This window comes from Euleptes europaea, chromosome 18 (genome assembly GCF_029931775.1).
Source record: "Euleptes europaea isolate rEulEur1 chromosome 18, rEulEur1.hap1, whole genome shotgun sequence".
Classification (NCBI taxonomy): domain Eukaryota; kingdom Metazoa; phylum Chordata; class Lepidosauria; order Squamata; family Sphaerodactylidae; genus Euleptes; species Euleptes europaea.
The window spans coordinates 14705146-14774449 of NC_079329.1; the positions used below are offsets into that span (position 1 = coordinate 14705146).

The window sequence follows — 69304 nt, forward strand, 5'->3', positions numbered from 1 at the left end:
CTCCCCCGCCCCGTTGCCCTCCAGTCTTCTGCAGATAGGGTTGCCAACCTCCAGGTACTAGCCGGAGACCTCCTGCTATTACAACTGATCTCCAGCCAATAGAGATCAGTTGGCCTGGAGAAAAACGGCCGCTTTGGCAATTGGACTCTCTGGCACTGAAGTCCCTCCCCTCCCCAACCCCCCCTCCTCAGGCTCCACCCCAAAAACCTCTTGTGGGGGGTGAAGAGGGACCTGGCAACCCTATCTGCAGATGGACTTTACTCTCTCCCTCTATGGCGTTGTCAACTTTTTGTTTCTGGCAGAGCTCCTGGGCCTTTAAGAATTTCGTGGGTAGTAGGATATTTAACAAGGGAAAGTTTCTCCATCTCGATGCCAGGAAAAACTGGAGGGACAAGAGGAGGGAGAAAGGAATAGCAAGTGTCCCCAACACCCATCCCAACATCGTCCTTCCTCACCCAAGGCAACCTGTTCTAAGCATATAAAATAGCAAGACTTTTGCCCACTAAACCCATTGGCACTGTAATTAGGGTTGCCAACCTCCAGGTACTAGCTGGAGATCTCCCGCTATTACCACAGATCTCCAGCCAATAGAGAGCAGTTCACCTGGAGAAGATGGCCGCTTTGGTAATTGGACTCTATGGCCTTGAAGTCCCTCCCCTCCCCAAACCCCGCCCTCCTCAGACTCCACCCCAAAAACCTCCCGCCAGTTGTGAAGAGGGACCTGGCAACCCTAACTGTAATCATGTCAAAATCTATTGATTGCCTCTAGGTGTCCCGGAACTAGGGTTGCCAGGTCCCTCTTTGCCACTTGTGGGGGGGTGGAGCCTGAGGAGGGCAGGGTCGGAGGAGCGGAGGGACTTCAATGCCATAGAGTCCAATGGATAAAGTGGCCATTTTCTCCAGGGGACCCGATCTCTATCAGCTGGAGATCAGTTGTAATAGTAGGAGATCACCAGCTGGTTCCTGGAGGTTGGCAACCCTACCCAGAACCCATCCATGACCGTCATTTCTTCCTCCCTTCCTATCCTGTAATCGTTGTTCACCTTCCTAATTGTCAACCAGAAGGACCCAAAAATGTGTACTAGAAGAACCTTGAATTCTGCACTATCCATCGTCGAACCCTCTGGATCCCCGGTTTCACCTACGGTTGTCAGCTTCCAGGTGGTGGCTGGAGATCTCCTGCTATCATAACTGCTCTCCAGGCGACAGAGATCAGTTAACCTGGAGGAAATGGCTGCTTTGGAAGGTGGACTATGGCATTATACCCCATTGAAGTCCCTCCCCTCCCCAAACCCCACCCTCCTCTGGGTCCACTCCCCAAATCTCCAGGTATTTCCCAAGCCAGAGCTGGCAACCCCAGCTTCCACCCAGCCTGGGAACCCAGGAGTCTTGGATGCCAGCCCTTACCATGTAGCAGCTGTTAATCTGGAGAGGGGAGGGGGGATTTATTCAGCAGATGTCACAGCCAGGAGTGCGAAAAGGCCTGGTGCGGGGATCAGGAGCGAGGGGAGAGATAATCCCCCGATCCCCTTCTATAAATCACCCTCATCACGAGAACCATCTCTTCTTCTGCGAAAGGATATGAACCTCGGGGGGACTGTGCCGGGTGACGCGGGTGCCGGGCCAGGGAACGCATCGCTGAGCGCCATGAAGAACCCGCTGGGACCTGCCTGCATCTTTTTGCGCAAGGGCATTGCTGAGAAACAGGGGGTATGACCGTCAGGCGCTACTGCGGGCAGGGCAAATACTTTAGAAAACCAAACGAGCACAGGAGACGGGGTTTCCGTTTTCTCTGCAAGGGGGTTTAGCCCAAAGAGGGTGTAGTGGTTAAGAGCGGTGGTTTGGAGCGGAGGACTCTGATCTGGAGAACCGGGTTTGATTCCCCACTCCTCCACATGAATGGTGGACGCTAATCTGGTGAACTGGATTTGTTTCCCCACTCCTACACATGAAGTCAGCTGGGTGACCTTGGGCTAGTCACAGTTCTCTTAGAGCTCTCTCAGCTCTGCCTGCCTCACAGGGTGTCTGTTGTGGGGCGGGGAAGGTGATTGTAAGCTGGTTTGATTCTCCCTTAAGTGGTAGAGAAAGTCAGCATATCAAAAACCAACTCCTTTTCTTCTTCAAAGTGGGCCACTGTGGGATGCAGGAGTCCCCTTCTTTGGGAAGAGGATGTTGCCTAGTACATTTGAGAATTGGGTACTAGTAGGGTACTACTGTAGGAAGGGAAAGATGGTCAAGGATTAGAGAATGGGAAGCGGCAAGGGGATTAGAACTCCCGGATTCTCTCCTGAGAAATTCTAGAGCAAGGGTGTCAAACATAAGACCCGTGTGCCGGATCCGGCCCCTTCAGAGCTCTTATCCGGCCCGCGAGCCAGCCAAGGCAGCCTCCCCCCACTTTCAATCTAGGCTGGAGAGGCATGGCTCAGCCCCACCAAGGGACATTTATGTAATATCTGGCCCTCGTAACAAATGAGTTCGACACCCCTGTTTTAGAGTGTGAGATTTGGCTCCTTTTGGGCCCCCTTTTCTTCAGGATTTCGAAGGCCTGCTTGAAAGAGGGGGGGGCGTTGCTTGTGTGTCTCCCACCCTTCCCACTTTTTGCCTCCAGTAAACAGGGCTTTTATTTATTTATTTGGCATCGTTTCCAAAACCTGTTTGAGCAGAAGTAACAGTGAGGCGAGAAGCAATCCCTGCCTCAAACCCACTTTAAAGTGTGAAAAGCTCTCGCCTGTCTCCAGCCCAGGATTCTCTGCAGGTAGCCCTCGAGGCTGGCTGGCAAAATAAGGAAGAGGGAGATCAGGCTTTGGTGGAGGGGCCGTGGTGGTCTCCGTTGTGGCTTTTTCTTCCTGCTAAATTGGCTCCCCCACTCATACTCCTAACAACCCCCTCCCCAGTAAAGTAGGGCTGCCAACTCCAGATGGAGAAGTTCCTGGAGATTTGGGGGTGGGGGTCTAGGGAAGGTGGGGTTTGGGTAGGAGAAGGACCTCAATGGGTTATAATTAGGGTTGCCGGGTCCCCCCGACCACCAGTGGGAGATGGGGGAATAGGGTTGCCACGTCCGGGCTGGGAAATTCCTGGAGATTTGGGGATGGAGCCTGGGCAGGTCAGGGACCTCATTGGGGTACAATGCCATAGAACCAGGGCAACTGATCCAGGGGAACTGACCTCTGTAGTCTGTTGATGAGCTGTAATTCCAGAGGATCCCCAGGTCCCACCTGGAAGCTGGCATCCCTAGTTATAATGCTGTCTCCAGGGGAACTGATCTCAGCAGTTTGGAGATCAGTTGTAATTCCAGGAGACCGCTGGTCCCTGGAGGTTGGTAACTCTATCAGTACGCATTGTTCATCCCGCTGTATTCAAGACTTGGTAGCAGGCAGCTGCTGAGATTCAGGGACTTACCCAGAGAAGTCATCCAACTTGCTTGGTGTTGAGTGGACGGGTCTTTCCTGAATCTATGGAGCGCATTAAACCGTCTTGGCCTTTATGTTGCCAGACTTCACTTCCTGCTACATGGATGCTTCTCTCTGCTTTCTCTCAGCTCCCCAGCTTGTGTCGTTGGATTATTAGACTGTGGAGCATCTCCTGGTTCCTCCATCTCACCCTGCTGCCTTCACAGCCGGCGCCATCGTAATCCGGGCAGCCGTCCAACTCTTGGCTCGAGTCGGTTTGCCCTTCTCTGTGCCGTTAACATTGACCAGTTCAGAACTGGGGCATCGCTGCGTTCAATGCAATGGTATCGATTGGCCCCAGGGAAGAGAAGGCTGTTATGTTTAGGAGGCTGGTAGGATTCGGGGGGCAGGAACCAGGGCTCCAGTTCTGGAGGAAGGAGTCGCTGTTTTGTAGGTTGGGTGAGCAAGCCAAGACTTTGCTGTTTTCTTCCAGGCGCAGATACCCCAATGAATGTATTTACCCCTCTCTTGCAGGAACGGGAGCTGGGACCTGATGAAATCGAAGGTAAGATGGCTGGTGTGAACTTCGGGGTCTTGGCAGTGCACCCGCTTTCACGTAGACAGTCCCAGGTTCAATCCCTGCTATCATTAGTTAAGGGGATGTCTCAGGGGAGGGGCAGTGGCTCAATGGTAGAGTATCTGTTTGGCATACAGAAGGTCCCAGGTTCAGTCCCCAGCATCTCTAGTTAAAGGGACTAGGCAGGTAGGTGATGTGAAAGACCTCTACCTGAGACCCTGGAGAGCCGCTGCTGGTCTGAGTAGACAATACTGACTTTGATGGACCAAGAGTCTGATCCAGTATAAGGCAGCTTCATGTGTTCAGGCTGTGAATGTGAGGAAGACCTTTTTCTGCCTGACACTCTAGAACAGGGGTGTCAAACTCAATTGTTAGGAGGGCCAGATATGACATAAATATCACTTGGTTGGGCCGGGCCATGCCTTGCTAGCCCAGATTGAGAGTGGAGGGGTGGCTGCTTTGGCTGGCTCGTGGGCCAGATAAGGGCTCTCAAGGGGCTGGATCCGGCCCTCGACCCTTATTTTTGACACCCCTGCTCTAGAGAGTCACTCCTAAGCAAAACAGACAATACTGGCCTAGGTTTATGGAAGGCAGTTTCTTATGTTTGTTTTCACATTTTGTTCTGGGAAACCCTCTGTATTCTTCAGCAGATTTTCAGGGTTTCCTCGTTGAGATGGCAGAAAAATCACTTGTTCTTCCTGCAGCGTTCAGTAGCAGGCGAGCAATACACTGTTCATGAAGGGTAGCTGTGAAGTCCTAAAACATACCCAGAATTCTTTGCAACACTCAGGGGTACCGTAGCAGACGCTCAGGGGTGGGGTGGGGTTTCCGTTACTAGGATGTTGCCAGTAGAAAGTGAAACACCTCAGATCTGGAGGGCCGTAGCTCAGTGGTAGAGCATCTGCTCGACATGCAGAAGGTCCCAAGTTCAATCCCCGCCATCTCCAGTTAAAGGCACTAGGCAAGTAGGTGATGTGGAAGACCTCTGCCTGACACCCTGGAGAGACAGAAAGAGGGGCCATGGGTTAGTGGTAAAGCATCTGCTTGGCATGCAGAAGGTGCCAGGTTCAATCCCCGGCATCTCCAGTTAAAGGGACTAGGCAAGGAGGTGATGTGAAAGACCTCCGCCTGAGACCCTGGAGAGCTGCTGCCGGTCTGAGTAGACAATACTGACTTTGATGGACCAAGGCTCTGATTCAGTATATGGCAGCTTCATGTGTTCATGTGACTCATGATTCCCTCTCATTGACTCTTTTTTTGTCAAAAAAAAAACAACCTAGAGCTCCGCGAGGCTTTTGATGAATTTGACAAGGACAAAGACGGTTACATCACCTGCAAAGATTTGGGGAACCTCATGAGGACGATGGGATACATGCCAACCGAGATGGAGCTCATAGAGTTATCACAGCAGATCAACATGAACCGTGAGTGCCAGAGGCCTGGGAGAGGATTTCTAGACAAAGAACGGGGCCAGAGTAATGGGGTGAGAGGAGTGCGCGGCTCAGAGTCAAGAATCCTGTTCTGCTGGGATAGAGCGGGATATGTTAAAAAATTAATTAAAAAAGTTAAGAGTTGGGTCCTGGATGTAGGTCAGCAACTATACCTTCCTGGATAAAATTGTCCTGTCCCGTCCCCCCACACACGGTAGCCACCACAGTCACAAACGACAGTACTTGAGGGAATGCCAGGTGTGACACCTGGTGGTGGTGGGAATCGGGACCTTGGCCCAGCACCCCTTCCCTGCTCACTGCTTGTAATGGTCCTTTCAGAGCCAGCCTGACCACTAGGTAAACCTAGGCAGTCACCTAGGGTGCCAGATTTTGAGGGGCACCACAAATTCTAGGAGCCTTCTCTGCTGGCTTGAAGGAAAACTTGGCGTTAACTGGCTTCTAGGAGCTGGGTATGTTTAGCCTGAAGAGACGACTGAGAGGGGATATGATAACCAACTTCAAGTATGTGAACGGCTGTCGCATAGAGGATGGTGCCGAGTTGTTTTGTGTTTCTCCAGAAGGTCGGTCCAGAACCAACGGGCTGAAATTAAATCAAAAGAGTTTCCATCTAGACGTTAGAAAGAATTTTCTAACAGTTAGAGCGGTTCCTCAGTGGAACAGGCTTCCTCGGGAGAGGGTGAGCTCTCCTTCCCTGGAGGTTTTTAAGAAGAGGTGAGATGGCCATCTGTCAGCAATGCTGATTCTATAATCTTAGGCACATCGTGAGAGGGAGGGCACCTTGGCCATCTTCTGGGCATGAAGTATGGGTCACTGGGGGTGTGGGGGAGAGGTAGTTCGGAATTTCCTGCATTGTGCAGGGGGTTGGACTAGATGACCCTGGTAGTCCCTTCCAACTCTATCATTCTATGACTCTCCATATCTGTCAATCCAGGTCTCACATAGCTGCCATGATGGAACATGGAGGGCTTTGGAAAAGCTCATCTATTTTTATTTTAACATTGCTGGTTTTGAATGACTAGTCTAGCTCCTTCTAGACTTCTCACTTTTCCCTCTCTTGAATGAGGGGCACCACAGTCATAATTTGCCTTGAGCTCTAAAAATAGGGTTGCCAGCCTCCAGGTGGTGGCTGGAGATCTCCTGCTATTACAACTGATCTCCAGGTGACAGAGATCAGTTCCCCTGGAGAAAATGGCCGCTTTGGCCATTGGACTCTGTGGCATTGAAGTCCCTCCCCTCCCCAAATCCTGCCCTCCTCAGGTTCCACCCCCAAGTCTCCAGGTATTTCCCACCTGGAGCTGACAACCCTAACCAAAAAACCTCAGGCCAGTCCTGAGCCCTTTGGGGAAAAACTAGTCCTTGGCCCAGGCTCTGTGAAGCTGGAGGGCAACCCAAATGCTGTTGCTGAACATATTTTAGCCTGTTCTAAGCCATCTTCCCGGTTCCCTTCGCTGCAGTCGGGGGTCGTGTGGATTTTGAGGACTTTGTGGAGATGATGTCACCCAAGCTGCTGGCAGAGACGGCGGGCATGATTGGCTTGCAGGAGATGAGGGACGCCTTCAAAGAGGTGAGGATCGGAATTACCGAAGAATCGTGCTCAGACCTTCTTTTCCAACCTTGCTTAATCCATCACAAACTCCCTGTTTGTTTATTTAAATTGCATTTTGTTTAATTAAATTTTATTTAGGGTTTTTTATTTTTTGGAAGACGTTTTGGGTCCTCTTGAGGAGAAAAGCTGGACTGAAAATAAACAACCCTTAAATAAACTAAAACTCTTTAAATTCGTCAAATGAAGATTTCTTTGAGTGATAGCCCAAGCATCAATAAAACCCATGTGCCTGTGGACCACATCAAAGATCCCTGTTGCTAAGGTAGATGGGAGATCACAGCCGAGAGCCAGCGTGATGCAGTGGTTAAGAGCGGTGGTTTGGAGTGGTGGACTCTAATCTGGCAAACTGGGTTGGTTTTCCCACTCCTCCACATGAAGTCTGCTAGTCACAGCTCTCTTAGAGCTCTCTCAGCCCCACCTACCTCACAGGGTGTCTGTTATGGGGAGGGGGAGGGAAGGTGATTGCAAGCCAGTTTGATTCTTCTTTAAGTGGTAGAGAAAGTTGGCATATAAAAATCCCTTCTTCTTCTTCTTCCTCTTCTTCAGCAGAGAGGGTGGTGATGGAGATGCCCTTAAATAATCTGTGTCTGCTGTCCAGTGCCAAACCCTACCTACTGTTGATGTTTCTAAACTAACCCACATCCTTGTCAAACCCCAGATGGTGGCCTATTCTCTAACTACCCGTTTCTCTCTTTCTAGTTTGATGCAAACGGGGATGGTGAAATAACATTGGATGAGCTGCACCAGGCCATGAAACGACTGATGGGTGAACGCCTGACTGCTCGGGAGATTGCCGACGTGGTGAAGGAAGCCGACGTCAATGGAGACGGAACGGTGGATTTTGAGGGTGAGATGTGATTGGGGTCTATAGGATTGATGGAAAGAGATTATAGGCTTAGGGGAATACGGGGTTAAAGCATTAAAAGGTCTAGAGATACGGGATTTAGAGCCAGAGAGTGAAATAATAAAAGTTGGGTAATAGGGTTAGAGGGTTATTAGAGGGCTTTAGCTGTATGGAGACAGTCGTTTAGGGGCTACAGACTTGTTGTTTCTTTCACTATCTTCAAGAGATCCTTGAGATCCTAAGAAGGCCAGCATTTAGAGCCAGCGTGGTGTAGTGGTTAAGAGCGGTGGTTGGAGCAGTGGAGTTTGATCTGGAGAACCAAGTACATCTTCAAGTACTTGAAGGGCTGTCATATAGAGGAGGGTGCCGAGTTGTTTTCTGTTGCCCCAGAAGGTCGGACCAGAACCAACGGGTTGAAATTAAATCAAAAGACATTTTGATTTAATTTCAACCCGTCTAGACATTAAGAAGAATTTTCTAACCGTTAGAGCGGTTCCTCAGTGGAACAGGCTTTCTTGGGAGGTGGTGAGCGCTCCTTCCCTGGAGGTTTTTAAGAAGAGGTTAGATGGCCATGTGTCAGCAATGCTGATTCTATGATCTTAGGCAGATGGTGAGAGGGAGGGCATCTTGGCGATCTTCTGGACATGGAGTGAGGGTCACTGGGGGTGTAGGGGGGAGGTGTTTGTGGGTTTCCTGCATTGTGCAGGGGGTTGGACTGGATGACCCTGGTGGTCCCTTCCAACTCTATGATTCTATGGATCCTTGGTATTATTCATCTGTTCTCCCATGCAAATGTCAAATGGTGTGTGCGAGAGTGAGGGGATAAGCTACGCCCTGCCTTCATCCTCTGTCTTACCTCATTAGGTCCTGTTGTTTAAAATGTTCTTCTTACTGCCTGGCTCGCTTCTAGCATCATAGCGAGGGTTCACACTTACTTACTGGAGGCGGGAGACTTCTTGTGCTCCCTACACTTCTCAGCTGGGCAGCGAGAGAAAAACAGCGAATGAAACGTTGGCGGGAGGAGTGCGATTCGCATTCCCGACACGATGACGCCACTTTTGGCATGACCCAGAAGCGACATCATCGTGTTGGGTGGCGACATGCCAGCATTCTCCCAAAGCACTGTGGTTAAACCATAGAGTTTGGGGCGAATGCTACAGAGTCACCCCTGATACAAATATGTCACTTCTGGGTTGCATCAGAAATGGTGTACTAAACAGGAGAAAAAAGTTTCCATCAGTGGAACGCAGTGAGGCAAGCTTCCATGCCCTGCTTTACATGTGAACAAATGGCATGTAAATAATTACCGAAGGACCCCCCCACAATTACACCTAGTTTGGTGCTAGGTCGATAGGTTTCATCTAGTGGCTAGCTACTGCCAATTCCTGGCTTACCAAGTCAAGTCAAGTTTATTGTATAAGGCCATAGGCAATTACAATCTAAAGCAGCATAGCAACAGGTTAAAATATACAAAACCAGAAATATTAAAAGAATACAAAAAAATTAAAGTTTAAAATACGCCCATTTGGCTCTATCCAGCTTTATCGCCTTTCATGATTCGCTTTGCCCTGGTTTTCTTGGCCACCAGGGCATACAGTGCCATTCTTTTGGAAATATATGGGTCCTTATCTGATAGCAAATCGATTAATCTGTCAATCAATCGATCAAGTTTTATTTCGATGCAATATCAGCTCTGAATAAAAATCAAAGTTAGGTTAAAATAATAAAATAAAATAATAAAAGTTGATGATTCTGGGAAGGATTTGAAGAAGAGGAGGAAAGGTCTTCTATGGGGAAAAGTTTTCGATCAGCCGTTTACGAATCTCATAGACTGGAGACAAAATTTGGCTACTTGAATGGTTATCTCCCGAGAGGAGTCTGCTAAGAGCAGGGAAACATCAGATGATAATTGTGACGCTGAAAGAATGTCTGCCAGAAACTTGTTCCGAGACTCAGTGTATAAAAGACAGGTCAGGACATAACGGGGGAGATCTTCCTCTGAACCACCACATAAACAGATGCTTTGAGCGCCTGGCTTATCAACTACAAGTCAGTAGTTCAACTCGGGGGGAGGCATAAACTGTCCTTTGTATTGACGCCATGACGTTTTTTACAGAGTTTGTGAGGATGATGTCCCGCTGACGGAGTCTTCCCCCCCATCCCTGGATCCAAGCACAGAATAAGACCCCGCAGTTGCTTGAAAAATGGATGGATTTCAACATCAGGTCCTCACCTGAACTGGGAGGCTCCTTCGAACCTCAGTTTGCAAATGCAGCTGAGTAGCACGACGACAGTTTGGGTGTGTATTAGGGGGTCTGACACTGCTTCCCCAATAGAAGGGGGCATTGCCCTCCGTTGCAAAGCCCTTCTCTCTGCCTCTTCCCGCTGTCCCTTTTCTTGCCCAAATGCACTAATCCAATCTGTCTCCTCTCCTTTTTTTTGGTCCCAAACCTCTCGTTCCCGCCCCACAACATTCTTCCTCCACCGCAATCATGTAAAATAAAAGCTTCCTTGGATCGGATCACTCTGGATCTGTGTGATAACTTTCCTGTAGTGCAACTAGCATCACCTGCCAGGACCGTCCCGCTGCCGGCCTTTAGGGAGGTCACCGAAAACAATTTGACAGCTCGAGCCTGACCCACCCGGAAAGCGGCTTAGCTACTTTAATCGCCCGTTCGGAAGAATGACATATGGGGAGGAATAAACGGATTACAGGAAACAATGCCTGGGGGCCGGAGCACCGAAACATATTAAGTGTGAGAGTCTGGGAACTGGGACGCCTGGGTTCGATGGCCAGCTTTAGGGAGGCAAATGAGTCTCCAGCATGGCACTGCCGAGAGACAAACTGGGAAAGAGGATTCCTGGGTCCTCAGCTGCCAACAAACTCCGGCCATTCAAGGGATTACAGCTCTCAACTTCCTTGTTTCCACCTCATGACCCTTTTGCTGATTAAAAGCCAGGGGGGTTGAGCTGCTCTGGTTCCACCCCCCCAGAAGGGCCGCAGTGGCAGATAGGGGAGAAGGCTGTGTCAAGGTCATTCCTGCCCAAACACAGTCAGTTCAGCTCCTACTTTGTGGTTCTCAGGTGCTGTCCCTCCTAGCTCACCTCCGATCCCCCCCCTCCGTCAACAGTACCTAGACAGGTTTCCTCCTGCTCTGACTATTACTCCAGCCAAACAACTGGAGAAAAACGTCCTGTCCCTTTAATTAAGGCTTGATATGTGGGTTTGGGCTAGGGTTGCCAGGTCCCTCTTCACCACCAGCGGGAGGCTTTTGGGGCGGAGCCTGAGGAGGGCAGGGTTTGGGGAGGGGAGGGACTTCAATGTAGGGTTGCCAATCTCCAGGTAATAGCAGAAGATCTCCTGCTATTACAACTGATCTCCAGCCGATAGAGATCAGTTCACCTGGAGGAAATGGGCGCTTTGGCCATTGGACTCTATGGCATTGAAGTCCTTCCCCTCCCCAAACCCCGCCCTCCTCAGACTCCACCCTAAAAACCTCCCGCCGATAATGAAGGGGGACCTGGCAACCCTACTTCAATGCCATAGAGTCCAATGGCCAAAGCCGCCATTTTCTCCAAGTGAATTGATCTCTATCTGCTGGAGATCAGTTGTAATAGCAGAAGATCTTGACGTTTACTAGGCAGACTATTGCCTTCCCCAGTCATCTTCCCTTTACACCCAGCAAGCTGGGTACTCATTTTACCGACCTCGGAAGGATGGAAGGCTGAGTCAACCTTGAGCCGGCTACCTGAGACCGACTTCCATCGGGATCAAACTCAGGTTGTGAGCAGAGCTTTTGACTGCTAGGCAATATCTAATCAGATGTGTAACAAGATAATACAAATCAGCACAATACTTCGTCCATGTATGCAGATGGTTTCTCAGATATTTTGAAGAAATAATAATGGTATTAGTTATAAATATCACATTATTTTTCTACTATGGGTTAAGTTCAAAATTCTACTAATTCTTTCCAATAAAACAACTTAGGTTTACACCATCTTAATTAAAGTAAGTTCATGATAGTAAATACAATACATATGATCACATTCTTGATTTTCGTATCACAATTTTATGCTTGTACCCACTCCTCCCCACCCTTTTTCTTTTTAAAGAGCAGCATAAGTAATATGGTCCCATGAAACCTCTATTAAAGGGACAGGATATTTTCTCCAGGCCTGTTGGCAAGCTACTCCAGAGCCCCAGTTTCTCTGACTAGGGCACTTGCCTTTTCTTAGCAGGGCTGTTGGCTTTAATCCGTTTATTCCTGCCGTAATGTGCCGGAGTCCAGCTTACTAACGCACGCATTTGATTAAGCCCATTATGCAAAGCTTTGGCTCTCTCTGTCCTCCCTGGTCAGTGCTTCTGCCTCATGTCAATCAGTCACCATCCAGACAAGTTACGCCCCCTCGCCAGCAGGCAACGGAGAGGATGCACAAACCAGCAAAGCATCTGCGTCATGTAGTAAGCTGCCTTGAAAAGCGAACAGCCGAAGCGAGTAGGCGGCAGCAACCTCTGTCACGGAGTCTGGGCCAAACTGCAGACGCAGACCAGGGAACCCATTCCACATGCCCCAGTTGACAAAGCCTTTGTTACGCCCAGTATTGGATGCAATACATACAGGGGGTTAGTCAGATTATACGCCATGGGTTTGCTTTCATTAGGGTATAATGCTGAGATGGTTCACATGTGCTTAAGGAAAAGGGAACATTATCCGTCTATCATATGGAGAGTGTCAAGTCAAGTTTATTAATACGGTCGACTGACCAATACGTGCCAACCCATCAAAATTTCCAGACACAATAGTTTTGCACTGCAGAATCACAGACTGCCCATTCATATAAAGGTGTAAGGTCAATACAAGCAACCCCTGGTTAAAATTATCACATTAAAATTGATAAAATTGTAAAATATTCTAACAATCATTCTCTAATAAAGCTCTGCGTATTTTAATAGCAACAGCGCCTGGGCCGGATTTAGGTTTGATGAGGCCCTAAGCTATTGAAGGTAATGGGGCCCTTTATATGTCCAGCTGTCCTTTGTCAACAACAAATTGCTGTTTTTTGTGTTGAACATATGCTATATGGTAATTTATGGACCTAATAGGTATCTAAAGCCATTTGCACATAACAAAATATGTATTTTATCAAAGTAATTGTTGAACTGAAATTTTGAGGGCCCCCGAGAGAGTGGGGCCCTAAGCCAGTGATGGCGAACCTTTTAGTGACCAAGTGCCCAAACTGCAACCCAAAACCCACTTATTTATCGCAAAGTGCCAACACGGCAATTTGCCCCCGCTGCCCAGCTGGGCGGCGCAGAGTCGGGGGAAGGGGGGGGCTTTGAACTGCTCCACGCAGAGATCTCCTACTATTATTACCTGGAGGTTGGCAACCCTAAGCATATAACAGCCGTGCAATACCCAACAATGTGGGGCTGCTGCTCCGCTGTATCCAAGTATAGCACACCCTCAAGTTAGTGTGTGCCCTAGAATTGCACTTAAAACGCCATGGTAGGGTTACCAACCTCCAGGTGGCAAGTCTAGGAAATAAATGGAAAAGAACACCTATGCTGCAAAAATGTGTGTCACAACCCAAGATACAGCACAAGGCTCTACTGCTTACAGCAACTGTGAACACAAGTATAAATACCAAAAAAGCGTGCACTTGTTTCAAATAGTATTGTTTAGTAACAATATACACTTTTCAGTACATGAATTACAATGGCAATAAATATTCCTATGTCAATATAATATTATTACAATACAAAGCCACAATACATGAACAACTTAGAATTAAATAGAACAGCTATAGTAAATGTGTCTTCATCCCATGCAAGTGTATTAAAGTCTCCCAACAGAATTAATCCAGCAATAGCAGCCTAAGATGGTAACAGGCATACACAAAAAGCAATAAGCACAATTAAATAAGCAATATCAGCCAAGATAGTTGAATAACAAGCATGCACAAGAAGCAGTAAGCACAAAGTTAGAAGAAGGGGGGGGAAGGGAAACAGGAGCTGCCTTTCTGTGCTTGCAAGTAATGAGCCAAACGGTTCTGTAGATGTTAAATCCTCTCTGTGACGAACACACTGAAGCCTGTGTCAGTCTAGGGGCGGTGGGAAGGCAGCAAGGTCTCAATGGAAATTAATAATGAGGGAACACTTACTAGTCCTTCTGAATTAAAAAAATAAATGTGAGTGCTCTGTGCACGCTGTAGACGCGCGCCGTTTCGCCTGCTGTGGAGCAGGGAGAAGGAAGTATGTGATGACGTCAGCTACAGGACGAAGAGATCTCCCGCAAAGTAATTTGCAATGAGACAATAGCTAGCAAAGCTGCGGCTGGCAATAAAGATTGTAAAGTTAATGATGGCAATTAAGCTGAAAAGGGGAGAAGGCACCTTCAAAGGAAGGTAGAAACGCCTGGAGGAAGCAGCGACTCATCCGAAGGCAGCCTGCCAGTAAAGATGAATAACAATCCCGGTGTGGCCGGGAGCCCCAGGAGTCCGGGGAAGGGGAGGCTTTGAACTGCTCCGGACAGCGCTGAGTAGTTCAAAGCTCCCGCGGCCCAGCTGGGCGGCGCAGAGTCCGGGGAAGGAGGGGCTTTGAACTGCTCGGGGCAGCACGGAGCAGTTCAAAGCCCCGCCGAGCTGGGCGGTCCGGAGTCGGGGGAAGGGGGCGGGGCTTCTTGACTTACCAGCGCGTGCCCACAGACAGGGCTCCGCGTGCCAAGTCCGGCACGCGTGCCATAGGTTCGCCAACACGGCCCTAAGCTATAGCTTGTTTAGCTTATACGTAAATCCAGCACTGAACAGCACAGAACTTGGCAGTTTGGAGCGTAAGCTGAGGGTCTTCTCCTAATAGGAGCTTCTTTGCCAAAAGCTCAACTGACTCATCAGGGAATTTACCAAGTAGAGGGGGAAACAAGCTTTGACCTAACTTCGTGGTAGAATGGGCAACATATCAGTGCATGTTCGATGGTTTCAATGTCCCTTGTTCCACACGGACATAACCTCTCTGATCTAGGGATCTTCTTATATTTCCCTTCTAAAACAGCCAGTGGTAGGGCCTGGCATCTGGCAAGGGCATATGGAGAGTGTTCTTCCACGGTGGAACTCAAGATGCACCGTACCCACTTTCCCACAGACTAAAGAGAGAAGTTTCCTTTTGACTACCCAAAAGGCTGTGCTGGTAGGGTTGCCAGCTCCGGGTTGGGAAATACTTGGAGATTTTGGGGGCGGAGCCTTGAGTCTCCTGCCCTCCTCAGGCTCCGCCCCCAAAACCTCCCGCCGGTGGCGAAGAGGGACCTGGCAATCCTAATGGTGAGAAAACATATATATGTGGTGTATAGCGGGAAGAAGGGGATGATCCAAACAGGCTCACTCCCTAGTCTCGGAGTTTGAGAGACTTCAGAAACAAGCTAAATAGCTCAGCCCAGTTAGACACCTCTTCCTAGAGTAACAGATTATTTTATTGTTATTCGCTTCATTTATAAGCCACCTTTCTCACTGAAACTCAAGGCAAATTACTTTCGCTTAGAAAAGAGGTTCTATTACTGATGAGAATCCTCCGATGGAAAAGCGGTGCCCAAAATGGATACCAATTCATTTCTTTGATTTTTGAAAGGAAAAGTTAGGCTGATCTCCACCACAGAGAAACACAGCTGCCCTGTTTCTGGCTCTTGGAAGGAAGAGAGCATTTGAATAGTATGTAAACTCGAAGAGTCCTATATCATTAAAAATAACAGTTTCCCCTCAAGGTTTCCTCAGAATCCGTCTCTTCAGCTCCGAGCGCAACAGATCTCGCTCTTCCCGGATTCCTTGGAGGACACTCTGATTCTCGTGAGCACGGCGGATCAGGTATGGGATCACCTCCTCCACAGAGCCATAAGGGATGGATTTGTAGACAGCATAACCTGCGAGTCCTAGGATTGGGCAGCAGATTAAAAATAAGAGAAAGGTGATGACGTCTCAGAGGAATTGGTTTGCCAACCTCCAGGTGGTGGTTAGAGATCTCCTGCTATTACAGCTGATCTTCAGCCAATAGAGATCAGTTCACCTGGAGAAAATGGCCACTTTGGCAATTGGACTCTATGGCGCTGAAGCCCCTCCCCTCCTCAGGCTCCACCCCCAAAATCTCCAGATATTCCCCAACCCAGAGCTGGCAACCCTAAACAGGAAGAAGAGAGCAAGACAGATGTGTGGGGATCACTAGGGCCCAGCACTTACCCAACGGCAAGGAAACATGATCGCACATGCCCAGAAGCTGCCCGAAGCAGACGGGGCCGTCATTCTTGTTGATGTCCATCTCCTCCATCCTTATATTTTAAAAAAACACACACAAAAACAAACCAAGCCCATCCCAGAGCTGCATTAGAGAAAAATACATGGTTCCCCCCACCCAATACAAAGGTAATCGTAGTCTACTTTACAGAAGGAATCTTCCTATAAGGAGCTCAGGGTGGGATATAATTCTCCTCTCCTCCATTTAGTTTCACAATAACCTTGCGAGGAAACTCACACACAGACAGTGAACGGTTCAAGATCACCCAGGGCGAAAACGCATGGTCGCTTTAGCCTCCTTTGTTCCGTTTCAGCCAGGATTTAGCCAGGATCCAACGCAACATTCGGCGAAATCGATCCTGGCTGAATCCTAGCTGAAACAGGGAATAAAGGAGGCTAAAGCGACCGTGCGTTTTCGCCCCCAGTGAGCTTCATGGCAGAGGGGGGATTTGAACCCCGGTCTGCCCTAGTGCCCTGTTCTAACTACTACACCCCTTCAAGATTGCCTTCAGCTTTGGGAAAAGTGTCCCAGGATCCCTGGGCCGGTAAATTTTCCAGGGTGCCTGAATCCTTGTTATGGTTATCAGGTGCTCCGCAAAGTACCTTCTCAGGAAGAGGTTCAGGTTCTTCTTAGGAAGAGGTTCAGCCCCATTGGTCTCCTGATGATGTCACTGTGTGTGTGACGGCCATCCGCATTACGGGGTATAAAAACCAACTCTTGAACACACATGAACACATGAAGCTGCCTTATACTGAATCAGACCCCTGGCCCATCAAAATCAGTATTGTCTACTCAGACTGGCAGCGGCTCTCCAGGGTCTCAGGCTGGGGTCTTTCACATCACCTACTTGCCTAGTCCCTTTCACTGGAGATGCCGAGGACTGAACCTGGAACCTTCTGCATGCCAAGCAGATGCTCTGCCACTGAGTCACAGCCCCTCCCTTCTTCTTCATGTGGCACAATACCTCTGGCATGTTCAAACGGTACACACATAGGCAAAGGTCCCCAAATTCAGGATTGGGAAAGTGGTTCTTTTGATCAGAAGGATGGCGCTCCCACATGTACAGCTGGAAGGCCCGTTGCTTCTCGGCTCATGTACAGGTGGGGGACAGGGCCCAGACCCCCGATCCCTCTCCCCTCGTGAAAACGGCATCGGCATGCACAGCCTCTTGAGTATCTTTACAGTCGATTCACCAATAAGACAAGGCCCTGTCACCTGCAGTACCTTTCCCCTTCTGAACCCCTCGTACCTTTGCGCGGCGTGCTCAACCGAGGCCTTGTTGTGGGTGGCCACTATCAGCTCAAACCTGCCTCGGCCACGAGACGCTCTGTCCAAGGCGAAATCTAGGCAGCGCCTGTAACTGTGTCACAGGAAAAAGAGAATGGAGGTTAGTCCAGGCAGAACAGCCCCTCAAATTTATCTCCTCATGCCTCATATTCAAGGGCTGCAGAGCTGAGCGACAGTTCTGTGGGAAGAGCCCTCACCTTTCGTTGGTAGCTTCCCAGGTGGGGTGCACAGGGTCAGGGTACCCTTTTTCCCTTGCCCGTTGTAGTTCTTTCTGCAGATAAGCTCCCCGGACCAACTTCACTCCAAAACACACACCCAAGCGCTCGGCGAGGGCCACATCCTGGCTCAGCTGCTTCAGAGTGCCCTGGGGGAAGAAGAGTTGGTTTTTATATGCTGACTTTTCATATCTTTTAAGGACAATCAAACTGGCTTACAATCTCCTTCCCTTCCTATCCCCACAACAGTCACCTTGTGAAGTAGGTGGGGCTGAGAGAATTCAGAGAGATCTGTGACTTGCCCAAGGTCACCCAGCAGGCTTCATGTGTAGGAGGGGATAAACCAACCCCTTTCTCCCGATTAGAGTCTGCCACTGATGTGGAGGAGAGGGGAATCAAACCCGGTTCTCCAGATTAGAGTCCACCGCTCCTAACCACTACACCACGTGGGCTCTCGAAGACAGACAAAAGGGGTCAGAGACAATATGGCTCCTACAGAAGAGGAAACCAAGAAGGAGTCCTCCCGCATCTTAGAGTTTGTGAGGGTAGAGTGGTAAGGGTAGAGTGGTTCCTGAAAGTAAAACTGTGGTGGACAGAAGAAGGAAGACTGTTTCTTGGAGAGGGGCCCACCTTGAGATATGCTTGATATGTGTTCCAGATCCACGGGACTTGGGTGTTACAGGCAGCCATCATTGCTATGGTGACTAGTGAGAGGGCAGGATTAATGTAGGTGTATTCAGCATCTACCAGGACACGGACCTTTTTCCCCCCAGCATACTGAAGAGGAAAGGAGACAGGATTAACCATGATGAAATTTAGTGGGTGACCTAGCTTTCTCGTTACCAATGTTGACGGCTGAATATTTCTCAGTGCTCTGTTGAGTTCAGTCACTGAGAATCTAGGCCAGGTCGCATTTACAAATAATTTTAAAAGATTAGCACTGCCTTTGCAGCAACTATGAATACAAAGCAGAAACTCCTTGGGCTGTGGGTACGACCTCAGAGTTCTGTCTCCACCTTAGGGTTGCCAGCCCCAGGTTGGGAAATACCTGGAGATTTTGGGGGAAGAGCCCGAGGAGGGCGGGATTTAGAGAGGGGAGGGACTTCAGTGCCATAGAGTCCAGTTGCCAAAGCAGCCATTTTCTCCAGGTGAACTGATCTCTATCGGCTGGAGATCAGTTGTCATCTCTAGCCACCACCTGGAAGCTGTGGAGAAACAAAGGTATCAAGCTCTCAATAGTAATGCAAAAAGTGCTCTATTATTACAAGTGCAAGCATCAAAAATATCATGAACATATACAAACGTAACACAATGACAATGTGTAGCTGAAAGCTACCCGAAGAAGACAAATGTTTGCAAAAGTAAGTACAATGACTTGTTTGACAACTTTCTTCTTTTAACAGAAAGCAATAATGGGGCCTAGAATTGGGAGAGGCACGCCTCTGCTGGAGCGTTTGCCGGATGATTTAAACGCTTTCGCCGTCCGAAGAAGCTTCGTCAGCCGAAGACAGCTTCACTCAGGCAGCCAGAAAGGTGCATGGAAGAGAAAGATTGCTATTGAAAAATTATTTATAAAGGATTTGAAGGAGCAACAGTCTGAGGCCACCAGCTGATGAAGCTGTCTTCGGAAGGTGAAAGCGTTTAAATCATCCGGCAAACGCTCCAGCAGAGGCGTGTCTCCCCCGATTATAGGCTCCATTATTGCTTTCTGTTAAAAGAAGAAAGTTGTCAAACAAGTCATTGTACTTACTTTTGCAAACATTTGTCTTCTTCGGGTAGCTTTCAGCTACACATTGTTATTGTGTTATGTTTGTATATGTTCATGATATTTTTGACGCTTGCACTTGTAATAATAGAGCACTTTTTCATTACTATTGAGAGCTTGATACCTTTGTTTCTCCACACTTCGCTGTTGGTATCTGTGCTGTATTTTTGCTTACCACCTGGAAGCTGGCAACCCGACTCCTCCTCTATAGATCCCTGCCTTCCCTGCTCATCAGCTTCCTGGTGGACTTCCATACCTCTGCTACAGATCTGAGCCGACTCAGTGATTTTTGGAAATGCAGATTCTCTTCTGGGGTCAGGCAGCCGAAGCTCAGTTCCTGGCAATGGAATGTGGAAGGAGGGGAACACAAAAAGGATTCATTCTCAGAGGAGAAACTGAAACCAGAGGGATCAAAGTGCAAAGGGATCTCACCTCTCCTTTCATGAGAGCAAAGACTCTTTCAACTGTCAGGTCTAATGCTCCTTCCTGCTCTTGCAGCCGAAGAGTAATAGTTTTCTGTGAAGAGATGCAGGAAAGGGGATCCCCCAATAAGACCAGAATAAATGCCTTTGTCCCCCACTCAAAGAAGTAGCAAAGAATCCAGGAATGGGGCCAGAATGACTTATGAGCAGGGCCTTATAGATTCTGCAACAGGAACAAAATCAAAAGCTGGCAACAGATTAACCTTCATTTTGCAGCAAGAAAACCTGTATGCTATGCAAATTCAGGACCTTTATATGTTTTTGCTTTTGGGGGGATTTTGCACCATTTATTCTCTCATGGGGTGGAACTACAACTCGGATCCTAGTCCATTGTTGAAAGTAGGGTTGCCAGCTCTGGGCGGGGAAATATCTGGAGATTTTTTTGGGGGGTGGAGCCTGAAGAGGGCGGGGTTTGGGGAGGGACTTCAGCAGGGTATAATGCCATACAGACGAGTCCACCTTCCAGAGCCGCCCTTTTCTCCAGGTGAACTGATCTCTGTCGCTTGGAGATCAGTTGTAATAGCGGGAGATCTCCATCCACCACCGGTGTCCAGGGGAGACCACCACCCCACCTGTCCCATCATACTCACACAGAGCTCCGCTGCCATCAGGGCTGTTATTTTCAGTTGCATCATGGGATTGCGAGGACTTTCCCCTGACGGGTCTCTCACTGACAGATCCAGGCAGGCAAGTATGGCCTGGGCGTTGCTGTCATACCACCCTTCTCTGGACAGGAAAGAGCAGAAGAATCCCTCCTTGGGATGAAATCTTCTTCTATCGCCCCTTCCATTGAGGTCACTGACAATCACCAATGTTACATGCAATGTGTGTAAATTCTGAGACCTCTTTTATTTATTATCTAGGTAAGCAAAATCTGGGTAATCACCGTAATCACAGCCAGTTTCTATCCATGTCCATATTTTGTGTGTGTTTTACCCTGTTGCTGTCCCAGCAAGCTCAAGAATCTTGATAAGCCAGCGTGGTGTAGCGGTTAGGAGCAGTGGTTTGGAGCAGGAGACTCTAATCTGGAGCACCGGGTTTGATTCCCCTCTCCTCCTTCGTATGAGCGGCGGAGGCTAACCTGGTGAACTGGATTTGTTCCCCCACTCCTACACACGAAGCCAGCCGGGTGACCTTGGGCTAGTCACAGCTCTCTCAGCCCCACCTACCTCACAGGGTGTCTGTTATGGGGAGGGGAAGGGAAGGGAAGGTGACTGTAAGCTGGTTTGATTCTTAAGTGGTAGGGAAAGTCAGTATATAAAAACCAACTACTACTCTTCTTCTTCCTCTTCCTCGCTGTGGTGGTTGCTATTCCCCTGCCCCTTCAGCAATAAGAACTATTTCAGCAGCTAATGAAAGGCTCATCTTAATGTAGGACAGAGTATAAAATATGAGGGGTGGGATGCCACGAATCTATACCACTAACAGCAGCGCTTCCCTTTGATGCAAGCAGCCGACCACGGATGCAAGAGCTCTTTCGTCAGCAGAAAGCACCTTCTCTGCGGAAAGCGCCACTATTCACAGAATGGATCTACTGGATCTAATCCAGTATATATGAAATAACTCCCCACTTCCAGTTCCTTTTTGCCCAGAACCCAGTGTAATGCCTTTCTGGCTGTTTTTCAGACTGTTGACTTCCCCCCTCCTCTGGCTCGCTTCTCCTGTATATCTACTCTTTTGGATAAATTGGTACTAATTTTGAGAGTTTTTAAAAAAAAGACTAGATTAATATTATTTCACAATTCTCTGCTGTTTTGCTGCAATTTCAGACAGCTGTTTTAACCAATGGATGAGTTTACATATTATTTTTTATCATATTCCTGTTGGAAACCCCCTTGAGAGACCAGTAAATAAATAATTAAGACACGTAAAGTAAGAGAGGCAGCATGGGTTTGTGTTTAGGGTGTTGAACTAGCATTTGGGAGACCCAGTTTCAAATATGTGCTCAGTGGGTAACCTTGAACCAGTCTCTCTCAGTCAAACCTTCCTCACAGGATGGTTGTTGTAAGGATACACACACATGAAGCTGCCTTATACTGAATCATACCCTTGGTCCATCAAAGTCAGTATTGTCTACTCAGTCCAGCAGCAGCTCTCCAGGGTCTCAGGCAGAGGTGTTTCACATCACCTACTTGCCTAGTCCCTTTAACTGGAGATGCCGGTGATTGAACCCAGGACCTTCTGCATGCCAAGCAGATTCTCTACCACTGAGCTACAGCCCTTTCCCAAAATGGATAAAATGGAGGAGGGCAGAGCAGTGTTCTAAATCACATTGGGGAGATAAGTGAAATATCTAAACAAATGAACGAACTATTCCTTCTACCCATGGTTAGCTCTTACCTCAGGCATCCATGCTATTTGGGGCCGAGGTCATCTGCCTTCCGTCCCTCAGCGTTCATACACAACCTTCCCTCCACTGTCATTACCCTGCCCTTCCACCCGCCAAAACTCACCCTTCTTTGGTCTGCCCCACATCTTCCTCAATAGGGACCGCAAGGAGGGGGCGAACCCTCAACCTCTGGAGCCTCCGCAGGGTGTCTTGGATCTCCTCGGGGGTTTCACCCGCCACAAACTGTCCATAAAGCGTGAGACGGAGTAGACAGTTCCAGAGTCGGCGGCCCAGAACCCTCCGGGAGACCGAAAGGAGCTTAGAGGAGGAGAGGGAAATATAGGGTTAGGGGGGGTTACCCATCCCAGAACTTGCCCAAAGACATCGCGTCACGGGAGAAGATGCAGGTCAGGATTTGGGGAGCTCATCTCACCGCGGGTGCCTTCTGAACCAACCGCGGGGAGGAGCAGAGCAGGAAGACCAGCAGTCCGCGAGTGATCTCCCAGTTGGTCTTGTGCTGGAAAACCTTCCTGTCTTCCAGGTTAAGGGGAGGACTGGGAGGCACGGATTTCCGGGCAGGGGCCTGGGGGCTCCAGAGAGCTGTCGCCCCGAGATGCAAGCATCGAGCCCTGCATCTCAGCATACCGTCAGCTCAGACCAAAGTCTGCAGAGCCACCCTACGGAGTGTTAACACCTGGTGCCTATCTCGCAGTGTTTGGGGCAAACAGGGAACACAGACTGGGGAAGAGCACAACACCAGGCTAATACCAGGCCAACGGGCTGCTGGCTCAGCAGGTGAAGTGGCGCGGGAGGGGGGGGCTGCTCGGTGGGGCAGAAAAATTGCTGAGGTGGAGGAGTCACTTATTAACACCAAGACTGGCTCCCTCTTCCTCGTTTGCCTTGCCCTCGCAGATTCAAGTCCTTGAATCTTGAACACCCCAGATTCTCAATAGGTTGTGTTACCTTCTATAGCGGTCCATACCTGTAATGGTATATGGGGTTGCACTCCTCTTGAAGGAACAGGCCATAGTTTGAGGATGCTCTTGGTCCCTGGCTTATTGTTGGACAAGCAGGAGGCAGCTGCGGCCAGGAGTACCTTTTACCAGCTTTGACTGGTTAGTCAGCTGCAGCCTTTCCTAGGCAGAAAAGATCTGGCTACTATGGTGCATGCCCTAGTTACACCTAGGTTACTGCAATGCACTCTGCGTGGGGCTGCCCTTAAGAAGTGTTCGGAAGCATCAACCGGCACAGAACGCTGCAGCCAGGATGTTGACTGGAGTGGGACATGGGGACCGCATCACTCCAGTCTTGGCCCATCTAAACTGACTCCCAGTTTGTTTCTGGCCACAATTCAAGGTGTTTATCTTGACTTTCAAAGTCTCATATAGTTTAGGACCAACGTTCCTGAAGGGCAGCCTACTCGCTTGTGAACCTTCTCAACCGATGGAACCATATTTGGAGATCCTGCTTCAGGCGCCCCTGCCTTCCAAGGTTAGGTGGGAGGCAACCTGGCAGGGGGCCTTTCAGTAGTGGCCCCCTAAACTTTTGAACTATCTCCACAAGGAGGTTCATCTGTCCCCTTCTGATGCCATCGTCCACCAGTCAGCACAGAGTGGTTTCATTTGGCATTCTCTGTGATCCATCCTTCCTCCCCAGTGTTTTGCTATCTTTTGTATTTATTTCAGCAGCAGTTTTGTTTTGATTTAAGGTAGGTAGGTTGCTTATAAGATACTCTTTATTGCTGACAAGAGTATATTTGTTTAATTGTAATTGGAACTGCATGTTGACAAATTTATTGGTTTGGAGGACACAATGAAGCAGATACAAAAAGAAAGAAGGCATTTTTAACATTGCCGGTAGAAGCACCAAGCTGAAGAAGCCGCTGTTTTACGTGGTGAAAACGCTGACACCTTCCGAAGGCGTGTTTCTTCCCTCCCTCCCCCTGGTCCGGAGTTAGACTGCTACTCTTGTCAGCAAAAGGAAAGATTTGTTACCATTGTGACTTTGATGAAATGCAAGTCTTTCAAGTTCACGGAAGAAGGATTTATATGGACTTATTTCTTCGGTTTTGTATTATTGTAATAATGGGTCTACCTATATGTATAGTACGTTTATAGCTTACATGTTGTATGTTATTGCACATTATAATTGAAGTTATATAATACAAGTCGAGTGGTTTAATTTAGTGCTGATTGATTTTTGTTGCATCATCCACCAGTGAGCGCAGAGTTGTTTAATTTAGCATCCCCTCAGAGAGCCATCCTTCCTCCCCAGCATTTTGCTGTCTTTTGTATTTATTTCCATTATTAGCCATCTTGGTAGCCCTTATGAGGGCAGAAAGGAACATGGGTGTTTTTTTTTTTGCTGATTGCCCTCCAGCAGGACCCCCCCCCCATTTGCTGCTCATGCGGTTTGTAAAGGTTTTGTGTGCCCCCGCCGACAGCACCACTTCAGAGAAATTAGTGGGTTGCACTAGAATCATACAATAGAATCATAAAGTTGGAAGGGACCACCAGGGTCATCAAGCCCAATCCCCTGCACAATGCAGGAAATTCACAACTACCTCCCCCCCAACACCCCCAGTGACCAGAAGATGGCCAAGATGCCCTAGGAGGCAGGGAAGCTTTACAGTGATGATGGCAGCCCTTCCCCTTAACGCCAGTTTAGTCAGCATCCAACTCCCATGTTTTGAAGGCATGGGCAGGATATGGAGAGGGAGGTCTGTGAAGCAGGAAGGAGAAATAAGCCGGCAGAGCGCTGAGGGGCAATCCAATTTGTTTGGGGCTATGTAGTTTTGCCAAAGTTGGTATAATTGTTATCATTTATCAAAGCTGAAAAATAGGTAAAGGTAAAGGTCCCCTGTGCAAGCACCGGGTCATTCCTGACCCATGGGGTGACGTCACATCCTGACGTTTACTAGGCAGACTGTTTCCGGGGTGGCTTGCCAGTGCCTTCCCCAGTCATCTTCCCTTTACCCCCAGCAAGCTGGGTACTCATTGGACTGACCTCGGAAGGATGGAAGGCTGAGTCGACCTTGAGCTGGCTACCTGAAATCGACTTCCGGCTACCTGAAATCGACTTCCGTCGGGATCAAACTCAGGTCGTGAGCAGAGCTTTTGACTGCAGTACTGCAGCTAACCACTCTGCACCACGGGGCTCCTTGAAAAAGTAGAGGCCTTAGTAAACTGGGCCCTGATGGGGATTCAGCAAAAGACCAAGAAACAGCTCTGATAGTCACACTGTGTGACAAAAAAAACCCCGGTGTGATTTACAAATGCAACTCTGGAATTCGAGCCTCCATGGAAAGGTGATTATCACCACTGCCGGGAGAGGGTAGTTATCTGAGAGCCAGTGTGGTGTGGTGGCTAGGAGCAGTGGACTCTTTAACTGGAGAACTGGGTTGGTTTCTGCACTCCTCCACACGACGCCAGCTGGGTGACCTTGGGCCAGTCACAGTTCTCTCGGAACTCTTTCAGCCCCACCTACCTCCCAAGGTGACTGTTGTGGGGAGAGGAAGGGAAGGCGACTGTACGCTGGTTTGTTTCTTCTTAAAAGGTAGAGAAAGCTGCCATATAAAAACCAACTCTTCTCCTTCTTAAAAAGAAAGCAAAACGCTTGACATTTGTCTTTCGGCATGCACAGAAGGTCCACACAGGCAAATCGTGCAAAGTTTGGCTTGGAGACCGCTGCTTGCTCTCTCCACCAACAATACCAATACATTCTTCTTTGGAACTGATGGCAAAAACTGAAGGTCGCTGATGTGGGCTCACAGATTACCCCCCCCCCATTTCCTTGGCTTGAGAGTATCCCCCACCTCCTGTTGTGCTCCCAAGGACTCCACACACACACTCTCCTTTCAGACCGATTCTTTATTCTGCATGTTTGAAAATTTGGCGATCTGACTAAGGACCCCCCCCACACACACACACCACGAGAAAGTTCTGTGACGACAATCTAAGGATTAGTAGTTACTCTGACGTTCTTGCTGCCGGTACCCTCCACGCCGCATGTAGCCTCCTTCGTTCTTACGGTAGCCATCTTTTTGATCTATAGGGTGGAGATGAGAGATGGACAGGAAATGAGGCTGGTGAAAGGCAATCGGCAAAACATGCCAGGAAAAGATCTAATTGTTAAGATGGTGGTGTGCATGGTGGAATCACGTGCAATATAAGAGTCTCAATTGCTGTCAAGTGATAACATCAGGTTCTTCCACCAAAACAAATTGGAGTTTTTCAAATTAAATCCACATTTTTTGGCTTGGAGAAATCTGAGGAAGGGGAAAATGGGTTTAACTTTTTATAAACTGCACAGAGGGAGAATATTCAGAGCCAAAGAGAGCTGGACCTTCACAAGGCAAGGAAAGGAGGTAGCACTCTCCACAACTGGAAGCTCTGTAGGATCAGTGGCATGCATCCCATCTAGATTTCTATGGGGGGGAGGAGCAGCTCCAAATACTTCCCACTCAGCAGCATTTCAGGGTAGCAGAGGTGAGGGAACTGGTGAAAACCATTCCCTCTCCTTGCGCCTTCAGAAATCTAGGCAGGACCCAGGCTGACGGGTGTTCCTTCATGACCACAAAGGCTAGAGCGGTTTGTTTGAAAATGAGAAGATAGATGGGGGGTGGGGGGTATATCACTGAAACACTGGAAATATCTACCACCCTACAAAGATCACAGCAAAAATGTAGCCAGAGGAATAACAGGATGAGTGGGGAGGAGAGGAGGAAGGAAACTGGAGGGACGATAGATTCGCAAGCACTCCGCTCACCCCGGAAATAACCCCCGTAGATGCCCTGCTTCTGGTCAAAGACCCTCTCGTTGTTCTCCACGAGGCTGCCCAGCTTCTCAGCCAGCTGCAGGGCGAGGTTCTGCTGGGCTGTGGGTTCCGTCCGGTGCATCACCACGGTCTGGGTCGGCTGGTCCAGGGAGGCCTAGAAAAACAAGGGTGAGATTTGGGGATGGTCAGACCGACCCAGAAAGGGAGGCTCAGCTATGAGCTCTCAAACATTCTTTTTAAAATATTTTTTTTATTTGAAATTTTCAAAAAAACAAACATAACATTCTCAATCGTTCACATACATACAGTGTAAGCAATCTTTCAGGAAGTTCATTTTGAATTGATTATTCATGTCATACTAGACATTTAATCAATAATCTTTATCCATGTTTCCACTACTTTTCAGGCTATCTATCGAAGCAATAAGAACATAAGAAAAGCCATGCTAGATCAGGCCAAGGCCCATCAAGTCCAGCAGTCTGTTCACACAGTGGACAACCAGGTGCCTCTAGGAAGCCCCCAAAGACGACAGCAGCAGCATTATCCTGCCTGTGTTCCACAGCACCTAAGATAATAGGCATGCTCCTCTGATCTTGGAGAGAATAGGTATACATCATGACTAATTTCCATGGGTAGCCCTCTCCTCCATGAACATGTCCACTCCCCTCTTAAAGCCTTCCAAGTTGGCAGCCATCACCACATCCAGGGGCAGGGAGTTCCACAATTAAACTATGCGTTATGTGAAAAAATACTTCCTTTTATGTTTTGAATCTCTCACCCTCCAGCTTCAGCAGATGACCCCGTGTTCTAGTATTATGGGAGAGGGAGAAAAACGTCTCCCTGTCCACTCTCTCCAAACCATGCATAATTTTATAGACCTCTCATTTCTCCCTCAGCCGCCTTCTTTCCAAGCTGAACAGCCCTAAGTGTTTTAATGAAAGCAATACTTGAATACAATTCATATTTCCCATTCTATACTTTACTTTTATTCTTCTTCTGCTGCTCTAAACTTAGCTATTTTATATACAGAGCTCTCAAACATTTTTGAAGTCGCTTCTCTCAAGACGGCCCAACCAATGTTCTTCCGTGGCCTTGTTGAAGCTGCTGCAGGAACTGGGCCTTTGACTTGGGAAGTGCTTTGAGTCCATTTGAGTGGAAGGGACACGGTTCTCCAAGTCTGTCCCTCCCGTTATTGCCACGTGGCATCCTTCTACGTCTGCCAGCCATCTCCCCCCCACCCCGGCATCTCCCTAGCTCTTCAACGCAGAAGCTCTCTCACCATCAGCTCTTCGTTGATTATCATCTTGCTGATGATGCTGTGCACAGTGGGTAAGTCCAGCTCAAACATATCCGACAGGATCTCCATGCTAAACAGGAGATTAAGGTGTGGAGAAGTTAAGAAGAAGAGTTGGCTTTGATATCCCACTTTTCTCAACTGAAAGGAATCTCAAAGGGGCTTAAATCGCCTTCCTCCCCCCTCCCCCCGCCAACAGACACCTTCTGAGGTAGGTAGGGCTGAGAGAGTTCTGAAAGAACTGACTGACCCAAGGTTACCCAGCAGACTATGTGTGTAGGAGTGGGGAATCCAACCTATTTCTCCAGATTTGAGTCCGCCACTCATGTGGAGGAGTGGGGAATCGAACCAGGTTCTCCAGATTAGAGTCCGCCACTCTTAACTACTACGCCACCTCAGTCTTCAGGGGAGGGGGGACATCAGTAGCTTGCAAGGCAGAAGCTCTGCTAATGGGACAGAGGCCCTCAGAGGACTTTGCGGTTGTGTATGAGATGGAAAAAAATGCCCCACAGTACAAAGGAAGGATTTGTTTTGTGGGTCAGACTGGAGGGAGATGCTGAATCCAGGGAGCCTCCCCACCCTCCCCAGCTGGGTACTCTCCACCCACAATGTAAGCCAGGGGCCATCCAGGCTGAAGCAGACAGCAGTTCAAGAGAGACCTACCCCACTTGACCCCCAACACAGTACCTGATGGAATCATAGACACTGCTGTAAGTGAAGAGGTAGGTTCGGAGAGACTCCTCTTGGATCTTCCTGAATGGGAGAGCCAAAGAAACAACAGAAGCAGCTTTGAGAGCTAAAAACATGAAATCTCTAAAGCAGAAAAGAAGGCATGAAGATCTCCCTCCCTCTTTCGATATTCATTTATGGGCACACGTATTGAATGGGAAGGGGTTTAACCCTTTCACCTTTACAGATGTTCTGTTATTAGCCTTCTTATTCGGGGGGGGGGACAGGCAGCCGTCTTTTGCCCATCTTTCTCTTTAAAGGTCTATAAAGCTGCAGGGAATAGTGGAGAAAAGCAGCCTCCCCACCCCGATTCCAAACTGGTGCTGTGTGCACCTGTAAATGAGCTCTGAACCATGCTGGGAGGAACCAGTTATGGGTCTCCCAGTGCCTCGTCTACTTGGATCCCCAAACGATCTGTCTTCAGCTAAATGCAACCCAGGTTAGGCTACGTCCCGTTGCATCAGCAGCAGGTCCAGTTTGCCCCTCCCCCCGCCTTAAATAAGGGAAGTAAAACAATGTGAGGGGGGAGAAAGAAGGCAGTGGTTTCTATACTTAATGTTAATATACTCGCTACAATATTTTAACTGGTATGGCTTCTTCCCCAAATCCTGGGAATTCCCGTCTGGGTGCAAAATAACCCTCCGACTGAGACTGATTCTGGCACACACAGAACTAAGGTTCCCAGAGATCTCCAGGGGAAAGCAATGACTGAATGTTACTGTGCTCCCAAAAAGGAGGTGAACATATACTTAAAAACAACAACACAGAAAGGACTCATATAGCCGCCAGGGGTTAAAAGCCAGTCCTGGGTCTGAAAGGATGAGGAATCCTGTACAAATTGGCAGAACTACCACCTCTGCCCGTTGCAAGCCACAGTCCCTAAGCTCCTGTGCACGAACAAAGTGGTTGCCCTTGGTATAACAAGTCCAGTTCTGCTCCCTTTTTCTTCATCTCAGCCACTCCTCGTTGAAAAGCCCCACCCTCTGCATCATCCCCTCTACTTCCTCTGATTGTTCTCTAGCTCCTCCATGATCTGCGGCTCCACATGTAAGCAAAAAGGCAGACTAACCCCACGCTCTCCTTCGCCCCCCCTCCCAAATCCCCCCCTCCAAACTGACCGGACAAGCATGCCGCGCACTTTGTCGGCCTCCGGGAAGAGGTCCCAGACCTTCCCGTTCATTTTCTCGTTGACGATGAAACGGTGGCATGTCTTCCAGTCACCCATCTTCATCGCCTTGGAGGCGGCCACTACGTGCTCCCTCATCGACTCCGGGGGGCCTGGAACAGAGAGGAGCCGCAGGACAAGACAGATGACCAAATCAAGCCTGAAGGGAATGGCCGCAGCAGGGGGGGCTTGCGTTATGGCTACCCTGGCCGCTCAAACAGAGGCAGCAATCAAAAGAATATAAGAAAGGCCAGGCTGGATCAGACCAAGGCCCATTCAGTCCAGCAGTCTGTTCACACAGTGGCCGAACAGGTGCCTCTAGGGAGCCCACTAACAAGACGACTGCAGCAGCAGCATCCTGCCTGTGTTCCACAGCCCCTCATATCATAAACATGCTCCTCTGATCCTGGAGAGAATAGGTATGCATCATGACTAGTATTCATTTTGACTAGTGGCCATGGGTAGCCCTCTCCTCCATGAACATGTCCACTCCCCTCTTCAAGCCTTCCAAGTTGGCAGCCATCACCACGTCCTGGGGCAGGGAGTTCCACAATTTAACTATGCGTTGCGTGAAGAAAGACTTCCTTTTATCTGTTTTGAATCTCTCACCCTCCAGCTTCAGCAGATGACCCCGTGTTCTGGTTTTATGAGAGATGGAGAAAAGCTTCTCCCTTTCCACTCTCTCCGTACCATGCATAATTTTACAGATCTCTATCATATTTCCTCTTAACTGCCTTCATTCCAAGCTAAACAGCCCTGTTTCAACCACCCCTCATAAGGCAATTGCTCTAGCCCGAGCATTTTGGTTGCTCTTTTCTGCACCTTCTCAAGCTCTGCAATATCCTTTTTTAGGTGGCCAGCACAAACACATAAAAACATAAGAAAAGCCCTGCTGGGTCAGATCAAGGCCAGCAGTCCGTTCAGAGGCCAACCAGGTGCCTCTAGGAAGCCCACAAACCAGACGACTGCAGCAGCAGCATCCTGCCTGTGTTCCACAGCACCTAATATGAACGTGTCCACTCCCCTCTTAAAGCCTTCCAAGTTGGCAGCCACCACCAATTGCCAGAAGAACTATTTTCCCAGCTAAAATGGCCAGCCCGGCTACTTGGGGACCACTCACCCAGAAGGGGCTGCCGCTCGCCCACACGCAGCTGGTGATGGAACTGCTTGCTGATCATGCGCCGCCGTGCATCGAACTCGTGGGCGGCCATGTAAGGGATCTCGAGCAGCATGGCCGACACCAGGTAGACGCACTCGAGCAGCTCCAGGTTGATGTGCATGTGGAAGGGGACCTGCCGGCGCTTCTCGATCTTCTCCTGCTCTTGGTTGCGCTCCTGCATGCTGCGCATCAGCAGGCCCTGCCCCAGGAGCTCCTTGGCCCGCCCGCTTGACTGGATGTCCAGCAGGGCATTGTGGGCATCCTTGATCATGCCCTGGCGGAAGGCGCAGATGCCCAGCTGCACCATCGTCCTGTTGTACAGAATCTGCAACGGCAAAGGGAAGAGTTACAGAGGTCATGTTCTTCAGCACTGAAAGGCCCTGGTGGATCAGACTCAGGCCCATCAAGTCCAGCAGCCTCTTCACACAGTGGCCAACCAGGTGCCTCTAGGAAGCCCCCAAACAAGACTGCTGCAGCAGCTTCCTGCCTGTGTTCCACAGCACCTCATATAATAGTAATGCTCCTCTGATACTGGAGAGGATAGGTATGAACATAAGAAAGGCCATGCTGGATCAGACCAAGGCCCATCAAGTTCAGCAGTCTGTTTACACAGTGGCCAACCAGGTGCCTCTAGGAAGCCCACAGGTAAGACGACTGCAGCAGCAGCATCCTGCCTGGGTTCCACAGCACCTTATATAATAGTCATGTTCCTCTGGTACTGGAGAGGATAGGTATGCTTCATGACTAGTACCCATTTTGACAAGTAGCCATGGATAGCCCCCTCCTCCATGAATATGTCCACTCCCCTCTTAAAGCCCTCCAAGCTGGCAGCCATCATCACATCCTGAGGCAGGGAGTTCCACAATTTAACTATGCTTTGTGTGAAAAAAATACTTTCTTTTATCTGTTTTGAATCTCTCACCCTCCAGCTTCAGCAGATGACCCTGCGTTCTGGTATTATGAGAGGGAGAAAAGCTTCTCCCTGTCCACTCTCTCCATACCATGCATAATTTTATAGACCTCTATCATGTCTCCCCTTAACCGCCTTCTTTCCAAGCTAAACAGCCCTAAGTGTTTTAACTGCTCATCGTGGGCTTCTGCGTGCAGCAGACCTTTGCTCCCACCAACTGTTCTTTTGTAGGACAGAAGGACCAGATACGAGGACAAGGAGCTAGAATCTCCACTCCTGTGTCAGACTAGGTATCTTCTTCAGTCTCTATGCTCTGCCTGCCATCCCACCTCCACCCCTCCTTGTTCCCAAGCCTGCCTTTTTCCAGGGTAACAACAGCACACCACAATGTGAAGCTTGGACAGGAGGTCTGTCCGAACGAATAGAATGGGTGCGGCTTAGCCTGCTGGATAGGCATACAGTGTGTGGGCAGGGAGATCACTGCAGTTTTAGGTATTTAAATTCTGCTTTTCTCCCCTAGAGCAGACGACACACATTTTTTACCCTCCTCCGTTTTATTCTTTTAACAACCATCCTGTGAGGTAGGTTAGACTGAGAGTGAATGAAGAAGAGTTGGTTTTTATATGCTGACTTTCTCTACCACTTGAGGGAGACTCAAACCGCCTTACAATCGCCTTCCCTTCCCCTCCGCACAACAGACACCCTTGTGAGGTAGGTGAGGCTGTGAGAGGTCTAACAGAGCCGTGACTAGCCCAAGGTCACCCAGCTGGTTTCTTGTGTAGGAGTGGGGAAACCAATCCAGTTCACCAGATTAGCCTCCACCATTCATGTGGAGGAGTGGGGAATCAAACCCAGTTCTCTAGGTCAGACTCCACTGCTCCAAACCACCACTCTTAATCACACCACGCTGAGTGGCCCAAGGCCAGCCAGAGAGCTTCCACAGCAGATCAGGGAGGGGGGGGTGGAACTTGGGTTTCCCAAGATCCTCGTCCAGCACACTGACTGCTATACCATGTTGGATCTCTGAGCAGCTCGCAAAGGGCTCTGCTCCAATCCCGGCCTTGAACCATCATTTAAACCAAGCTCACCAGCCAGCCTGTTGGGAGAAGTGGCTGGTCTAGGGAAAACAGCTCGCTGCTCTTGGGGGACTGGTTTTATGTAGCTATACCCCAAGCTTCCCCGCCTCCCTCCAGCCCTTCTTGCCCCACTTCTGCTCTCTGACCTGCACTGGCGGGTCCGCGTGCTGGATGTTGTCTTGCAGGTGACTCATGAGCATGAGATCGCGGGCCTGGTACCAGCGGTCGTGCAGTGCGTGGTGGTAAATGTGGCAGAGGATGGCGCAGGTACGAATCCGGTCCGTCCGGTCCTTGGCGTAGATGAACTTGCAGAGGCGCTCCATCAGCACCGCGGAGTCCTCAGCTTCGTTTTCAGCCTGGTCTTGCTCTGACTACAAGGGTAGACACAACTGTGAAGTCAGCAGGGGATGAGCCCGTCCTCCCGTCTCACTAGAATATCAACTGCGAACGTTCCCCGCCGCAACGTTAAGAACGCGTCTACCCTGGAAACGGAAGCCAACTTCAAATCTGGTTATTTGTCGGGGCTCCCAACCAAGGAACTGTAGGTCTGCGGAGGGGAACCAGAGAGCTCCACAGAGAAGAAGAAGTTGGTTTCTCAATATGCCAACTTTCTCTACATTTTAAGGAGAATCAAACCGGCTTACAATCCCCTTCCCTTCCCCTGCCCACAACAGACACCTTGTGAAGTAGGTGGGGCTGAGAAAGGTCTGAGAGAATTGAGACTAGCCCAATGTCACACAGCAGGCTTCATGTGTAAGAGTGGGGAAACCAACCCAGTTCTCCAGATTAGAGTCCACTGCTCAAGTGGAGTAGGGAATCAAACCCGGTTCTCCAGATTAGAGTCCACCGCTCCTAACCACTACACCACGCTGGCTCAAGAGCATTCTTGGCACCCTCACTGATGCCTCACTTCTCAGGATAGCCTCCAAGGAAGCCATGGTAGCTACATCCGTTTCAATTAATCCTAGTTGTGAGAGTACGCATGCCTGAAAACCCTTGATGTCCTCCCCACCCCCACCCCCCTGCGCTTCACATCCACACAATGGTTTATCTTAAAACACAAATCCCCTGAACTTGGCCAGCCTGCAAACATCATCTCCAGGCCTCCAAAAACGTGCGCCTATTACGGCTCCTGTACCACCACCAGAGCTGTGGAATTCACATACTTCTTCCCACACAGTTCAGGGCACGGCAAACATCCTCATCTCAGTATATACCCCCACCCTGCACCGCATGCTACATCAACAGCCACAGGGTGGGACCCTCTGGCAGGCTTGCTTGCTATCAGGATGGGGCCTGGCTGCTCGCAGAGACCGACAAACCCACCTTGCTGTCCCCGGCCGGCCCCTGCTGCCGCTGGTGGGCCTTGTAGTCGAACTTGTAGTAAGTGTGGAGGATGCGCCGCAGGTAAATGCGGCAGATCTCCTCCGTGGTCCCCTTGTCCTGCAGGTAGGTCTGCACCCGATCGATGATCTTGCAGACTCGGCCCTCGTCCTTCAGGTGGTCCACATACTCTGGAGGAGAGAGGACAAGAGTTCTTCGACACTCTCGCAGGCAGGGCTGGCAGTTTACAATACACCACGCAAAAGATGACAGCGGTGTCTGTGTGTGAAGTGCCATTAAGTCACAGCCGACTTACGGCGACCCAGTAGTTTTCAAGGCCTGAGAGTAACCAAGGCGGTCAGCTATTGTGTGCCTCTAAATAATGCCCCTGGCATCCCTTGGTTATTCTCCTATCCAAGCACTAACCAGGGCCAACTGCTTAGCTTCTGAGATCTGATGAGATCGGACTAGCCTGGGCCATCCAGGTCAGGGCAGACAACAGATAGGACGGAACAAGATGTTCGGCTTTCTATTTTGGGGACGCTAGCCCCTCTCCACAAGTTTCTAGCCGGAAGCATTCAAATCTGAACACACTCGGGTTGTGTCTGAACAAGCCTTCTCTGCTCAGCGGCGACTTCCTGTGCCTTGATTGGCTACTCCTCTTTCATCCCCATCACCTCTCCATACTTATCACAAACTGTACTTTACAATACAATTTTTTAAAATTCCCGTTCTCCCCCCCTTTTGTAATAAGAACTCTGCTATATCAAATCAGTGTCTTACACAGTGGCTGACCAGTTCCTCTAGAGGTCCCAACAACTGGGATTCACAGGTTTACCGCCTCTGAACATGGAGGTTCCCTTTAGCCACCATGGCTAGTAGCCGACAGACCTGTCCTCCATGAATCACTCTAACAATCCCGTCTTAAAGGCCGTCTATGCCTGTGGCCATCACTACATCCTCTGGCAGTACACATGAAGCTGCCTTCTACTGAATCAGACCCTTGGTCCATCAAAGTCAGTATTGTCTACTCAAACCGGCAGCAGCTCTCCAGGGTCTCAGGCAGAGGTCTTTCACGTCACCTTGCCTAGTCCCTTTAACTGGAGATGCCGGGGATTGAACCTGGGACCTTCTGCATGCCAAGCAGATGCTCTCCCACTGAGCCACGGCCCCTCCCCTAAACATTCACATGAACACATGAAGCTGCCTTATACTGTATTCAGTGAATGTCATGTCGTGGATCACTCGTTGTGTAAAGAAGTATTTCCTTCTGTCTGTCCTGAATCTACTGCAGGCAGAAGTACTCTCAGTTCCAAGCACGAGAGCTTCCAGCACAGCAGACAGATCCAGCAGCAACCCCTCTCCACCAGCTGCAGGCCGCTGACCAACCCCAACTTCTCTCCCCCAGTTCGGCTCTCTGAGATTCCTTCCCTGACGAACCCACCTTGGGAGTGGGGGTCTGTGTTCTGCATGATCTTGGTGAACTCCTCGTCCATCCGCTCCACCAGCGTCAGAATGCAGCCACGGACACGGAAGGGCTGGGGGGGGGGGGGGGAAAGGAAACAGAAGAAGAGTTGGTTTTTATATGCCGACTTTCTCTACCACTTAAGGGAGAATCAAACCAGCTTACAGTCCCCTCCCCACAACAGACACCCCATGAGGTAGGTGGGGCTGAGAGAGCTGTGACTGGTCCCAAGGTCACCCGGCAGGCTTCGTGTGGAGGAGCGAGGAAACAAACCCGATTCACCAGATTAGCGCTTGCCACTCACGCGGAGGCGTGGGGGATCAAACCCGGTTCTCCAGATTAGAGTCCACCGCTCCGACGGGCGACGGGATGGGGGGGGGGTGTCAAACACTACTGGGCATATCAAGTGAAGGGAACTGCTTCAGCCACTGGCCAGAATGGCGGCCATCACAGACAAGCGCCGCCATTGACGGCGGAACAGCAAGATACGGGCGGCAACTAAGCAGTAATGAATAGCTGTTCGTGCCCACAGAGCCTTCTATGTTAAGCCAGAATATGGTGACGGTAGGCAAAAGTTTACCGATGGACGAAGGGCGGCACAGAGACGGCTGCCCTTCTGGCCCATCATCACCGAGTGCTTTTTGTTTATTAGGACCAGACTAGATGCCACGTCTGGCACAGCCAAAAGCGACGCCGGGGAACTCATGCTCCCAAGAATGCCAGGGTCCTACTCGGCTTGGGACTGTAGCACAGGGGGGGGAGGGGCTTTATCCTCCCCCCACGACACCATTTCCCTGAGTTGAAACAGCCTGGGGGCGTCTTTGCCCCACCGCAGGGCTCTATGTGCAGCCCTGGTGTATTTGCGAACGTCAGTTCATGTTTGGCTGTGCCAAGATCAGAGCCGGGTTGGAGGAACCCCCTAATTCAACTCAGGCCAACCCAACCAACACTTACTGTATTTTTCCATGTATAAGACAATGTTTTTTTCTTTTAAAAAATTATAGAAAAATATTGGGGGGGGGTTCGTCTTATACACGGAAGGTCACCGCTCTCTTCCCCGCCCGTCAGCTGATGGGTGGGAAGAGAGCGGGCAGGGAAGAGCCCGGTCGCCCTGGCCGGCTGGCGACCAGCCTTCCGATGGTCCCTGCTCTCTTCCCCGCCCATATTTTTCCGCACACGCCCCCATGTATAAGACAACCCCTGATTTCTTAATTCTGGGTTCCAAAAAATAGGGAGCTGTCTTATACATGGGAGGCGTCTTATACACGGACAAATACGGTAGTTTGGGTCTTATGCAAGCAGTTTCGCACTTGCAAATAACCTTGAGAGGAATCCATCCCTCACTTTGTTGGTTATCAGGTAGCAGAACAAACGCCTTTAATGTCACCTGTGCCACAAACATGAGCCACAAACATAATGCTGCAGGTCATAAAAGGACTTTTCAAAGTCTGCCATCTAAGATGCCTTTTACTTATACATGCGCGCGCCTTCATGCCCTGTCATTTTTGGCCGGCCCATCTACACCAGAATCCTTACCCACCACCTCTGGCTCATTCTATACTGCCCTGAACTGCAGACACCAGCCTACTGGATACTAACCTGCTCATTATTGGACAGGTTCTCCGAGTCTTCTGCGATGTTCTCACCAATGAAGATGTTGGGTTGTGCAAAGAGGATGTCCATGAGCTCGTTGATGGAGTTGAGGCATTTCTGCCACATCTCCGGCTGCGCAAGAAGCAGAGCAAAGATGCTGCTCAACATCCCAGGGCCCAAGCATCAGCTTCACAAGGTCACATCTCCCAAACCACACTGGAAAGGGACTGAGGTCTCAAGCTGGGAGTTTTCCCCCCCACCCACAGCACCGTACCTTCATGTACGTAGCCAGGTTGGGGTTATAGTCATACAAGGAAGCAACAATGTTGAACTTGATCTTGACGTCAATGGGGATTCCCAGGTTGTTCTCCGCTGCGATTCCGACCAGCAGCTGCAGAAGGTCGATCTGCGCTGCCCTGCAGGGAGGTGTGTTGGTATAGATCAGTGGTTCCCAAAGAGGGCAGTACCACCCGCTGGGGGGCGGTGGTATTACCTAGGGGGGCAGCAGGGGGCGCTAGAGGTGGGCCCCTTCAACTGTGCTGTTGGATAGAGTGGGGGGCGCTGGGGTTGAGTTTGTGGAACCAAGGGGGCGGTGGCCTGAAAAGTTTGGGAACCACTGGTATAGATGGAGGGAAAACCACTCTACGATACCCCCCAATACTCCCCTAAAATCAGCACAACACTCACTGGCCTGTGCTAAAGCCTCCAACCCTGGTGCAACACTGGGTCTGATCTAGCGATGTATAGGTGCAAGGATCACGGATCTTTCCTGCATTCCTTTCCTCCCAGCAACCCCTTCCCACCCCAGGAAAGTCGATTCCCAGGACTGTTAGGACTACTCAGGAGGAGCTGCACTAAAGAGGGAGAGGGGAGAGAAAACCACCCCCTCCTGCAAGAGTGACACAAGAGGCAGCAGAGTGATTCAGCTTCCTTCGTAGTATACCTTCCCCCCCACCCCAAGCTGGGACCATGGCTGGTTTGAACAATATGTGGCACAGGATATTTGCCATGGTCCAGAAACAGCCACAAGGTTAGCACAAAATACAGCAGCAGTGGTAATGCACACACAGGGACCGTCCTCTCATAAGAACATAAGAAAAGCCATGACTAGTAGCCATGAATAGCTCTCCCTTATTCACATGAGGAGCAAGACTCCATCTGATCTCCAGACACCGATTTCATAAATCTGTGAAATGAGAGGCACTGCATAGAACCAACAGCCTTTCCTTTGAGAGCCCCTTCCCCAAATCTCTTTTGAGGCTGGCTGTGGCTATGAAGGGCTTCAGCTTTCATTACATGTCTAAAAGCAAAAGGGGATTTGGAAGGCCCACGGGTTGTCTCCTGCCTATAAGAGCCAGGTCTTTATCCTGGCAGCCTAGCCCCAGTGTCGCAGTAGCAATGATCTCATCCCCAGTACAAGGAGACACCTGTTTGCTATGTCATCCTTTGCTTGCAGTTTTAGTTTTTAGGAAAGTTTGGGAAAGTTTTAAAAGGTTATTTTGACGAGATAGAGCTAGATAGAAGACCAGAAACTTTCAGATATGTATTGATCATGTGATAAAGTGAACAGATGTGTTTATGCTGACTTGCTTATTACAATAGCCAACCAGGTATTTAGCAATAGTCACATGACTGTGATAAGTGACTTCAGAGATTGATCAGATAGATAAGTTTTGCTATAACTATGCATGAATCTGAGGACCAAATCAGATTTCCTTGGACTGAAGCTCAGAGATTGAAGGACCCTTGCTTGGTAAGATATTAGGACCCTTTTGGCTTAATTGATATTCCTTAAGAGCAATGAATAAGAGACTGAATTCTGATTTATTCTAACAGACAACTAGTTTTAATATGCATTAAAATAATGTTAGGAGAATTGATTATACTTGCCTGCTTAATTACATTCTGTATAAGTTCAATAATATTAGTATTATATGTTATACTGTTGTTTATTAAAAAGAACCTTTCCTTTTGATAATAAAAGTTAGATTCACATAGGTGTCAATTCATTTGCTGGTTACCTAAACAGAGAAACGAAGGACCTACGTCCTGAGAAAAATATTGTACTATCAAAAAGGTTGGATGAGGTGTTAAGCCTTTTCTAATTTGATAAAACGGGGAGGATTGTGATGCTGTGAATAGCGGCCAAGAGCAAAGCCTTGAGCTATTTTTAGTTCATAGTTCTCTGAAGTTACGGGCCAAAATCCAATCCGTTACAGCAGGACCATAAAAAACACAGGAAGTTCAACTACAGAGTGGCACTGTGTGTGTAAAGTGCTGTCAAGTCGCAGCTGACTTATAGCGAACCCGGCAAAGGGCTTTCAAGGCAAGTGAGAAGCAGAGGGGGTTTGCCATTGCCTTCCTTTGCAGACTTCGTTGGTGGTCTCCCTTCCAAGTACCAACCCTGCTTAGCTTCCAACATCTGACAAGCTTGGGGCTATACCGTGCTGCCATCCCTCCCTAAGGATGGCATTAGCCAGGAGGCTAATGTCAAAAGGAGACAACCCCTTCTTGGGCAAGACCACCCTTCCCGGTCTCACCTGTCGGTGCCTTTCTTTCCCCGGGCCTGGAGGATCTCGTTGAGCTTCTTCACCACCACCGCGTGGTTGATCTCGGTGCCTTTGGCGAACATCTTGGGCTTCTCCTGCAAGGAGGAAAAAGGCAGAGGGGTTCAGACTATTTGGCGAGGGGCAACAAAAAGGATGAGGCAGCAGAAGTCCTGCAACTCCCTCTGCACCCCACGGTCAGTCCCTCTGCTGCCTGGAGGGGCCAGCAGCAATGCCTGCCTTACCTTGACCAGAGGGACACCTCCCTTGACCTTCTCCCACTCGCCACTCTCATTGTCATCCTCATCACCTTCATATTTCTTAGATTTGCGGTCTTGCTTCTTCTTGGCCTTCTCCTCACGTTTCTTCTCCAGAACTCTCTTATCTTCTTCGGTTCCGGTTCTGATTGGGAAGCCAAGGATGGGTTAAAATAAGCTCATCCTTTTTAATGATGCAAGTCTGAAGTCCTGAGGTCTGAACTAGACAATATGTTTTGCCACAAGCTGGGTTTCCCACAGTGCACGTGCAGCTCTCCAGTGGGGCAAACAACAGGCAATTCTGGGTATGAGAAACAGTGTGTGTGTTTGTGTGGGGGAGCTGAAGCTCTCCTTACTTCAGTCCAGATCTGAAGTGGGGATGGGACATGGTTCAGTGGTAGAGCATCTAATTGGTATTCAGAAGGTCCCAGGTTCAATCCCCAGCATCTCCACTTTAATGGATGAGTTAAGCAGGTGATGTGAAAGACCTTTACCAAACACCCTGGAGAAGGTATATGGTTACTGCAGCTAGAGTGATGGCTGCCTCCAAATAGAAAGCTGAAGATTGCCCCGACTTAGAAGAGTGGAAGGACAAATTAGCTGAGTATGCAGTGATGGCCACACTGACGAGTTATGTAAATAGAAGACCTTGCAAAGAGTTCTAAAGAAATTGGAAATTATATACTGCATATGCTTCTCTATAAAAAAAAGAGAGAGGAAAGGGGGAAATTGTGCATAGTGGAATTTAGTTATTATCAATAATTACTCAACAAGTGATTTTAAAAGACATAGCAGAATAAAGAGTATAATCATGTGAGGGTAGGATATTAAGTAGTATACATTCTATGAGATTAAGTCATTATAGTTAACACAGAAAAAAAAATAAGATGAGACTATAATTGGTTTTGCCCATTCAGTGATTGTAAGTTACTAAATGTTGTAGATTTCAAGTCTTTAGTGTTTACTGTTTTGGTGTTGCAGTTTTGCTTATCTTGTACTGTTTGTACATGTTGAATTGTAAATTCGAAAATAAAAACTTCTTTAAAAAAAGAACACCCTGGAGAGCCCCTGCCAGTCTGTGTAGTCAGACACTGATCACGACGGACCAATGGTCCAAGTCAGTGTAAGGCAGCTTCATATTTCATATTTCCATGTGAATCGCACCCCGGTGCACTTGGGAACAGAGCTTCTAACAGGTGCTGTCTGCTTGTGGCAGGAACAGAGCCAGGCTGGGGAAACCAAGCCCGACTCCTGGCAAAGCGTCTCGGATCTGAGCTGCCGCTGTACTCTAGACACACCAGCTTGTCTCTTACAGATCAAACCCTGCATCAATTAATCCTACCTAAAAAATCTTGTTTGGATCAAACCTATATAAAGCCACCAAATTCCTGCAGCTGCACCATGTCACGGAGACTGACCGGTTCAGCTAAACCAGCCAAGATCACCTGGATATCTACTTCACCAAGGTCAGTTTCCAAGCACAGAACAAATATGCCAAGCCGCTAGCGCTCAGCCAAATCTTAAAACAAAGCCCAAATCCAAGATGCCGTCTTAGCCAGCTTGCGTGCCTCCGTTTTCCCAGGGGAAAATTGCACCCATCTGACATGGGCCCTGGAGATTCCCCGATTCAACAATCACCCAGGTCCAAAAAAGTGTCCCTATCTGCCAGGGGACGGTCTGTTAAGCCACTGGTGCTTAACATCATTTGATAAGGCAGCAAGGCCCCAATGATTGTTCTAGTCCTTTGAGAACTTTAAGTGACTCAGTCCCGGGACCAACACAGCTCAAGAGGTTTGTTTTCAAATTGGAAGTGATAAACTCTGACCAGATATCAACTCATAGCTGAAGGCCATCCCCCATCTATTATCTGCTCCTGAAGTCTCACGTGTGTGTACCCAAGATGCAGATGCTCAAATGTGTTCTCTCGCCCTGCCCGACAGAAACACCCCGCTTACTTCTTAAGGAACTTGGAAGCCAACGAGGTGTATTTGCCTTCGTCCTCGTCTGACTCGGAGTCAGATTCTGAATCCGACGAACCCCAGTCTTCGTCATCGTCAGAATCCTCTTCCTCCTCATCTTCATCCTGCCGGGGGGGGGGGAGGAAAGGGAGAAAGGCTTCGTCAACCAGCACACCGTGCAAAAGATCTGCATCCGTAGGCAGCTGCGGGGAGGAGGGGTAGTGAAAAGCAACAGCCAGCAGGTGAAAAGGGCTTAAGTTTCGGCAATTTCCCCCTGCACAAAAAAGCTCTTCTCTTTCTTTGTCTCTGATCTCTAAAATACAGCGAGCTGCACTCAGTTCCTTCTGGAGGGCAGACCTGGCTCTCACCTCCATCTTTTTGAGGAACTTGCTGCGTCCCTCGCCGGCCCCTTCCTTCTTCTTCAGGAAAGCGGCTGCACCCATCCCGTCTTCGTCGTCTTCATCCATAGATGAAGATCCTGGGTGGAGGGGGAAGATAATTGAGAAGAACAAATTATTGCCTGGTGCCAAGCTCTGCAATCGGAATGACTGATGCAGTCCTAATCTGCGGTCCGAAAAAGCGACTGTGGAGGAGTGTGATCTGGACTGACGCTTCAGCACCAGGGATGGTGGCACTGAACACTCCTCTCCATGTGCCATTTCGCCGATAGATAACGTCTCCCCTTCTTTCAACATGCCCTGACCGGGATGGCCCAGGCTAGCCCAGATCTCAGAAGCTAAGTGGGGATGGCCCTAAATAGTACTGGATGGGCAAACACTGAGGAAGTCCAGGGTTGCTACGCAGAGGCAAGCAATAGCAAACCACTTCTGTTTGCCTCTTGCCTTGAAAACCCTATGAGGTCACTATAAATCAGCTGCGACTTGACAGCACTTTACGCACACACATGAAGCTGCCTTATACTGAATCAGACCACCAAGATCCATCAGTCAGCATTATCTATTCAGACTGGCAGTGGCTCTCCAGGGTCTCAGACAGGGATCATTCACATAACCTACCTGCCTAGTCCCTTTAACTGGAGATGCCAGGGATTGAACCTGGGACCTTCTGCTTGCCAAGCAGATGCTCTCCCACTGAGCCACAGCCCCTCCCCACATTTTAAGCAGGGGTGGGGGTTAAGAAGGAGAGTTGGTTTTTATATCTTGCTTTTTCTCTACCTTTAAGGAGTCTCAAAGCAGCTTACAATCACCCCCCCTCAAAAAAACAGACACCTCGTGAGGTAGGTGGGGCTGAGAGTTCTGAGAGCTGTGACTGGCCCAAGGTCACCCACCAGGCTTCACAGGGAGGAGTGGGGAAACCAACCCAGTTCTCCAGATTAGAGTCCACTGCTCATGTAGAGCAGTGGGGAATCGAACCCAGTTCTCCAGATTAGAGTCCACTGCTCATGTAGAAGAGTGGGGAATCGAACCCTGTTCTCCAGATTAGAGCTCATATAGGGGAGTGGGGAACCGAACCCTGTTCTTCAGATTAGAGTCCACTGCTCATGCGGAGGAGTGGGGAATCGAACCCTGTTCTCCAGATTAAGAGCCCGCCGCTCCTAATCACTATGCCACACTGGCACTTTTCCCTTGAATAGACTTAAAGCAAAGCCAAGTGGCCATTCCAATCAGGGAGCTACCCAGCAACAAGCCTCCCCGTTGCTAATGCGTTAGATGAATTCCAGATTGTCCGCACTGCCTTGGGCTGCTTTTTAAGTACGCCCGGTGTCCCAAGCACTGAACTCCAGCGTCATGTGTCGGTTCCCCATCGCCTGCAAAAGCTTACTCACAACAGATCACCTGCCCCCTGACCTGCCCGTCCGTCCTCACTCACCTTCTGAATCATCACTCTTCTTCTCCTCGTCTTCATCGGCCGACTGCTCGGGATTCTGGGGGATTGAGAGACTATGTGACACAGGCTGCTGGGACAGGCTACCCGCCTTCAACACCCGCTTGCCCTTCCACAGTACAACTCCAGCGCCATCAAGTTAAATGCCCCCATGTAGCTTTCAACCCGCCTGACAAACCCACTTCCTAAGGATTTATGAAGACAACAGCTCCTTTCCTGCAAAGGGTTTCTCAACCACCTCCCTGGAAATCCTTTGCCCTGCAGTATATGAGGTACCTGGCGGTAGGAGGTGATCTGGCTCTCGTAATCCCGGTTGTACTTCCGGATCTTCTGGCGGAGGGTGCTTAGCGCCTTGGCATTGTTCTTGTTCATCTTCTTCTTGCCTTCCTTGTCCTCCCATATCTACAAAGGATGAGAAAGGAGGAAGAAGCCATTAGAGAAGCCAAGCAGCCCTTTTGTTTCACAAAGCAATTTTTTGCTCCCTCCCAAAACATGCAATATAGGAAGATCATCTTGCCCTTCTGGTTTCTCAGTCAAAGCTGGATGCGCCAAGGGTGGGGGGTGGGCTGCTCCATTCACATATAAAGCAGAGGATGTCTAAAGGATTTGCTGGTATTGGAGCAGAGATCCAAGGGTGGATGGAGCAACTGACCAAGAAGAGGCATGAGAAAGCTCAGCCCACTTTCTCCTGCACGCTCCTTGAGCTGTTAAGAGTAAGAACCCTCCTGCCTTTTACAGAAAAACTGGACAACGGTATGATAACACACTCCGCTGCCATCAACATGTCTACTTTGCTTCTTGGGATTGGTCTGCCCAACAGCACTTCAAGAAGGAGTTGGTTTTTATATGCTGACTTTCTCTACCACTTAAGGGAGACTCAAACCGGCTTACCTCCCCACAACAGACACCCTGTGAGGTAGGTGGGGCTGAGAGAGCTCTAACAGAGCTGTAACTTGCCCAAGGTCACCCAGCTGGCCTCGTGTGTAGGAATGGGGAAACAAATCCAGTTCACCAGATTAGCCTCCGCTGCTCATGCGGAGGAGTGGGGAATCAAACCTGGTTCTCCAGATCAGAGTCCACAGCTCCAAACCACCGCTCTTAACCACTGCACCATGCTGGCTCTCAAGAGCTGCAATAATGGATGCCGTTTTGCTCATTCCCCCTTCAGGGGCCTTCTCACCACCCACACCGGCAGGAGCTCTGCTACTGAAATATTCTGTAGCACCGCCCCGGTCAATAAGCCTCCTTGTTTTACCATCATGCAATGGGAAGTAGGGGGCAGGCAGTAAAAAATACAAGGAAACAAGAACGCTGAACCTATCCGATGAAGCTTTTTGGCTAAATCCTGAGCCCCGGCCTAAGCTGGGCATCTCCACCTCTGCAATTCAGACCCCTCCTCTAAGAGGGCCACAATGAGGATGCCAGGAAGGCTCAACTCCCTTCTCCTTTCTCCACAGCCATAATTGGGGGAAGGGGTTAACCCCTCAGCATTATCTTTGATCATGGAAAATGTAAAGACGGTGTGGGGATAATGGTTAGAAGGCTAGAGAGACTCAGTTCAGATCACCATAGAACCTCTCTGGGTAACCTTAGGCATTCATTCTGTCTCTCTCAGCCTAACATAGGGAGAGGACGAAGAAGAGTTGGTTTTATATGCCGTCTTTCTCTACCACTTCAGGAAGAATCAAACTGGCTTACAATCACCTTCCCTTCCCCTCAGCTCTAAGAGAACGGTGACTGGCTCAAGATCACCCAGCTGGTTTCATGTGGAGGAGTGGGGAAACCAACCCGGTTCACCAGATTAGAGTCTACCATTCATGTGGAGGAGTGGGGAATCAAACCTGGTTTTCCTGATTAGAGCCCACTGCTCTTAACCACTACACCACAAGCCCTTCAAGAAAGTAGAATAAAAAGCATGATACCATCTCCCCTCCCTAACCAGGCCCAAGAATTTGCAGAAACAGCCTCCACAGGTCCATGACTGCCCACCCCCCACAATCAATACCTCATTGAGATAGTCCTCAAGGTCTGCCAGGATGCGGATGTAGAACTGGGGCACACCTTCCTTATCCACAATGCTCTTGGCCTTCCCATAGGCCTTGCCCAGCAGCTCAAACTCCTCCAGGCACTTGGTGACGTCCCGGATCTTCATGGCATTTCGGATGGTCTTGATCAAGTTGGTAAGCTCTTCGAACCTGCAAGAAATTTGGAGGGAAATTTCACACAGGCCCCTTCGAGGACACCTTGCCACCATGGCGGATGAAAAGCGACGTGCTGATGAACAGAATGGGAAACGTCCTGGACACCTGAAGATGCTGTGAGCCCCAGCCCTCTAGAAGCCAAGCACACCCCTTCCCACCAAACCAGCCACACATTACCTCTTGTCCTTCGCGCTGCGCACCACCCTCTTCGTATCTTCTTCATCTTCACTCAGAACCAGAGGTCTACGAGAAAGAAAGAAAAAGACAATCTGGATCCCTGCACTTTACAGCTGAAGCAAACCAAGCCTGGCCATAGGTTGTGAGCCAGCAGTCATACGTGCCTAAGTAGAAGAGAGCCTCAGCAAACGGTAAGCCTAAAGCTATGGGAAAGAGGAAGTGGGAGAAAAGACGTTCAAGAGACACGGCCTGAATCCAAACAGATGCTGAGAGAACCATCCAGAGCTCAATTTTGCTTTGCCAGTATTGGCTGAATATCTTGTACCTATCTTACTATTTTTATTTAACACATTCACACCCTGCTTGTAGATTTACTAGGGTCTGCAAAGTCTATGAAGTACAAACTCATATTGAAGTACTTGGTCAAAATCAGCCAAAAGAAATTAAATAAATCCCAGCAGTTAAACTTATCAGCACACCATTGGCCTCTTAATCAGGGCAGCAGGTTGATGATACATGAAAAGAACGCCAATTCTATCCTGGGCATGTAGGATCATATACATGTACTCAAAAGTGGGACTCTGAGTAACAAAGAACCTGGTGAGTGCCAAAGAGGCCTGATAGATCCTGGCCATGGCCCCTCCCCACCTGCCAAGTCTAGGCTGATGCCTTACAATTGATAATATACTTGATTTTTAAAATATATATATAACTGAGCACACTGGCAAGAAAACACTGCCATAATGCAAGCATAGCTTATGGTCCTCTAAATAGATATTTTAGGTTGATTACTGAAATGTACCAGGAGCACACCAAGACAGGCTTCTCTGGGGAAGGAGGGCCACAATCTGAGACCTACTACAACAAAGACCCTATCCGTCATCGCCACCTTTGGCAGCGGGGCAGACATGGAACTGCTTTCCTAGTGGTGATCTAAATCAGCCAGCTGGATTGGATGGACCACTGGTCTGTTCCAGCAGGGCTCTTCTCTGTGTCCTTAAATAGGTTGTCAAACAGATACAAATAAGGGGCTTAGGGAGCGAGAGAGAGAGAAGTATGTACATAGGTGACAGTGTGTCTGAGAAGGGTATGGGGTGGGTGTCATGAATAAACAGAAACAAAAACAAAAAAGATTCACTGTAAGGTCCTCAGGGCATTGCTACTTTCAGGTCTTCAGCCTGCACCCACTCTCTGGCTACATAGCCCGAGTCACTTTTTAACAGCTCTCTGACCCTATGCCTCCCACTCTCCCAACCTTCTCCCTGCTCCCACCACACTTACTGTTTTCCAAAGTTGCCTCCGACAGGCTTGGCCACCTGCTCATCCCCAGAAAGCGACGACTCCGACTCGCTGTCTGAGCCCGTGGTAAAGAAGCGGGACATGGCGGCGGTAGCTCTGGGTCAACGACCCCCTCCCCAGTCCTAAGCACGGACAAAATTTCAAGGGACAGCAAGTTCAATATTTTTTAAAAAAATCTATTGATCTATTTTCTCTCATTTAATTTAAGCTGATATTTCTGTATTTATATAGTCCTCATCCAATACTGATACAACCCCCAGATAATATACCTTAACACATACTCTTCCCTTCTTTGCTCTTGTTTTACTCCCTTCTGCTGCCTTCCCATATGCCAAATTTTAGGCTGTGAGGACTGATTCACACATTACGGAGAACACGGGTTGGGTTTGGGGTCTCCACACTGTGCCCTCTGTAACAGCCACACCCAAGTTGCAGGTTCTCCCCCACTTATGGCTTAAGCCTTCACCCTGTGCTGCTTTCCTGATCAGCAATGGTGTGGGGGGTCAAACAACCCCCATGGTTTGTTTCAGGTTAGGAAAAAAGTACATGGGGAAAGGCTAAAGTTCTTTCTCTTTGTATGCTATAGTTATGATCTGAATCAGGCAAGGAAATTAAGGAGAACCTGCTATTTGCATGTGATGAAAGGCAGGGACCCCAGAACCAGCCTGTGTTTATTCGACTTATTTATTTTATTAGGGTGCAAATTAGCAGTAAGTTCCTGAAGGATGGACTTGTCTTTTCTTGTTCCTCTATAAACTACCACATATATTACTGGTGCTAAATACATCACTCATTTATTAGTTAAATCTGATTCCTGCCCTATTTTTAATGTTCACTGCTGGCTGTTATGATTGGGTTCATACATAATGTCTGGACATCCTGCTTCCTTCCACTACAGAACTTAAGGCAGCCGACATAAGGTTCATGGAAACTCTCCAATCCAGGCACTGACCAGCCCCAAACTTCAGCTAAGAGATTGCATCGTACACCTTCCAATTTTATTTTAACACAGCTACTTATTGCTGGGTCGGACGGCGCATTTTCACGCTGCCGCCTATCAATTTATTACTGATTTTAATTTGCTCAGCCATAGATAAAATGTGGCACAGAAATAACAATGTGTGTGTGTTAAGTGCCGTCAAGTCGCTTCCGACTCATGGCGACCCTATGAATGAAAGTCCTCCAAAACGTCCTATCTTTGACAGCCATGCTCAGATGCTCAGATCTTGCAAATTGAAGGCTGTGGCTTCCTTAACAGCAGTGGTTCCCAACCTTTTTTTTGACCAGGGACCACTAGGACTTTTTTGTTCGGTGCAGGGATCCCAAGGTTCAAAATAAAAATTCCGAAAATTTGAAAATCATAACTGTTAGTTAAACATTAAACAGAATAATATTTGAATATATATATATTTATAATAGAGAACTTTTAATTGGAAATATTAATTTATTATGGGTTTATAACTTTGTTTCGCGGACCTTAATTTAGTTCTCACGGACCCCTGGGGGTCCATGGACCCCTGGTTGGGAACCAGTGCTTTACAGAGCCCAACCATCTCTTGTTGGGTCTTCCTCTTTTCCTGCTGCCCTCAACTTTTCCTAGCATGACTGTCTTTTCCAGTGACCAAAATACGACAGCCTCATTTTAGTCATTTTAGCTTCTAGGGTCAGTTCAGGCTTGATTTGATCTATAACCCACTGATTTGTTTTTTTTGGCAGTCCACGGAATCCGTAACCCTCTCCTCCAACACCACATTTCAAAGGAATAACAATATAAAACCAATATTTTTAAAAAACTAATACTGAGCCCTGTCCCATCCCCACAGCCAGGCAGTCTTCGCATAAGACCCTGAAAGCGACGCCCTCTCTGACCCAGAACCTTTATTGCCCCCATCTTTATCTCACAGACACCCAGCAGACCCCCCACCCCTTAATCCCCACCCCAGCAACTACTGCGCATCCCTCACACGCGCTCACCCAAGCCAGGCCTCAAAGACCGATGCGGCTTCCTCAGAGCTCGGCAACCACTACGCATGCGCGATTTTCAAAACGTCACTTCCTCACCTTCCGCTCAAACGGTTCCGCCCTTATGGGCTCTTCCGGTCTCAATAGGAGTCCCTCCCGCAAATAGGTAACCATAGTGATTGTTGTAGCGCCTAGTTGGGGCTGCCGTGTGATGACGGAGCGGCAACCGCGGCAGTCAGTTTTTCAGCCGCCACGCGTCTCCGTTTTGATTTTTTTAACCGAAAAAGATAAGTAACAGAGCGCCGTCACGCTCTAGCAAATGCGGCCGGTAACCTCTTTTGTTTTTTTTGTTTTTTACCGGAAGTGAAGTTTTTGGCCGCTCTGGGCAGCCATTTTTATGATTCCTGAACGGCGGGGCAAAAGGACTTCTTTGTGCGGGAGAAAGGGACGATGGGAGTTATTCGCCTCCGAGGGCCGAGAGCGCTTGAAGAGGTGCGCATGCGTGGAAATAGAGCCCTATGAATGAAAGCCCTCCAAAATGTCCTATCTTTGACAGCTTTGCTCAGATCTTGCAAATTGAGGACTGTGGCTTCCTTTATTGAGTCCCTCCATCTCTTGTTGGGTCTTCCTCTTTTCCTGCTGCCCTCTACTTTTCCTAGCATGACTGTCTTTTCCAGTGACTCTTGTCTTCTCATAATGTGACCAAAATACGATAGCTAGGGTTGCCAACCTCCAGGTAGTTAGCAAACAAAGACAGCAACAAAATTGTCAAACAGGTAAATGAAATTATAATAGTGGTATTATAATTTATATTATAATCAAAGCCTGAGGAAGGCTATGATAAGCCGAAACGGAATGGTTACCGGACTTCTGTTGTAACATGAAGTGAATCTCTTGAAGAAAAGGAAGCATCTTGCACCTTTGAAAGGACTATACTTATAACGCTGATTTTGCAGATACTATGTTTGTATATGGATTCAATATCACAGCATTGTGCACATGTGTTGATATGTGCTTTCTATGTTTGATATAGTGGATATGATAAATTAATACCACTATTATTTCATTCACCTGTTTGACAGTTTTGTTGCTGTCTTCGTTTGCTAACTATCTTACAGCACGCTAACCTTTGTTTGCACAACCTCCAGGTAGTAGCAGACAATCTCCCGCTATTACAACTGATCTCCAGCCGAGAGAGATCAGTTCCCCTGGGGAAAATGGCTGCTTTGGCAATTGGACTCTATGGCATTGAAGTCCCTCCCTTCTCCAAACTCCCTCAGGCTCCACCCCAAAAACCTCCCGCTGGTGGCGAAGAGGGACCTGGTAACCCTAACGATAGCCTCAGCTTAGTCATTTTAGCTTCTAGGGTTCGTTCAGGTTTGATTTGATCTATAACCCGCTGTTTTTTTTTTTTTTTAGCAGTCCAGGGTATCCAAAACACTCTCCTCCAACACCCACATTTCAAAGGAGTCTACTTTCTTCCTGTCAGCTTTCTTCATTGTCCAGCTTTCACACCCAGCTTTTTACACCTAGTAATAGGGAATACGATGGCATGAATTAACTTAATCTTGGTGGCCAGTGACACACCCTTATGCTTCAGAATCTTACACTGTATTTACTGGATAATAACACTGTATTTACTGGATAATAACAATGTTTAATAACGAGTCCCAAGTGTGCTTATTTTTTTCCAAAGCAGAAAGGGGAAGAAAACCTCCAACCCAGAAAAACCAGAAGGTTGACTAATGGCCTGATGACAGTATGAATACCAATGGATTGCATATGATAAACTGTGTGTGTGTGTAAAGTGCCTTCAAGTCACAGCCTACTTATGGCGACCCCTTTTGGGGTTTTCATGGCAAGAGACTAACAGAGGTGGTTTGCCAGTGCCTTCCTCTGCACAGCAACCCTGGTATTCCTTGGTGGTCTCCCATCCAAATACTAACCAGGGCTGACCCTGCTTAGCTTCTGAGATCTGACGAGATCAGGCTAGCCTGGGTCATCCAGGTCAGGGCAGAACTTTTAATACAATACAAACAGTTTTACAAATTTCTATAAAACTAAACGCGTTTCAGGCGCAAGAACTTCTTCAGTGATTCAGATTAATAAAATACCATAAAGTGAACGTATTTAAAATACAAAGTACAACATCACTGACCAAGCTTTAAAACGTGGGGGGAAATGGGAAATTCTTTTTCATTATAACTTATTGTATGAGCCATTTATAAAACTGAAAATTGTAATTATGAAAATCATTAAGCTATATTACTCACACTTATAAGAGGTGGGCCAGTTCTTTAATTCAAATATTACCCTCTTCAATAATGGTCCAACTATCTAAGACATGGTGATAAAAAATTTATTAATACTAAACTTGCAAATAACAATTTAAGAAAAGAAATCAAGATTTTTAATGAAATTATTGTTTTGAAAATTATAGGAATTTACCTCTATAAGCAAGGTCAAAGAGAGTGTTGGCTCTGTCCTGTGTATATCCATAATCAAGAAGCAAACTGTGATAGATAACCCTCATTGCTATCCCATATTTATATTAGGCACTGAAAGGATGGAAGTTGATGCAATGTATGAGGAACCAAAAAAAATTGTCACACTGCTAGGGAAGTTGCACCATCCCTCAAACTGGCAAGCCCATAGGCTAAGCCTGCTGAATGACTCAGCTGTTTTTTCAAGTAGCACACATCCAGTCTATTTCCTTATTGAGACCACAAGGTATCAAGGTTTTCGATGTATAAATCCAGAAAGTCTCTCTCTTGTTTAGAAGGCGATGCAGTTGCAGATCTGACCTCTGTAGATGCTGAATGACCCGGAATCTAACCTGTTTATATGAATGGTTCAAGGTGACAAGGTGCAACACAAGCAGAGCTTGCGTCCTCTGCAGTCTGATACCATATGCCTGTTTTGACCGATCTTGTGGTTAGTTTTTCCCCACGGCTGACATGCACTGCTGTTTTTAATGCTTTCTGAACCTTGGAAAACTTGTACTATATACACTCACTGATAGGTAAATTTCCGTTCTTAACTACCAATCACAAAATAATCCAAGAAACAACACAGCACCATTTCTACCCAGTGCTCTGAATTAATATAATGATTAAGTAGCTAAATAGAAGAGCATATTTGACATTACTTCTTGGAACTGCCCCATAAATATGGAACTCCCCCACCACTAGAAAATGAGCAAAACCAGAAACGACAGTACTATATAGTTCCTTTGTTTCATTTAATGTGCTTTATGTACCAATTTTGGGTTCTCGGTGGATCATCTGTGTGGGTGTACTATTGACAGCCAAAAGCCTTATATGCGACAACAGCTGCATTTTGAACATACCGTGATGGCTATCAGCACGGACCATCCCCATAGCAGCTCCAGCCCATTGCACACAGGCGGTTTTATTTAAGATTGGCACAGGAAGTTCCTAAAGATTTTTTGGGGGGGGGGCACTGCTTACAGAGAGGAAGCTTCAGTCAGTAGATTCCCTCCAAAGGAACCAACTCCTCTGTGAGCTCTGTAGTCTGGAGATCAGTTGGAATTCCAGGAGACCTACAAGCTGCACCTTGTGGCTGGCAATTGTTACCAACTCCAGAATCTTTCCAGTACAACAAACAATTCTAATACAACAGCGCTGGTATAAATATGCATATGATACAACCTAGTAATAGCTCAATAGGCAGAACCCATATTTCTATAATCCTATCATATTCAGTTGAAAGATATTCTACTATTTTTCATTCCCCCCCTTTTTGTGGAGCAGTCCTATTACCGTACAGAAAGTGGCCCCTTAAAAAAAATACACACACGCACACTCAAAAGAAACCCATCCCAGGAGCTTGGCATATTCCATACAAGGCAATCGTTGAACGAAACTATCCTTTTCCCAAAGTGTAAGTTTATTGTTTCTTTAATACAGTAATCAACAGGCAAAACTATTGCCCTTTCCTCCCACCCACCCCTTTCCCTAGGTTGGCTGCGTGTCACCTCCTAAGCTTTCCCTCATAATCACCTGTAGGGTTGAACTAGTGTTTTTCCAGTTATGTGGGCATGTTATATTAAACAGTTTTTCTGTTCTCACCTCCCACTATACTAATGCGCTGAATATGGCCTGCTTGTCCAACAGTGAGATGTCAAGCCATTCTCAGGCAGGAGGAACATCAATCCCATTCAACTGTGTTTCTGTGTGGTGGTGTCCAGTCCCGCAAGTCCTGTGCAAAAAGGAAATAACTCCCACCCTTACTGAAATAAAACAAAAGGATAGATTTTTAAAAAGCAGGAAAATAAATAGCACACTTCAAGCCTATTATAGGGAGAGAACCTCTGACCCTCACAGAGCTCCTTTCTTCCTTCATGGCCAGAAGGCCTAAAGTTATACCTTCTTTTCTTGCTTACCCCTCAGGGCCAAACCTGATATGTGCTGGGTATAACACAGTACCCACATCAGTATCTGTACACCTTCCCAGTGGAGCAAGTAGTGACCCTCTGGGGCTGTTCTGAGGTTGAGAAAATGGCACAAGAGGAAAGGCTTAAACCCTCCTCTTGCTGTTGTCCCAATCTGAATTGGACCCATAAGTGCCTTAAAACTGAGTTAAAAAGAAAACAAGATGTCGGGCGCTCCTGACTCAGAACTCCCAGCGTGTGTCCGCATTGTCCCTCAGCGGCACAAACTTGGCATGGAGAGGTATCCGTTGGTCCCTCAGCGAAGCAGGCCTCAGGAGAGGTGGCAGAAGTAGTTGTGGACAGGGATGGCCAAGGCACCCGAAAGTGAGATGCCCAGCGTGTCGGCTACACACGCAACCCCCATGGCAAACTCCCGGTGCTCAGGCTGGCTCTGCACATGGGAATGAGAGAGAGAAAATTAAAACACTGGTAACACTTGATGTCACAATTGACATGTTTGAGGGAAAGGAACTGATGAATACAAGTTGAGATGGCAGCCCTTATATGAAAGATATTCATCAGACCTCAATTCTTTGGTCTTTTAGAGGAAAGAGACTTAAGTTGACAAATTAAAAAGTACAATATTTAAAATTAAATATAGATAGACGAAATATTCAGAGTATGCAAAGTACAATTGTATAATGACTAATAGAGGATGTGATAGAGAACTTGAAAATAACAAAGTAATATTTTCTTGGGATAGACAAAGGATGCCTGTATGTAATGATCTAAAGCCACTAGGACACAGATATCAAGTATTATTACTATTTTCCCCCTCCTTTCCCCTAATTTTCTTTCTGTACCCTTATTTTAAGAAAAATAAAATAATTATTTAAACAAAAAACACTGGTAACACTGGAGGCTGGCTCTTGAGATCTTCAGCTTCTCGTGCTGTTCTGTGCAAAGCACACTGTGGCGGACCAAACGCACCCAGTACGAAATGGAATGCAACTGGTGACGTATCCCATGTACTCTGCCTGCAACCAGCTAGGGAGAGCCAGTGTGGTGTAGTGGTTCAAAGCGGTGGTTTGGAGTGGCGGACTCTAATCTGGAGAACCAGGTTTGATTCCCCACTCCTATACATTAAGCCTGCTGGGTGACCTTGGGCTACTCACAGCTCTCTCTGAACCATCTCAGCCCCACCTCCCTCACAGGGTGTCTGTTGTGAGGGGGAGGGGGAGGGAAACCTCTGTGCGTTTCATGAATATTCTTTCTAGCTCACCTCTGCACTGACACAGTGGAAGGTGTTCACATAGCTAGCTCCTCCAAGCAGCCCCTCGTAGACGATGAGAACAAAAAATAAATAAATGCTGGGCAAAAACAGGAAATACACCGCTGCCAGGAAGAACACCATGTTCACGCACTGGAATGAGAAAAGAACATTAATGTCAGGAGGAGGAAGCCAATGTGGTGTGGAAGTTGGAATGGGAAGGCCCTGGTTCAAATCCCTGCCCAGCCACGAATCTCATTACTTGCTGTGGGGCAAAGAACTTCCGCTCAGTGATATCATTGTCTCAGAAATACAGCCCATATTTAGCTTTTTAAAGGGTCCAAGTTCAATCCCTGGCATTTCCAATGAAAGGAAAAAGGTGTCAGGAAAGTCCCTTCTTTGCCAGAAGAAGAAGAAAAAAGGTAAAGGTAGTCCCCTGTGCAAGCACCGGGTCATTCCTGACCCATGGGGTGAGATCACATCATGACATTTACTAGGCAGACTTTGTTTACGGGGTGTTTTGCCAGCGCCTTCCCCAGGCATCTTCCCTTTACCCCCAGCAAGCTGGGTACTCATTTGACCGACCTCGGAAGGATGGAAGGCTGAGTCAACTTGAGCCGGCTACCTGAAACCAACTTCCATTGGGATCGAACTCAGGTCGTGAGCAGAGCTTGGACTGCAGTACTGCAGCTTACCACTCTGCGCCACGGGGCTCCCTTGCCAGAAGAAACACAGTGCAATATACGTGCAGTCCTGGCTCATTTTGTTATATGAGGCCCCCCAAAGCCCCATTCCTTTAAGTATTTACTGTTCAAAAGCTCTGGCGTCACATATGGAATCTACTACTGGTCCTCATGGAGAGAGGACAGTGTGGATTTTCCAGAGGGAAGCAGGAGCCTCAACAGAGCAAGAAAGAATCCTTCATGTGGGTGGATGTTGTGGGAAGGAGCATTTTACCTGCAGCACTGCCAGGACCCATATATGGTGAATCCGTACACAGCTGGCAGAGGAACGAGAGAGAAAGACTCCAGCTTGGTAGAGCATCTGGTACCTGTGGGAAGCAAGAAAAAATCCAAGAACCCGAGCAGTGAGACTTAGCCCACATCCCCTCATGCTTGGCTCCAGTAGTGGAGTGCCATCTTTGTTAAAGCCTCCTCACCAGCGGTACTGTTGTGGGTGGGTCAGCGGTGCCTCTTTGAAATAGAGCAGCTCAAACTGGGGAAGGAAAACAGGGAAGGAAATGGTTAGTAAGGGAGAGCGGAGAAGAATTAACCACAAATCCCCAACGCAGAGATTTTCCCCAACCTTCCCACTCACCAGACCCTGGTTGATGAAGTACTCTGCAAAATATACAACGGCCAATGGCAGGAGGTATTTCAAGAGACCCTGGAGGAGACGAGAGAAGAAAGATGTATGTGAGTGAAGAATTACCCTTTTGGAATTTGCTGCCATGATTTGGAATGTGGCTCTGCTCTTCATTGGACATGTTCCTTGCCAAAGACTGGTGTGTACACTGCTGTTGAGTTAGGTGCCAGCAGGAGCAGTATCAAGCCTGAACTGACCCTAGAAGCCAAAATGACTAAACTGAGGCTGTTGTACTTTGGCCACATTATGAGAAGACAAGAGTCACTAGAAAAGACAATCATGCTAGGAAAAGTTGAGGACAGCAGGCAAAGTGGAAGACCCGACAAGAGATGGATGGACTCAATAAAGCAGGGGTGGGGAACGTCAGGCCCGGGGACCATTTAAGGCCCTCGAAATAATTTGGTCTGGCCCTTCGTGGGTCTCGGCAGATCTCTAGCTCAGAAGGATCTAAGACTGGCGATCCGCCCCCGCCCGCGGATAGGAATAGCCTCTATTCAAGGAGGATGTGGGTTTGTTTTGCCCAGAAAAGGAACCTTTTTTCTTCCTTGCAGAAGCTGCTAGGACCGCCCAAGAAACTGTGTTAACCCTTTCCCACCCGGGCCATGGAGAAACGTATTCCCTCTGTACTACAAGAGCTCTGGGGGCGGAAGTGGCGACAATGGAGGGGTTAAAGGGGGCAGGGCCAGAATGCATTGGGGGGGGCGAGTTCTTAGTGAGTTCATTTAATCCCTGCAGGCAAAGGTAGCAGGAACTGGCTGTAGAATCTGGCCAGACCATGCGGAGCAGGAGCAACTCCGGCCTGTGGCTGGACGGCTATGCCCGGCTGGTGCAACAGACCATCCTGTGCCACCAGGTGGGCGAGTGTGTAACTGGTTGGATGCCTACCTGCTTGCTAGGGTTGCCAACTGCCAGGTAGTAGCAGGAGATCTCCTGCTAATTCAACTGATCTCCAGCCGATAGAGATCAGTTCACCTGGAGAAAAATGGCCACTTTGGCAATTGAACTCTATGGCCGCTTTGGCCATTGAACTCTATGGGGGGGTCATCTGGGGCAGCTGTCTGCTTGGGGCTTGGCTGGCTAATTTTTAAGTTGATAATTTTGTATGGCCCACGAATTATGTTATAAATATCCAAATGGCCCTTGGCGGAAAAAAGGTTCCCCACCCCTGCAATAAAGGAAGCCACAACCCTCAATTTGCAAGACCTGAGCAAGGCTGTCAAAGATAGGACATTTTGGAGGACTTTGATTCATAGGGTTGCCGTGAGTCGGAAGCGACTTGACCGGCACTTACACACACACACAGGAGCAGGACAATGAGTCTTCTGAGCTCAGAGGAGTTGCACCCTTCTAACACAACTGAAGCTTAGAATGATGTAACTCTGCTTAGGATGGCATTGTTAGACCTGGAGCCTGTGTCGAATACAAATATACAGCACTAGAATGTTCATCATAATAATGAATGATCTCAGCCACTTCTTTTTCATTAGTTTATATTATCATCCAGCAATGACAGCAGAGGGGGTATAGCTCACTGGTAGATCATTTGATTGCAGATCAAGAGGTCCCTGGTTCAAATCCGGGTGCCCCTCAGCAGATTTTTATTTCCTGCATTGTGCAGGGGGTTGGACTAGATGACCCTGGTGGTCCCTCCCAACTCTATGATTCTATGACAATCTGTTTAAAAAAATTAAGAAATAAGCAATGGTTCTTGTAGGTTATCCGGGCTGTGTAACCGTGGTCTTGGAATTTTCTTTCCTGACGTTTCGCCAGCAAACATTGCTGGCGAAACGTCAGGAAAGAAAATTCCAAGACCACGGTTACACAAAATTCCAAGACCACGGTTACACAGCCCGGATAACCTACAAGAATCAATGAACTCTGACCGTGAAAGCCTTCGACAATAATAAGCAATGGGTTTGGCTGCAAAGATAAAAGGGGTAACATCCACCCCTTCAAATACGAACTGATATTAAGATATGATTCAGGAATGCTGCAAGTGAACAGGAGGTAACAAATCAGGCTGTAAAATTCAAAGTGTTAAAGGATATTTTCAGGGAGAAGTGGACCGATTGTGGAATGGAACTTACTTTCAAGTAAACATATAGTAGGATCCCGTTCACTGCATTGCTGCTTTATTTATGGGGAATACAGTGATATTAGGTACTTTGTGGAACCCCGGTTGTAATTCTGCTTCCATCTGATAGTGGAAAAGGAATATCTGAGCAGTACAGAACTGTCCTAGTGTGGAAGCTGCCCCTCCCAATAGGCAAGCCTCCCCATTTTCAGCATGATTCTCACCTTAACCACCTTCCCCTTTTCTTGAAAGCTGATATTGCGACTTTGTGACTCTGAAGTTTGAGAGGGGTTGTAGAAACGAGATAGAAATTAGTCAAAACATTTTGATAAGCATTGTGAAGTCAATAATAATAATAAATAAATGTCATTTGTGGCTAGTATGCCAGATAAAACAGGTAAAACAAACTGTCGCATTGTGAAGTATTTTGTACTCTGCTAAAGGCATTATAAAGAATGATGACATTTCTGGATAACTCTCCCTTGAGCAGAGTGCATCATGGGTAAAGATGCAGCAATCCTATTTTTGCTCATGGGTAAACAAAGAATTATAAATGCTTGTCCTCCCCTTTGATGCAACATGTGTTACTACAGAGAGATGGCCCCCTTCAACCTAGGAATCACTTACGGTTTTGGAGTGTGGCTGCGCTCCCTAAGAGTGGCTGATGAGTCGAGGAAGGGGGATGCGGAGGCCCTGGCGGGTGAGCACCCCAGCGTGGGGCTTGTGGGGGTGGAGCCAGTAACAAATAGCTATGGGGGGAAAAGAGGGTGATAGTTAAGGAGACCAGGTGCATTGTTAGGATAAAAGGTGACTTCCAGCCAACTTTTCTACTGGTGAAAAAGGGAAGAGGGGTTCCCTTTGATTGCCCAAAAGGTATGCTGGGGATGATTGGACCTGCCTGGACAAAAGCCATCTGGGACGGGGGCTGTAGAAAGATGAATTGAGTAACATTCAGCAAAAAAGCTGGCTGGATCCTCCAACCCAGAGTGTCCCCAAGAAGGTACATATCTCTTATTAGTAGGGTTGCCAACCTCCAGGAGGGGCCTGGAGATCTCCTGGAGTTACAACTGATCTCCAGGGGACAGTAATAACTTCCCCTGCAGAAAATGGCTGCTTTGGAGGATGAACTGTATGTCATTATACCCTTCTGAGGTCCCTGCCCTCCCCAAGCTCCACCCCCCCTGAACCTCCAGGATTTTTCCAACCCAGAGTTGGCAACCTTACATATTAGGGATGCTTTCTCTCCAACTGAGAGATCAGCTCATCTTTTTTTCCTGGTATGCGGTCCTCTCATTCACCAAGCACAGATTATTCCATTTGCCCCATTATTATTCACCGCTGTCACAAATTCTTATTTAAGCTAAACCAGGCTGTCACAGAGCACTTAACAATCAAATCCCTGCCTGAATGCCCACAATCTAAGTATGCACAAGAGATAAAAAGGAAAGGGGCAGGGAGGACACATTAGAATATAAGAATTTTGAAATGCACAAGATAACTTATACAATACAAGGGGCATTCCATTCTACTCTGTCTCGCAGCATCCTTTCCCTGACCAACCAGCCCCTTTGCCAACCCTTTCACAACTTTTCCCCGCAGCACTACCCGCCCAGCCTCCTGCCCCCCCTTCCCATAATAGCAACTTTCCGCCTTGTCTCCTTGACAACCGCCTCCCTCTCTTAGCAACCAGCGGGCCGTTACAGACCCCGCCCCATCTCCGGAGCTCACCTGGCCAGCATGATGAAAGGGATGACAGTCATGATAAGAAGGGTGTGCTGAGGGGTCAGCCCAGCCTGTGTCAGCCCAAGGTAGGAGAGCGCCCCCAACAGGCCAGCCCCACCAGTTCCTGAGGACCAGGCAGACACCACAGCACTAGCAGGGAGAAAAAGCAAGGAATGGTCTGAGCTGTAGTGGCCCCCCTTCTGTCAATGACAACACCCCCCTTTTTAACTTTATTACCAGATCAACAAGCCTTCAGCAAATGTATGATGCTTATTCTGTGTGCTTCATAACTTGCATTATAGACATTTATTCCAGTGTGTGAAATACTGCCCTGACCTGGATGGCCCAGGCTAGCCTGATCTCGTCAGATCTCAGAAGCTAAGCAGGGTCAGCCCTAGTTAGTATTTGGATGGGAGACCACCAAGGAATACCAGGGTTGCTGTGCAGAGGAAGGCACTGGCAAACCACCTCTGTTAGTGTTTTGCCATGAAAACCCCAAAAGGGGTCACCATAAGTCGGCTGCGACTTGAAGGCACTTTACACACACATGTGAAATACTGGATCGGTCAGTCATGTTCTCCCGGTGCATGAAGCTAGCCTTCTGCCCCCCTTACTTTGAGTCACATATATATGCTTACTTGTTTATATGTTGATCCTTCATCTTGCCTCCTCCCATCTCAAATATTTAATTTACAAAAGGTTTCTAAAGTGCTTTGTGGAGTGGGGTGGTGGCAACGTCACAGGCGCTAACCAATAGGACGCCCTACAGCTTGGCTTTTTCTCAAGTCGAATGGCTACACAGAAAATGTCAAGAAACTATTTTTCAGAGCTCACGACAAGACAGGAAAAGATAAGTTTGAACGGAACACAGGAGGGGCGTTCTACCATGGTCCCTACCCCTCTGTAAAACATTACAACCACCTTCATCCTTAAAAGCTTGTTACCCCAGTGACCTTTGTTGAGTAAAGAGAAAAGGGAGGGGGTCTGACACCTATTATCACAAGCTGGGATGTGAAATAATCAACAGAGATGCTAACTCTGAAGAGGAAGGCAATAACAAACCACCTCTGCTTCTCACTTGCCTTAAAAACCCCTTGCAGTGGTTGCCATAAGTTGGTTGTGACTTACGGTAATGGCACTTTACACACCCACACATGCTAACCACGCCAATAGTCTAAGGCAAAACACCAGGCCTGCTAAACATGTGGCCAACAGATGATTTTTTAAAGGCTGGGTTTTTAACACTTTGTTCATTTTAATGATTGTGTTATTCTGCTTCCTGATTTTATCATGTTTTATTTTGTAAGCCCCCTCAAGCAGGTTCTCTGGAGAGGCGGCGTAGAAACTCCCTAAAAAAATAAATCCAACGTCATTAGAAAAATGCATCACTGGTCCCCCCCCCCTCCCTTCCAACCACCCTCTCCTTTTCTTACCTGTCAAAAAAGGACGTGAACGCCAAGAATGTTATTTCACCCAGACCGGACGAAACACTGGCCAGCACAACACCTAAAGGAACCAAAAAGGGGGGGGGAATCCCCTCGCCTGAGTGCAGTGTGTGCTGAGGTGACCCCTTTATATCTGAGCACAAACGCTGCCCTCTATAGATGGGAGAGTTCTTGTGGGTGCTTCGCCTCAGATCCCAAGTGCTTCAGGGACGGGAGAAGGTGCACCTACCACAATTTATTCATCCCTGTCTAAATTTGTGCCCCAGGCCACATGCTTGTACCCACTGACAGGGTTATGGGAACTGTGTGTGTATGTGGGGGTGGGGAGAGACGACCGTGAGAAGGTTGCTAAAGAAGAGCGGGGTGAGGTAAATTCCCTTGATGAAGAACAGCCAAGAGGGACTTTTAAGGGCAGAGACCAGAGGTTGGATCCGGCCAGGTTTTCTACTAGTGGAAAAAAGGGAACGCATGAAGCTGCCTTATACTGAACCAGACCCTTGGTCCGTCAAAGTCAGTATTGTCTACTCAGACCGGCAGCGGCTCTCCAGGGTCTCAGGAAGAGGTCTTTCACATCACCTACTTGCCTGGTCCCTTTAACTGGAGATGCCAGTTGTTGAACCTGGAACCTTCTGCAGGCCAAGCAGATGCTCTACCATTGAGCCACGGCCCCTCTTCATGGCTCTCCAGGGTCTCAGGCAGAGGTCTTTCACATCACCTACTTGCCTGGTCCCTTTAACTGGAGATGCCGGGGACTGAACCGGGGACCTTCTGCATGCCAAGCAGAGGCTCTACCACTGAGCCACAGCGTCCTTTAACTAAGCAAAAAAGCTATGCCAGGGATCACAGGGCCACCCCCATATATCCTGTTGCCTTGCAGTCTCCTGCGAAGATGGCTCTTACCTGCAAAGCTTTGGGCCGGTCCTGCCGAGAAGGCGACCAGCAAGAAGCTCCCCAGGGCCGTCAGGATACAAATGATGACCCGCAAACTGTGAGTCAAGGGAAGTGGGGGGGAAGATGAAGAGGTAAATGGATGGAGTCGGACAATCAGCAGCCTACCCATAGATTCATCCTACCCACAGGCCAGGGAGGACAAGTCTCCTTGGCAACCAGTCTACTAGCAACGTGTAGTGGTTAGAGCACTGGGCTATGATCTGGGGAGACCCAGGTTCAAATCCCCACTCTGCCATGGAAGCTTGAAGAAGAAGAAGAGTTGGTTTTTAGATGCCAACTTTCTCTACCACTTAAGGAAGAATCAAATCGGCTTACAATCACCTCCCCTTCCACTCCCCACAACAGACACCCTGTGAGGTGGGTGGGACTGAGAGAGCTGCGACTAGACCAAGGTCACCCAACTGGCTTCGTGTGTAGGAGTGCGGAAACAAATCCAGTTCACCAGATGAGCCTTCGCCACTCGTGTGGAGGAGTGGGGAATCAAAACCCGGTTCTCCAGATCAGACTCCACCGCTCCAAACCATCGCTCTTAACCACTACACCACGCTGGCTCATTGGCCATTGGACACTGTGGCGTTGAAGTCTCTTCCCTCCCTAAACCCTGCCCTCCTCAGGCTCTGCCCCCAAAACCTCCCACTGGTGGCGAAAAGGGACCTGGCAACCCTACAACTCACCCATAGGGCAGGAGATGGATATAAAAAGGAGCACTGAATTTGATCAGCAGAGTAGGCAAAATGTCGGCCAGAAGCACAGCCTGCAGTGGGAAACCACAAAGAGACACAATGAATGCATGAAGCTGCCTTATGCTAGTCCTCTTCATATGCTACAAGGAACGGCCCACGCACATTCCCTTTACAAATAAAATTGGGAACCGGTACCTGGATAAATGTGTGCTTTCAAGCGCATGCGTTGAAAGGAACAAGAAAATTACTCAGTGCACATATAAAGAAAAATCAAGTGTACACGGTACACAGATGGTATGCATGTTTAACGGGACATACTGGGGATCGAAACTGGGACCTTCTGCATACAAAGCCTCAAGCACTGAGGCCCATCCCCTCCCCTATTTAAAGACAAGCGTGAGTGACGTTTGGGGCTTAGCTCACAACCCCTGCCACCATCCCGCCTATATACTCACCCCTGTAGAGATGATGTTGCAGTCGTAGCGAGAGGTATTGGAGGCGTTCGCTGGAGTGGTGCTGGGGGGAGTCTGAGCAAGAAATCAGACAGGAGAGTAGTGTTTAGAGACGGGAAGTAAGAATGCTGCCTGGCTGCCCACCTTCTCTTTCTTCTTCATGTGGAGCAGTGGGGACTCAAACCGAGTTCTCCAGATTAGGGTCCACCAGTCTTAACCACTACACCACACTGGCTCTCACCTACTTGCCTAGTCCCTTTAACTGGAAGTGCTGGGGATGGAACCTGGGACCTTCTGCATGCCAAGCAGATGCTCTACCACTGAGCCACGGCCCTTCCCCTGCACGGGGTGAGTGTGGGCATCAGGACAACACCAACATGATTAGGCCCTCAGCGGGCCCTCTCACTAGGCACTAGCCTCAGGGGTTCCAATATCCACATACCCTACCTGCTCTGCCCTCTGAGGCCTTCTCATCATCTGCAAAATTCAGAAACTGCTGGCAGTATTTTTCTGCTGTCTATTCCTGTTGCAGCTGCACACAAACACCTTTCAGCATAAGCTGCCTTATGACTGAGTCAGACAGGCGGTCTGCCGATTTTATCTGGCAGCAGTTCTACAGGATCTTAGGCACAGAACAGTCTTTCCCAGCTCCACCTCTCTAGGATCACCTTTGCTGCAGATGCCATGGACCGAACCTGGGATCTGCTGCGTGCAAAGACCATGTCTGACCGCTGAACCACTTAGGCTCGCCAACCTCCAGGTGGGGGCTGGAGATCTCCCAGAATTACAACAGATATCCATATGAATAGCAGTTTGCATAATTTGAGAATGAATAGCCGTAAGGGCTGATCGTAATTGAAAGAATGTGATCTCAGGCAAATAGTGTGCCCTAGAGTGATCTACTTTGAATAATTTATACCAGACTGGGAATTTGGATCCTAATATTACTTGGTTATCAAATATTACATCTTTCCTATAGAAAGTTAAAGCAGTTAAAGTCAGCCTGGGCAGCCCCTCAAGTGTAATCTAACAAACTGTACAACTGAAGGATTTTATTACAGTTGGCAGACCATATTGGATCTTTTAGGGCTTATTGCAAAGTAGATGCTTGAAAGCTGGCTTGCTGGTGTTCTCTTCAGTTTATGCCAATAATTAAACAGGGCTTTGTGGGCATGTGCCAGCAGAGAAGGAAGACCCATTTCCGCTCTCGGTAAGGCAGCTGGAGTATTCAGAGGTAGAGCTAGACTCTTTTTCAGAAAGAGATTTTGAATTCTCTCCAAGTTAGCGATGAGGGCACCATTCCAACCCCAAACCTCAATGCCATATGTTGGGTGATCACCTTGATTTATAGCTGCCTTACGCTGAATCAGAGCCTTGGCCTATCGAGGTCAGTATTGTCTAATCAGACTGGCAGTGGCTCTCCAGGGTCTCAGCTAGTGATCTTTCGCATCACCTGGCAACTGATAGTTTTAGATGGAGATGCCAGGGATTGAATCTGGGGCCTTCTGCATGCCAAGCAGATGCTCTACCACTGAGCTATGGCTCCCTGGAGAAAATGGCTACTTTGGAGGGGGGGCTCTATGGCATTATGCCCTGCTAAGGTCCCACCCTCCCCAGGCTCCACCCCCAAATCTCCAGGAATTTCCCAACCTAGAGTTGGCAACCTTGGAGCCACTGCCTCTCCCTCTTTGTACAGCCTCCCCCTTGCATGTGCCCAGTGCATAAACATCCCACCGGCAGGTCTCCCACATCTTGTGTGTATGGCTTAATCTTTGAGACAAGCGTATGCTATTGGCAGGATCAACCAGGTAGAGGGACCAAAGGAACCATAACTGATTTACCTACCTGGTTGATCCTGCCAGTAGCATATGCTTGTCTCAAAGATTAAGCCATGCATGTGTACCCTAAGTACACATGGGCATTTCAGTGGAAATGTGAATGGATCTTTAAATCAGTTATGGTCTCCCACACCTTGGCACATGCATGCTGCTGCACATGCTGCCTGCATCTTGCATACAGACATTTTCCCACTCTCACTTTTAATGTGCCTCTCATGCACAAATAGGCTCATGCTCATCATTTCCAGTTTCTTGCCCTGCTCTGCAGGTCGACACAAACATACACCTTCTTCTCCTTGGCACACCCACCGGTACGGTCCCGTTGCCACCGGGGACTTTTTGATGGCTGAGAATGTCGTGGGCTGCGCTCAGCATGACCACGTAGGCAAAGTTGTTGCAGAGGCCCAGCAGCCTGTGTGGGTAAAGCAGACTGGTCAGCGTGAGGGGAAACAAACCAGGGAGGCAGGATTGGAGTCCAGAGACGTATTCCCATGCACAGAGCTCTGCAACATCCAGGCTTGCCTCCATGCAAAGGCATGAAAATGTGCTCCCCCTGCTGCCATAGCAGCAGCTGCAAGCTTGCTTCATTTGCTGCTGCAGCCCACAACTCCATTCCTCCCCCTTATTTCTGTTATGCCTGCGCTTTCGATGGTGAATTCTGTGGGTCCCCCTGCAGACGAGATTCCCCCGCTTTCTCCTCCCTTTTCCTATCCCAGTTGAGCCACACTGTCAAGCTACACCATGGCTCAGCAGAGAAAGGGTAAGGGGGCTAAAAGGAGGAAATTTGGAGCTTAGCTCTGCCATATGGAGCTTAGCTCTGCAAAGCTTAGCAATATTCAGCCACCAGAGAAAAGGTAGGGGATCTCTACATACTTGGGGGACTTCCCCAGGTACACAGAACAATATGGCTTTGTAAATTTGCCAACAGGACAAGCTGGAGGGGGGCATTTTAAAAGCTAGGTGAAGATTGACTATGACTGCATGTCAAGAGCAGGTGAAGGGGAAAGCCAGCCTGTTCAAGCCCCAGAGGAAGAATCTTGCAGAGGGGGATTTAGCGCTCTGTAGCAGGAATTCCAAATGGTCTCCCCTCTCCTGCAATTTCTCTCAGGCATCCAGCTTTCAAATTCACGGACAACCAAGGAAAAAAGAAGCACAAACCAATATCCATGAACTGTGCACAGACTAAAGGAAAGCGGATGTGCTGATGCCTAGAAACAAAGAAATCTGAGAAAAATCAATTTGTCAGTTGTGCAAAGAAGAATGCAACAGAAAGAGTGAAATGGCAACTGGAACATCTGCTTGCGCACTTTAAACAATAATAGAAGCAAATAAAACAAAACGCCCCTACCAAAAGCCTGCGTTGTTTCTCCACTTCTTACAGGCATCCACAGTGGGTTCAGCCTCCACAAGAGAAGATTCGTCTTCATCTTCCTCTGTTTTAAATTTTTTTTGGGAGGAGGGAGGCAGGACAAAGAAACCCAGAATTAGGAAAAAGAAAAGACAGTTGGGGCGAAAACTGGAGAGCAGAGCAGGGACTCACCTTCTGATTCAGCTGTGAGGCGTTGCCATTCACGTCCGGTGGCCCCCATGGCAAAAAGGAGGGGGCTGCCTATAACAAACCTAGAGAGGGGGGGCATGAGTAAGAAAGAAGCAGTTATCCCTCCATACGTCATAACTACGCTCACTCTCACAATGAACACTACTGATGTACACATGAAGCTGCCTTATACTGAATCAGACCATCAAGGTCCATCCAAGTCAGTATTGTCTACTCGGACTGGCAGGGGCTCTCCAGGGATCAGGCAGGGGTCTTTCCCGTCACCTACCTGCCTAGCCCCTTTAACTGGAGATGCCGGGGATTGAATCTGGGACCTTCTGCATGCCAAGCAGAGGCTCTACCACTGAGCCATGGCCCCTCTTCCTGGCTCTCCAGGGTCTCAGGCTGAGGTCTTTCACATCACCTACATGCCTGGTCCCTTTAACTGGAGATGCCGGGCACTGAACCTGGGACCTCCTGCATGCCAAGCAGAGGCTCTACCACTGAGCCATGGCCCCTCTTCCTGGCTCTCCAGGGTCTCAGGCTGAGGTCTTTCACATCACCTACATGCCTGGTCCCTTTAACTGGAGATGCCGGGCACTGAACCTGGGACCTCCTGCATGCCAAGCAGAGGCTCTACCACTGAGCCATGGCCCCTCTTCCTGGCTCTCCAGGGTCTCAGGCTGAGGTCTTTCACATCACCCGCTTGCCTAGTCTCTTTAACTCGAGATGCTGGGGATTGAACCCGGGACCTCCTGCATGCCAAACAGAGGCTCTACCACTGAGCCATGGCCCCTCTTCCTGGGTCTCAGGCAGGGATCTTTCCCATCACCTCCCTGCCTAGTCCCTTTAACTGGAGATGCCAGAGATTGAACCCGGGACCTCCTGCATGCCAAGCAGAGGCTCTACCACTGAGCCATGGCCCCTCTTCCTGGCTCTCCAGGGTCTCAGGCAGGGGTCTTTCCCATCACCTACCTGCCTAGTCCCTTTAACTGGAGATGCCGGGGATTGAACCTGGGACCTTCTGCATGGCAACCAGAGACTCTGCCACTGAGCCCCTCCCTCAACTGATTGCATCAGTTGTAATTTTCTCTGGATGAACACACATACTACACGACCGTTCTTGCATTCTCTGCACCTTCAAGAAACAGCCCGGAATGCCATCGCCCCTCTGAAAACCCAGGAGCAACAGATGTCAAAAGCTTCTTCCTGAAACTGGAATCACGTGATCCTGAGAGCCCCTGACTTTGCTTCCTGGTTTGATGCCGGTTCCCGGCCTCTGTGCCCTCGCTCGTGCGTCACTCCAATCACGTTCCCCTGGAGGCGCAGGCGCGCTCTTGCGAATAGATTAGCCAAGAGGGCCGGCTTTGCCCTCAGTTAAAATGGCTTCCCTACCGCAGTGAACTGGTCTGGAACGGAAGAATCTGAAGTCGGGTTGCCAGCTCTGGGTTGGGCAATCCCTGCAGATTTGGGGGGTGGAGCTTGAGGAGGGCAGGGTTTGGGGAGGCACTTTAATAGGATATAATCCTATGGGTTGAGAAATCCCTACAGGTTGGAAATCCCTGCAGATTTTGGGGGTGGAGTTTGAGGAGGGCAGAGTTTGGGGAGGCACTTTA

The 69304-nt window shown here is 48.6% G+C and overlaps 4 protein-coding genes and 1 non-coding gene across 5 annotated transcripts; 2 read left to right on the top strand and 3 right to left on the bottom strand.

Moving 5' to 3' along the window:
* The first annotated feature begins 1609 nt into the window (after window positions 1-1609).
* Window positions 1610-10052, top strand: CABP5 (calcium binding protein 5). Its single transcript, XM_056863499.1, has 6 exons — window positions 1610-1710; window positions 3924-3954; window positions 5247-5390; window positions 6872-6981; window positions 7723-7870; window positions 9984-10052. The coding sequence occupies exons 1-6, from the start codon at window positions 1648-1650 to the stop codon at window positions 10007-10009; spliced, it is 522 nt and encodes a 173-aa protein (XP_056719477.1). The 5' UTR covers window positions 1610-1647; the 3' UTR covers window positions 10010-10052.
* Window positions 10053-15616: 5564 nt separating this feature from the next.
* On the bottom strand, window positions 15617-22866 carry PRODH2 (proline dehydrogenase 2). The gene is made up of 10 exons (XM_056864280.1): window positions 22657-22866; window positions 22348-22541; window positions 20485-20620; window positions 19845-19928; window positions 19669-19749; window positions 18278-18424; window positions 17630-17796; window positions 17395-17505; window positions 16091-16179; window positions 15617-15786 (listed from the first exon to the last, which is right to left on the bottom strand). Exons 1-10 carry the CDS (start codon window positions 22864-22866, stop codon window positions 15617-15619), a joined length of 1389 nt encoding a protein of 462 aa, XP_056720258.1.
* A 3285-nt stretch (window positions 22867-26151) lies between these two features.
* On the bottom strand, window positions 26152-48093 carry LOC130489472 (eukaryotic translation initiation factor 3 subunit C). Its single transcript, XM_056863201.1, has 20 exons — window positions 47979-48093; window positions 46698-46763; window positions 46325-46514; window positions 44596-44721; window positions 44305-44359; window positions 42843-42952; window positions 42472-42599; window positions 40505-40661; window positions 40254-40357; window positions 37988-38129; window positions 37720-37845; window positions 36100-36193; window positions 34659-34846; window positions 33479-33703; window positions 31308-31671; window positions 30141-30300; window positions 28981-29046; window positions 28279-28366; window positions 26991-27153; window positions 26152-26270 (listed from the first exon to the last, which is right to left on the bottom strand). Exons 1-20 carry the CDS (start codon window positions 48077-48079, stop codon window positions 26185-26187), a joined length of 2739 nt encoding a protein of 912 aa, XP_056719179.1. The 5' UTR covers window positions 48080-48093; the 3' UTR covers window positions 26152-26184.
* A 6580-nt stretch (window positions 48094-54673) lies between these two features.
* On the bottom strand, window positions 54674-67743 carry CLN3 (CLN3 lysosomal/endosomal transmembrane protein, battenin). Its single transcript, XM_056863549.1, has 15 exons — window positions 67692-67743; window positions 67500-67584; window positions 66461-66563; window positions 64317-64388; window positions 63853-63932; window positions 63128-63213; window positions 62216-62288; window positions 60789-60932; window positions 59688-59809; window positions 59285-59334; window positions 56939-57007; window positions 56781-56836; window positions 56579-56672; window positions 55634-55774; window positions 54674-54802 (listed from the first exon to the last, which is right to left on the bottom strand). Exons 1-15 carry the CDS (start codon window positions 67738-67740, stop codon window positions 54683-54685), a joined length of 1344 nt encoding a protein of 447 aa, XP_056719527.1. The 5' UTR covers window positions 67741-67743; the 3' UTR covers window positions 54674-54682.
* Window positions 58504-58576, top strand: TRNAC-GCA (transfer RNA cysteine (anticodon GCA)). The gene has a single exon. It is a non-coding gene; the product is annotated as a tRNA-Cys (tRNA).
* Window positions 67744-69304: the final 1561 nt, after the last annotated feature.

Coding starts and splice junctions, on each gene's coding strand:
- LOC130489472 (XM_056863201.1), bottom strand. CDS start 48,079: ATGTCCCGCTTCTTTACCACGGGCTCAGACAGCGAGTCGGAGTCGTCG. Junction 27,154..28,278: donor TAATCAACGAAGAGCTGATG/GTGAGAGAGCTT, acceptor TTGTTTTTCTAG/GCCTCCCTGGACCAGCCGAC. Junction 26,271..26,990: donor CTACGGGGGTTATTTCCGGG/GTGAGCGGAGTG, acceptor TCCACCCTATAG/ATCAAAAAGATGGCTACCGT.
- CLN3 (XM_056863549.1), bottom strand. CDS start 67,740: ATGGGGGCCACCGGACGTGAATGGCAACGCCTCACAGCTGAATCAGAA. Junction 60,933..62,215: donor TTCACGTCCTTTTTTGACAG/GTAAGAAAAGGA, acceptor TCTCCCTGCTAG/TGCTGTGGTGTCTGCCTGGT. Junction 56,673..56,780: donor CACCCACAACAGTACCGCTG/GTGAGGAGGCTT, acceptor TGCTTCCCACAG/GTACCAGATGCTCTACCAAG.
- CABP5 (XM_056863499.1), top strand. CDS start 1,648: ATGAAGAACCCGCTGGGACCTGCCTGCATCTTTTTGCGCAAGGGCATT. Junction 5,391..6,871: donor ACAGCAGATCAACATGAACC/GTGAGTGCCAGA, acceptor CCTTCGCTGCAG/TCGGGGGTCGTGTGGATTTT. Junction 7,871..9,983: donor CGGAACGGTGGATTTTGAGG/GTGAGATGTGAT, acceptor CGTTTTTTACAG/AGTTTGTGAGGATGATGTCC.
- PRODH2 (XM_056864280.1), bottom strand. CDS start 22,866: ATGCTGAGATGCAGGGCTCGATGCTTGCATCTCGGGGCGACAGCTCTC. Junction 18,425..19,668: donor GGCTCAGATCTGTAGCAGAG/GTATGGAAGTCC, acceptor TTTCCTCTTCAG/TATGCTGGGGGGAAAAAGGT. Junction 17,797..18,277: donor CATATCAAGCATATCTCAAG/GTGGGCCCCTCT, acceptor TTCTTCCCCCAG/GGCACTCTGAAGCAGCTGAG.